Consider the following 62,565-nt stretch of genomic DNA (forward strand, 5'->3'; position numbering starts at 1 on the left):
GTTATACTTTTGTGAGACACGTTGGTGATAAACTTAAATACTAGAAAGAATAAAACATGAAGTTCGGACAAAACAGCACATCTTTCGTTGTGTTTTTTGTCCGTCCTTCATGTTCCATTCTTTCTAGAGTTCGTTAAAAGGTGGCGTGACAAGAAGTCCCATGACGTCATTTTCCCTGCTAAATTTAGCGGGGAAAATGATACCGCTCAACCCGGAAGCGGGCGCCTAAAAGCTGCGCGCTAAAAACAAAAAAAAAAAAAACGCTTGTGCCTTTGCTTTTTTATATAGCACTCGGAGAGTAAATTACTGCGTGCTGAAGGCTACAGGTCTGAAAGCAAAGCAACTCTTCACAGCTGTAATAACCTCCTCAACCATTGCGAAAACTTCATCGCACGTCTTTCCTCATACTTGGAAAAATAAGAATGAAGTCTGAAGATGCCAGGTTCGGAAGATATCGAGAATGTGCCGACAACCTCTGCAATCAAATAAGTATGTGTTTAGGCATTCCAAAGAGCGGAGACCGAACTCAAAATAGGTCAAGTAGGTGCTGCGCATCACCGTGTACGATAACGCCTTACGCACCACTTAAACAGTCGCCATTTAACACTGCTATCATAAAAATTGATATCGTTCGAATGTCCATTAGCAAACTGTGTCGTAGCAGCCTTATCAGGCTCTCAGAGGTAGCCATGATCAGGGGACTTAGCCCAGCTCAGTGGTACAGAAGCAAGGCGCCTGTCATAGCATTACCCCTTTATGCATTTGTTGCATTTGGTATACGGCCGAAGTGGCCGCCATTTTGAGAATTCCGTTACACCGGGAGTACTTTGTAGTACGTTCTCCATATTAACGAGGAAAAAATGTATGTATTTTCCTAGTTTGTCCCCTAAAGTGGTGTTCATATAGCGGGGTTCATATCAACGATACATAACTCTACAAGAATCTCACGTTTCAACTATCAATGATACAACAGTCAGGAAAAACTAAAGAAACGTAGTCTTGGTTCGTGATTCGTATAGCTGCGTCTGCTAATAGTGCAATCGCGTTGATTGATAAGCGATAATATCACCACGTTCTAAGTTTCTTCAGCCGTCAGTGACTATAAATCGTATATCTCACAGCATAACAACTTTGAACGAGCGTTCACCTTATTACGCAGGAACTAATTAAACCTTGTGTGCCGGTTGAATTGCTCGTTTGTTCACACGCACGTTTACTTGGCTTGTTTTGTTTATTTCTTTGACCGCAGGTACGAACTCGGTGTTTGCTCATTGACGGATGGACGGCAATAAGGTCATGGACTTTCACACTATCCAAACAGACATCCCTTATTTAGATGTTATTAACCCTATAGAGTGATCAAAATATTTATTCAGTGTCGTCCATTGCAAAATTAAGGGGTCCATATCACAAGAGCGAATGACATTTTAGCGAATGGCGACATTTGAGCGAATGGTCGTTTTAGCGAATAACGGGGGCGCGCGTTAACCCATCCGTCGCGCTGCGCTTTACGCCGCTTCGCGGCGACAGTCTGCGGCAACTCATTAAAAAAATATGAACTCACTTGGCCCACCCGAAAACGCCGCTTCGCGGCGTCCGACTATTCGCTAAAGTGTCGTTCGATGAAACGTGGGCGTTCGCTAAAACGTCATTCGATCAAGTGAGTGCCTCCCAAAATTAAGACTAGGTTACTGAAAGATACCAAGTCTATCTCAGCTCGCTTCATATTGCTTACCTCTAAGAAGTCAGTGTTACAGACCGCTTCTCGCGGACTTGAGAATCGGCCGAGTTATTCCTATCGCCAGGAGAGGCGGCCGAACTTTATCCTCTGATAGGCATATGAAAAATTCTTGCCGCAACCATCATCATGCCATTCGGAGCCGCCATATTGTAGGGAAGGGAGAGGAGCTCACACCTTTTAGCTGCGGACGAGGCGCATCTGGATTTAACTCGGTTTCCATGATATTATGACAATGCATTTATGCACTCAGTGGGTTGCTGTTTAGTCTCGGCTCAAAGAAGACAAGAAAGAAGGATGCAAAATTCTTGAAAAGGAATTGTCAGCAACGATGTCGCAAGACTCGTCACTCAAGCAGTCAACTAGGACATCCAGGGGCCCTAAACTCGTGAAACACAAAGTTTGAGCGGGAAGTTCGCGGAGCGCGCCGATTGGACGTCGGCGAAAAAAGCGCAAAGTCATCATCGTGATAGGCCAATCGGTGCGCTCCGTTAACTTTGGCCACAACTTTGAGTTTCACGAGTTTAGCGACCCAGGTCAGTGAATGGTCTTTACCGAAGACGTTGTCTGAACGGTTCGTACTGGACTTGCAGCACGTGATCATACTTGTGATCTACGACTCTCAGCTTGCCGGGCGAAGCTGATAATTTATCATGAGTACACTAGATGACGCTTTTCCTTTTGCCTGAGGTCTATTGTTGTTTCACTTTTCTTACTAGTGTTCCTCGCAAACTGATTGAGCACAAAATATTGTAGCGGTGAGGCTTAGGTACGTGCCAGAACCCACTGAGGACGGCAACGACAACGCGACAATCTGTTCTAATCCGGCCATGAACGACATCTATCAAATGAAAATCCGTAACATCGGCGTATGAATTGGGATACAGGAAATACTGTGCCTATGATACCGTGAAGAACGAAATGAAGCATATAGAGACTGCATATTTAAAATTTTAGAACGAGCATCAATTTCGACATTCGCATCCTCGTGAAACACAACTGACACAGCTTCTTCGGAAAATACCTTACATAATAATATACAGGTCTTGTTTCTTGATTTAGATAAAGCATTCGGCAGTACCTTCGCCCATTCTAAATTGCAGAATGTTTAACCAATCGTATTCGGAATAACGTCTCATGCACCCTGAGGCAGTGTTCTTGCACCCCTTCCCTTTTTTTAATATTCGTAAATACCTTCCGCGATCATATCGCGTCTTGCATTCGACGGTTCGCGGATGAGTGCGTGATTTACCCAGATGTATATATAGCCGAAACGGTCAGATGTCTCTACAAACCGGTCTTGACTATGAATGACTGGTGCAAAAATTGGCAAATGACAATTTTATCTTCTATGGAACAACTTGTTTTTGTTCGTTCTTTTCTTTATATGTGCGCGCGCCCTTTTTTATATACAGCACATTGGTAAGTGCTCGATTCGTAAATACCTTGGCATTCATTTATCTAGGAGCCTGTTGTGAAACTTCTCTACTCCGCTTCACCCTAAGTTCGACCAGCCAACGTTATTAGATTAGCTCAGTTACGTAACTGCTCATAGACGCTGCATGCACGAGCAGTAACTCCAACTCCCCCCCCCCCCCCCCCCCCCCCCCCCTCACGACGGCCCTCCTCCCGTCGTTCGACGCGCCACACGGCTGCTATGGCAACTGCAGTGCATTCTATGGAATACGTACGTTTTGAAGCGCGGCGTCTAGATGGCGCTCCACCGTACTCTATGGCGCACACAGTTCGTGAACGAAAATCTTGATGGAGCTTCGAACGACGGGAGGCGGACTGAAGTGAGTGAGTGCGAAACGGCGCCGTGTTGTTTGCAGACCGGTGGCGTCGCTGCGTTTCCATAGGAGCTAAGCCTTTTTCTTTCTTTACTTTTTCCTCAGGTAAGTTCGCTCTTCGCAAATTTTACAAAAAAAAACAAAACAAATGCACCATCTGTAGGCAACGCTGAACAAAGTCGTAGCGCGATAGGTTAAGAAACCGAATTTTCCGGTCAATTTAAAGAGCCTGGCGTCTCCTTGTTTCACCCTGTAGTAACGCTGACCGCAGCCGACGCTTTCATGGAGCCAACCAAGCAGCGCCAAAAGTGCAGCGTCACAACACTCGTTGTCTTTGTGTGAGTTCACCGGCTATCACGCACAGAAAACAGCGCCATGATAAGTTTAGTTGGTGGAGCGCCGTCATGATGCATTATTTTTTCATCCTTTGCTCGATTGGATCCATCGGACCGTCGGTTATGATCGGACTTGAAGAAACGGAGTATAAAGCCACTAAACTAAGCGACGCTACGAAGCAACGGCACTTGAGCAATCTCTGAAGATTATTGCTACCGTGCCTTTATTCAAAATCGCGGGGAACGCTCTTCCGTTCTCCGGAAACGTGACGAGTCCGTATATTAAAAGACTAAGGAGCCATCGGCCGAGCTTTTTCACCTAGAGTGCACGAAATCACTGGTTTTTTTTTAAATCGTAACAACACTACTCAAGTAGACCCGCCCTGTGCTCTAGCGATACACGGCGCTGCCAGATAGACAGTCGGGGAACGGAGTGCGGATACTTCAAGCGCAACTTATTTAATTGGCCGTATAACGCACACCATGTCCAGCGCAAACCGGTCTACCTTCGACGCCATCGAAAACTGGCACCGTCATTGGTAGAACCGCTAGCACAGATTACACTAGTCAGACCGCAATTCGAATATGCGTTATCAGTCTCAGCACCCTGGCAACATTCGGTGGTATCGAGTATAGAGGCAACAAAAATTCGTGCACTCAGATTCATCCACGTTTAAGGTTACGCGCTAGACACCAGAATTACCTCGCTAAGAAAGCAAGCTTACCTCGATTTACTCTCACTGAGGAGAGAATCATCGAGACTGTCGCACATAAAATGTACTATGCTAACAGTAACGTTGCAGTTCCGCCCGATCGTATTTTCTAATAATTACTTTTCCTGTATTCAGGAGCCGGAGACGTGGCTTCCAATCGACAAGATGTTCTCAAAAATAAACGTTTTTAACACGCTTTAAATAAGAGCCGCCCTTGTACCGACCTTGCCCGTCTCAGGGAACTGATCAAGGTTGGTGGCGACGAACCCCAAAAACAGCAGCAACGAGAACGCGGTAATCTCTAGAAAAGCGTTTGCCATCTCGTGTGAGTTACATAAAGGAATAAAGCGAAGCGAAAAATATATACAAAGAAGAAATACGTTCAAGGCAAATTCTGCTTGCGTTCATGCCTGTACATCTGGCCAAAAGCGTCAAACTAAACACTTCGTGGTGAGGACAAATTTCTAAGGTAATACACCCGAAACTAAGGGCGACCCTGCGCATATTACTTTAATTGTATTTTGCAAACTCAGGATTCGAGCAAACATACAAAAAAGCTCATGTTTTCTTATAAACGGCGGGCACTAAATCTATCAATCGCACGAAGGTAGACGCACACAGCTTGCTGCGGCAATTGCAAGCACTCCCAGAATCTGATCTCCAGAACGACACTGAAACAAGACTGAAGTTGACCTATAGGGGGATAGGCTGTACGTCGGTTTCTCACCAGGGTTGTGCATATGTGTGTATCTGTCTGTGTGCCTTTGTGTATGTGTGAGAGAGGGAGAGAGAGGCTTACCTTGTACTCCCATAACCGTCTCCTCCGTCGAACTGCAAAGGACATCCATTCCCAGGGCGAAAACGGTCCAATTATTAACAATATCCACCCAGTAGACTTCGTGAACAGTAAACAGTTGGCTTGTGTGGCAGCGTTAGAAGTTTCACTTAGAGGTGCAGGTCATAAAAATCAGCGGTTGGCGCTTCGCGATCTGCGCAACCATCGCTTATGCAAGTCGAGCGCTTGGAATGCGCGAAGATTCTCATGTGGCATCGAGAGCAAACATTCGGTGTGTAGATATCCATTCACCTGTCACTTTGATTTATCGTTCTCCTTTGTTTCCGCATTTTTTTTCAATGCCGAATTTTTTTTTTTTTTTTTGTACTCTTGAGCTTGGGCTGCAATCTTACGTCGGTCGAGACTCGGGGAAGTTCGCTGAGCTATCGGACTAACAATAGACTAAGGCGAAGGCGGGGCCGCTGTGCAGATAGCAGTGTTCTTTCGGTCTCTGCTGCGGCGCGTCATCTGGAGTTATCACGTGATTAGTTGGTGTGTGTGGCGTGTCACGCTCCCTCGCTAAACCTAAAGGAGATGTTGTGGAGCCATTCCACTTCACGTGCGGGTCAGCGATAGAGGCTTAGCAACCGCCACCAGATGGATCGTGAAACTTGCGGCGACAGTGTGTTTTATTCGGGGGTCCGGTGGCCAGCCCACTCTAAAAGCAACCCCTGTGAGTTCGCTTTCCCTCAGAACACAGAGGCAACCAATCACGGTGAGGTACAGGAGGATCCCAGCGTGTTATGAGGATAACATGTTCGGTACTCGCCACGCCGCTGCGAAGATGACTAAACAAGTAAAAAAGGTGCATTTGCTGTGACTTGGGTGCCCTCTCATGCACTCTAAAAAAAGGTTTGTGCGTCTACTTCCATGCACAACACTCGAAGAGCTAATCACCGCAACTTACGGAGGCAGGTCAGCGAATGACGATGCCGGAACATCTGTTTAGACCAAAAAACGCAGTCTGAGTTGTGACATTAAGCAATGCAAAACGTCACGATTGCATTGCTCAATGTCACAACTCAGACTGCGCTTTTTGGTCTAAACATATGTTTCGGCCTTGTCATTCGCTGAGCTGCCTCCGTAAGTTGCGGTGATTGACTCTCCGAGTGTTCTGCGGGAAAGCAGACGCACGGCTTTTCTTAGAGTGTGCCACACCCTAGTGTATTAGCGACGTGCGCCACCAAAAGTGTCGCTCTGGTCGAAGTTCGGCATTGGCCGAATCCTATAGCTTCCTGGACACTGATAATGCCGGCCTAATCGTCGGTTCACGGCGAGGAAGATCCTGCCAATCACGTCGAGGCAGAGGCCAATGCTGCCAATCGCGGCGAGGCAAATCCTGCCAATCACGTCGAGGCAGAGACCAATCCTTCAAATCGCGGCGAGGCAAATCCTGGTCGTGACGTCGGGAGTGGAAACCATCAGGGGGTGCCACCGAAACTTCTCGGCGCTAATACTTTTTCGCGAAGCGCAAAAAGTCAATCATTGGTCCTCTTTTGATCTGCTTAGCCAGTGGAAGTGGTTAGTGGCATCGCGCCTCAATGATGGATCTGGTCTGAGCGGCAAACATGCGATACAGTCCATCTAATGAAAAATTGCTTGAAAAAAGAGCTGCACCACAGTGGAGAGTGTACATGCAAATACTTCTTAAAATCTAAGCAACCTTTTTAAGGCAAGGGGCATTAAGTGAGCACTGCACCTGATTGCCAGTTGGCTTGAACAGTATAAGCAGTGTTGGCGCACATTTGGTGTGCACCTTCATAGATTAAACGCCCTCATGCCACAGATTAGACGATCCAGGTTTTGTTATAGACAATAAAGGTCGAGACTAAGAGAACAAAAAGACATTTGAATGTTTCGAAGTGCTTTAATCATATACTTTAATCGTCAAAGATGCATGCCGTAACAGTACACCTGCTCCCGTTGAGAAAGAAACAGGAACAACTTTTTCTTTTCTTTTTGTTGTGTGTAAATTTATGAAGTAACGAATACCGGCAAATGAGCGCACATATATTTAACTCCAATAAAACATGATGCATAGAAAATACGCCCCATTACTTCTGTATTCCAATTTCGTTCATAGCCTGAAGTGTAGGACTATACTAAGGACTTATATTCAGTTTTTGTTGGGTTGAGAAATCCTTTCTCCTTAACCTTGTAGCCTTTGGTGGTAATCGTATAAAAATATCTATGTACAATATGAAGCAACGCCTTGGAACACCGCTAAAATTGCATAGTTCTGTGAGGTTACTCGTACGCGTTACTTAAACACACTTTGAAAGATGCCTTGTGAAGATAAGACATCTGAACACGTACTGAATAGTTATTGCAATATATTTTGCGGCCTCAAGTCAGAACTTGAATGTTGAGTTGCCTTTCTCGAAAATCGGTTTGAATCTCACTGTGGGTATTTCAGACAGTTCAATTTGTTTTCTGACACCAAAAGATATCCTTGTTCAAGATACGCAGTTGTCATATTGCTCTTTGTGAAATCAGTAATGATGAACGTACGTTTCTCACTCTGAAACGACAACGTGGTCCTCTCGCTGTGGTAATAAGGAATGGCACATATGTCATGAACCACAATACGCTACCATAGACCGTGTAACATAAAATCTTGTATGCACGTAACAAGGTATGCCATCGCAATAGACACTATTTATAAACAGCAGTAGAACACTTTCATCGTGTCCGGTTGCGAACTTGGAACGTGAGACTCATTGTTTCCCCAACAGAATCAGGAATGATAGATCACCGATAGGTGTTAGCGTGTACAAGACAATGCGAAAGTGCAATAGTACTTTTGAAACGACCGATAGTGATACCCTCTCGGTATTAATAAAATATGGCCTCAGTTTGGTCACGAATAATAAGCGTTAAAAATGGCTACTGAAGTCGCTCTTGTTTCAGCGAACCGTGTAACCCCAACTGCCAACGCCCTCTGTTAGAGCTAAGCGTGATACGTGACACTACGATGCCCCTGTAGGAAGGACAAAACCTTCCTTAATGACCTATAATAAGCGTGACTGTGGTGAGAGCACAGCCAAGTCATCACTAAGCTCGAAGACCAACCCCGGTTTTGACTGGGACGAATCGGGCTCTGGTCACCATCAGACAGACGCCCCAGCGTCTAGGACGTGACAGCACCCAGATAACGTTTGGGTACCACCAAAACATCTCCATTTCAGATTCCGCCGCGTCTGCCATGTGGCCATATCTGATCCCCAAAGGGAAGCAGCTAAATATACATATCGACATCTTGTTGGGCAAAGGCCAGATGTTTTCACCGAGAACTCGGCTTGAATGTCTCATTTATTTCTGCCTGCCATCTAGCGCAGATTTAGATAATTTTAAGCTTGAAGGCCTTTTAAACGTGCAGCAGTTCTGACAGAACGAGGACGGCCTCCAGCACGCACTTCCCTCCGGGCTTTGGCTGCGCGCGCGCGCTCGACGTGCACGAGGCTTTGAAGCGTTGTCGAAGATATCGGGACATCACCTCCCTGCCGTTCTCGCCTTATCAAAAACTATAGCTATATATGCAACCCGGAGAGCCTTCTGGTGCGACGCGAACTGCATGCCGGAACTCGCTGTGGAACCCCTGCAAGAACCACCCGGCTCGAGTAATACAAGACGCTCAGTTGAACGTCGTGGGTCGCTGTCATTCCCCTGGCAAGCGGATTATCACCCCCCCAAGCTGAAAGACTCAAACATGATGGCAGATCCGTGGCCTATGACTTTTCCTATAGCCCGCGGTAGAAAGTGAAAGGACCGAATCCCTATTTCGTTGTTTTTCTCTTGCGTTCTTTCTTCCAAATCAAGTCTGCGCGTCATGGCAACGACAGCGAGGCACAAATATACCGCTGTTTCTGGAAGCCTCGAAGACTAAAAATGAAAAAGGTCTATATGAAAGCAATTCACGATGAATTGGGGCTATCTTTCTAAGTCACTGGCGCATATCGGATGCTTTCTCTCTTCATATATATATGTATATACTATGTATATATCTATATATGTACATAAACTCTGTTTTGGTGCCGGCAGCCTCCGTACACGTGTGAAGATCATTCTTCGCTCTCCTTGAAGCAGCACCGCGGACTCGATGGCTGCAAGCGGTTCAGGAGAAGGAATGGGCCGACTTTCCAGTGAGTCGATGGGGTTCGACCGTGCAGCCCATGAACCGTTGCATCAGCTTCATCGCCTTTGGCGGGAACAAACTGCGAAATGACCCAGAGTCTCGAATCAGTACCGCGAAAAATCTCCCGTTCACCTCCGTATGCACGCGCTACAATTGCACATCACTTGCAAAACACTTCTACGTCCTTCGTGCCTCTGGGAGACAACTAGTTCGGACCAAGGACCAGTTCGGACCAAGAACTAGTTCAGAACAAGGACCACTCCAAGCTTCTTGTCACCCCTTCATCCTCAAAAAAACAAAAAAGCTTAATTGACTCGAATTGATTGACTGAATAAAGAAAACCTGGATTCTAAAAATGTAATCAAGACCGTTTTGAACTGGTGACCCGAATAGGAATGGTGTACGAGTGCACGTACCATAAACCGCGCGCGGTGTTCTATAACCCAGTCCTCATCCAATCTTATATGTTCGCCGTGGTATCGTATAGGATTCTTGTCGATATTGTTCAGTGCAAATTTATTCCCCTTTTTTTCTGTTTGGTATTAAAGTGGACGCCCTGCTGATGCCTTCGCTTCCTATCTTTAGCGAACGAATATAACTCGTTGAGCACCCGCTCGACTGATAGAAGTAATCGATAGAATCACCCTGATCCTTATCATAAGCCGTTATATAACGCGCCTCAGCCAGTATCTGCAAACTGTATTTCGTATAATGTATTAGTAGCCGGGGTTACATTGCTTACACATAACACAAAAGACGATCTGCAGACATCATGTGCAGACGACATTCTTTGTTCGAATGCCGCGTGCCAAGTTTCTCCTTGAACTCGTTGCCATGCGGCATTCGAAGCACGGATCTCGATCGTGGTGACTCGCGTTTGAATCTGTCTGCAGACTGTCTTTTGTATGAAGCAGAAAGGGGCACGAAAACGAAATGTCTACACTTATTGCTTAGTTTAGATGTGGTCTATGTCGTGCCGGCAAGCCAGAAACACTAGCCTTGACCAGTGTTTCTGGGCTGCCGGCAGAGAAGTCGAGAAAACTAATTTTAAAACAAATGAACATTTTTCAAAATTGCGTCTGGTGGCGGTCTGTGAAGCTTCGTTGGAATGCCGCCACGGCATGAGTTCCAAAGCAGCAGCGCCAGGTCAGGGCAGTATGGCTTGCTCGTGGAGTTACTTATGGCGAATTCCACAGGGCGTTTTGGAGCGTGCCGGGATCAGTTGACCAGGTCCGGACTGGAGCAGACGATCCGAACGGGGTCGCGCCGCCTACGGATCCCCAGTGGAACATGACCACTGCTCCGGGATCGGCGGATGCCTTCCCGTCATTCAACTGCCCAGGAATCCCCTTTCCACGGCCGCCGCGGTCGTTTCGAAGACGTTTTCACAATCGCGGCGCTAACACGTGTTCGACGCACGAGCGGCAGGAATGGCTCAGGCGCTTCCATCAAAGATTGCCCGAATGCCCGTAGCGCGGCAAATACCTTCTCTTCTCCTTCCTGGAAAACGGACCGGCTGTCGAGCCAAGGGGTAAGCAAGCGGCCATTACGAATTCTTCTGATGTCGAGACAATCTAGGAGCCCAGCCCGCGACGTGCTTCTTCTGAGGCGAGATGGGCGAGATCAGGCGAGATGCCCCACGAGAAAGGAAGTCACGTGTGCACGCCGAGGGCTGGCCCGGCTGGCTTCCGGTTGAATCCGCCGAAATCGTGGGAGCGACTTTTCTAGGATCCAGATCGAGACCTGGAGCGGGAGCTAATCCAAAACGACCAGTGAAACACGTCGGTCTCGATCCCGATCGCCCAGTGAAATAGGCTCGCTCCAGAAAAGTCGATCCCGGCGCGCTCCAAAACGACCAGTGGAATTCGCCATTAGTTCTGAATGTGACTTGGCGGAGAACGATAACGCGTTTACTACGTTGTATAGGTTAAAGCTTCTACAGTACATCTACAACGTGCATTCCACAAAATCAATATCGCCGTTCTTTGCAGACAATAGGTGGGAGCTTGATCTGAGGATGAAAGGATGAATGGGACCTCTGCCAGGGCCAACCATATCCTTCCCCCACGGGATGCGTTGTGAATAGCGCGCTCACAAATGGCACGAAGCGGATGCCTTTTATACATAGCTTGCAGGTGTCCCCATTGCTAGGTATTGATGGTTAATCATACCTCGAGATACTTTTTTCTGCGGCGTAAAACTGACACGGTGAACCGAACGCTCGGCACATAAAATACCGGCGTGGCCGCGAATGACGTTAGGAGCAAGCTATGTATAGGCCATGGGGCGTACTAGTGCCACTAAACAAGTTACACTTCAGAGTAACGGCACTTACCCATCTTGTGGCTTAAAATCATAATTGCCAGTTATCTGAAGCGTTATCTGCAATCACAGCAAAGGCTTTTCCGTCCTCCACAAACGTTTAAATAGTTCACGACAGAGCGAAGCAATATTATATTAGCTTCCTAATACCGTATCTAATGCTGAGGAAGTCGCACTTTCGAATCAAGACGACCGACATTTGCGTCTGCTCTGCACAAGCACCAAGATGGCGGCGCCCACAATAATATCAGAGAACAGAGTGCCGATACTCTAAGCGTAGCTCATTTTGTGGCTCTAGGGCGTACAGTTCTCGGAGATTACTACTAGGCGAGATTTTCATGCGTTGACGCCACCAAGCGGCAAGGCTGGCAACTACAATACCGTTGGCCGTGCATGAACTAGTGACGTCAAGAGCGCGATACGCATGGCACTTCTTGCTGGCCGACCTTAAAAACAGGGGTAGAGAGCTCGCGCTCACGTCCTTCAGGTTCCGTACCCCTTTTTAAGGTTAGGGCTTCACTCACAACATGAACCTGTGCATGAGCATGAGATGATGAGGAATGACCACTTCCTTGTCCTCCCTGAGCACGGCCTCCAGCGTCTTTTGAGCCACGTCCTTCGTCTCCAGGATGGGCGCAAGGAAGGGGAACCTGCGCGAGGCATGTAGTGTCGATCCATTCGCTATCACTTGCCAAGGTCTACGAACGACTGTTCACAATACCACCAAACAACATAGGCACATCGAGTGATTGTGCTAGGATAGCTAGCACCTAAAAGCATTCTTTAGATACTATTTCAAAAGCGATTGGTACTTTTTAGTATAAGTTGCATACTGTTTAGTTAAGACTGACAACTATGTGTAACCTAGAGAACATAGAAATAGCAAAAACCTGCAAGTTTCACGCCATTATGGTTAAACAGTCTTAAAATCGATGTTTACTTTGTTGCTTTTATTTTTATTTATTTATTTATATTTATATATATTCATATATATATTCAACCATGTGCAATGTACACCAGCTCGTTTGCGCCCTTACTTTTTGTTCATATATATCTATTTTTTTTTTTTTTTTTGCCCGCTCGGTCGGTTTTAGGTTGAGCTTCCTGACACAAACCCAGAAAGTTGCATTTTCGAATAAAATAAAAAAAATAAAAAAGAGCAAAAGCGGAAAGCATGTCTGACCAGGCCAAAGAGAGATTGAAACTTTGTACTTAGTTCACTCATTCTATCTTACTGAAATTCAAGGCTACGAGCCGTTCGCAATATTCCCGCATGTGCCTGTAACGTGTGACGTGGCTCCTTTCGTGAAGCCCCCTGCTCAACAAAGTTCAAGTCCCGTATGGAGCTTAAAGGCTGATGGCCTTTAAGAAAAATGAAAACAATGGTAGCCGAACACTCAGTTGTAGAGACTGTACGGAAATCCGGTGACACGAGTGAGGCAGAGAACTATAGCCCTGTGTCTTTGTCACGTGTTTCTTCAAATGTTTCCGAGATAGTTTTACATGCCAGTGTTTCTTTTCAACCTCAGTCGTAAACTAGCCACTGTTCAGCACGGATTTGTAAAGGGTCGATCTGTAAAAACGAATTTTTGTTCCTACTGGATAAAAAAATTGTTATTGTAGGATAAAAAAATTGTTATTGTAGAAAAAATAAAAAAAATTGTTATTGTATAAGGCAAGCTCTCATTAAATGGTGTATCTTCGACACTTTCAGAGCGGTTTAGTAGCTATCTTTCTGAATGATAAAATAGTATACGTGTCTCCAGTTGTTTGTCAGATGTTCTTGTGCCTAGTTCCGGTGTTCTGCAGGGATCACACTGAGGGCCGCATCTGTTTCTTGCATTTATTAGCGATATTACACTGTGCGTAAAGAACGCACAGACGCCTTTATTCGCTGACGATATCAAGATCTTCATAAGAATTCATTCGAAGAATGACTGTGTTTTTTTTTTTTTTTTTTTTTTTTTTTTACAGAATGATTTTTAGTTGTTTTAAACGGGTGTTCTGACACCGTTTTACTTATCAACCCTGATAAAACAAAACTACTTATCATGTGTGAAAAACGGGACATTATTTATTATTCGTACCTAGCTGGAAATTTCGCTATCCAAAGTGTCTTCTTTCAAGTCCGTGACCTCGGAATGCATTCGACAACAAACTTTCTTTTTCACATCCTCTTAGCCAAAATGTTGTCGCTGCTCTTGGAGTGATGAGAATGATATCACGCCTTACGAGGGACTTTTCAAATCTTTGGTGCGTGGTGCTTTTGTTTTGCTCCTTGGTTATGGTTAGACTGGAGTTCTGTAGTGTTGCGTGGAACTCGCTCACTGCAGCTGATGCGGCGCAAATTGAAAGGGTGCATAAACGAGTTATTTTTATTGTGTATGACAGGTACTTTGGGAGGATATGTTTTTACGACTACGAATGCATTCTTAAAAAAAAAAAAAAACTTGTTGCAGAACTTGTTTAACAAAAAAAAAAAAAGAAAAGAGAAGCCCACGACGTTCTATTTTTACATAAGGTTGTACACGGCCGTATAAATAGTGACTGTCATCATTAAAATTTCATGTACCAGCTCGACTTATTAGATGACTGAGCTTATTGACCCCTCCATTCAATCGAAATTGTCACCATTGGTAAGGGTGCAGATGTGTAGCAATGAACTGCCCTGTCATGTTGATAGTTTTTCAAATAATTTAGGATTTAAAAGAGAGCTGAATTTACACGTTTTCTTAATTCCTGATTTACATGTTTTTCGCCAGTAGGAGATATTGCGTTAAATTTGTGTGCTACCTTTTTATGTGCCACCACACTATGACCTATTGGTTGTTCTGGGGCATGATGCAAATAAAGCATTGTAATATTATTATAGCTTCGGCTCTCAGTCAAAGAGAAGGATAAGCCGGACAGTCCAAGCGCGTTTACCAAGAAACCATTCCGGACATTTGTTGTTCCCTCCCTATCTTCTCGATGACGATCTGATGTACGGCACATAAAATAGTACCGATAACTCCAAATAGTAGTTAATGTTCGTTTAAATCGTGATTTCAAAACTCAAAGAAGCATTGTAACAAGAATACCGATTACGTGCCAATTTAATTTTGCGTTCGTTCTAGGTTATCTGTGTTCTGAACTCACAAAGGCAGGAGGGAATAGGTCGTGCTGCTTCCAGAATGTACGAAGCATACGAGTCAGCCCGAACGTGCTTCTGAACAGGCCCGCAGTTCCTTGCGTCACGCGGTGAAATATGGGATTGCCGTTCGTCTTCTGGGATTCTCCGGAAAAGTCTATTATCAGAATCAGGGAGGCTTCGTCATATATTATGTCGAGCACAAGTCGCTCAGGCCTGCATTCTGAATTTTCGTTTTTGAAGGACTCTGACACAGACCTGGATTTGGGTTCCTTGAACATGCCAGTGTTGATGGCCACCGGGTAGACCGTGGTCAGCTTGATCTTGTCCAAGAGGCCGAGTTGGAACAGCTCTTCTTCCAAGGCGTGCATCAAGCCCCGTACTGCGAACTTGGACGCACTGGGGTCAGAGAATGGTCATTGGTAAGGAAGCTTAAGCAGGAAACCCATTCACTTCACAGCCTATCTGAACTCAACTCCCTTCAAAAACACACCTACAAAACGCCCAGCCAGTTGACATTTCCCACCATAAGAGCATCGATGCACTTCATAATATATTAGAAATGTTGAGTCTTTTCTAGTAACCAGAAACATGCGTGAGTGGAAAGTAGGAAAACCTATAGTCCGTTGCAACCTAAGAACGAAGGGCGAGGGTAAGACGGGCCGGGGAGGAGGAAGCAGGCGGAACGCTAAAGAAAGAAGGAGGTTTCCCTCTCTCTTCTCCAGCGTTCCGTCTGCTTCCTCCTACCCGGCCCGTCTTACCCTCGCCCTTCGTTCTTAGGTTGCAACGGACTATTCGCAACTCCAACGCCCTATAGGTGGCGGGGCGGTAGTTCCAAGATGGCGGAAGAGACGGGGATAGATTCTCCAGGATATCCCGCGCGCCTGCTCGCGCTGACGCTGTTCAGCGCGCTAAAAATTATTTATTGGTCTACAAACGCGAAGCGGTTATGAAGGGATCATATTATAGGTGACGTAGATGCTGATGCACGTTAAGAAAACGAGCACGCTGTTATTTAAAAGTTGCTGAAACCTCAAATTGCGAAGCTTTGGGGTGAGCGAGCGCGTTTTAGGCACCGGCCAGGTTGCTGTTTGTGGCAGAATATTTTTGAGGGCGATGAGGGTATGTTTCCGGCTTTGCCTGGCCATTAGTGCTCTAAAAGAAGAGCCGAGAACGCTGACCGTCAAGCTTCGGAAGAGCAGCGTTCACAGTATTGGTGTCTTCGCGTCACAGGCTCACAACTCGCTGCTCGCCGTCTCGGTGTTAGTGTATTGCAACACGTAATCAAACTGCTCTATGGTTATTGATAGAAAGTTTTTTTACCGCAGGCTACCGTGCGGTGTAGCATTACAACCGCAAGCTCGCGCTGTGCCTTTGAAGCACAATTTTCAGTGCGCGCCAGGAGCGTTGCCGTGCTCATCCCTCTAAAAAAAAAAAAAAAAAAAAAAAAAAAATGTAGTTTTTACACTTTTTGGCACATATACGACACTCCACAACTTCAGTTCGCCGTGCAGCCCATCGACGTCAAACTGACGGCCCCAACTTTTACCAGAGGCTTGATGACGGTGCATTATAAGATATTAAACTGCTAAAGTACACATCAAAGAGTACCGAAAAAAAAAACGAGGTTTTGCAGTAGGGCCAAGAAACCCCCGATTATTCTTCTTCTTTTACAGTCATTCACACTTGGGTTATTTTAAAAAGTTGCACAACTCGGCTAGCAAGTCGCTATTGAAAGTTGGTAGCACTGGTTGAACGTCAGTGCGCTGTACGTCCAAAGGAAGTTTAGGGGTGTCGTACGCTCTGCAAAAACTGCCTATTAACATAACCGGCGTGTTTAGGGGTTTTATTTATCGCTTTATCAAAAATAAATATTTTAACATACCGTACATTTTTTGCACCACGTTATTTGCAACATTGCGGTCCCTCTGCCCAAAACTGCGCGTTCTAAGCTCTCGTCACAAACGGCTGGCTAACACAGAACCGCTTAAAATGCTTCTAGCCTTTCTTTATTTGCTTTGTAATCACCTGAAAGCAAGTACGGGTATTCTGTCTTTTTGAAGTGCTTAGAATAAATGGTCATGTTCCTTGTAACGGCCTTAAAACGCGAACCCTTTCCCGATTTGCATTGCTCGACATACCGTTGCGCGACGAGTTTTCTCCTACTTATGGTAAAGAATAGACTTTCCGTAGACCGTACTATAGAGTTCTTTATTATTAGTGGGAGCGTTTTTCGTCACGTTGAGTACAGATTGAGCTGGCAGCCATGCACAAGACCAGAAATCCGCAGCAAATGCGATACACGAAAAGTCCCTAATAAAATTAGACATCCCGGTCCTTCGTGCAAGGCTGTTGCAAGGCGGAGCACAAAAATTCCTTTTTTAACGCGTTCACTTTTGTCGTTAAAACGGCTTCACGCATCAAGGCCGATAGTCCCTGCCACCGTTTCCGCGCCGCCGTCCCCGCTCCTCTGGTTCTCCGTTCGTCCGCGGGAGGGCGAGCGGCGCGCTGGAGTTGCGAATAGTCAATGTAGCTTCGTTAGGACACCAAAGAGGATTAGGACGCTAAAGGCCGGCTCACACATACAGCGGAGCGCTAAGTTAGCGCTACGTGAGCGCTCCAAAGAGCGCTCATGTGGCGCTTCCTGGCTCGTGATGTAGCGCTCTGTTAGCGCTTCAGAAGCGCTTTGTTAGCGCTCCATTAGCGCTACAGAAGCGCTCTGTTAGCGCTACAGAAGCGCTCTGTTAGCGCTCTCACGCCCCTTGTGCCGTGCTTGCTGCTGCGGAATAGCGCGTGCACGACGATTCCTTTGTTGTTGTTTTTCCTTTGGCATTGAAAGAAGAGGAAGTAAAAGAGCCGCTCTCTAAGCAGAGGGTCGGGCAGGCGACCCAGAGTCATGGACTCTGAGCGACTAATTGATTGGGTACGACCTCATATCTTTCGATTCGATATGTGTGACGCTGGTTTCAAGGACACGCAGGTAAACATGATTGCCTTCGAAAGAGCTCTGTGTCTCGGTCCCTCAGCCTAGGAACAAGGATCGCCGGGGACCCGTCGGTATCTCGGTGGCGAAAGATTTCGCGCACCCAGAAGGCTCTTTTGAGCGTTAAGACGTCCTCACACAAATGCACTAATCGCGTATGTAAGAGCATTTGTCGCATTTCTATTTGAGCATCCCACATGTCCGCCATGGTGCTGCTGATGCACACCCAACCACAGGAACCAAAACCGCAGTGCACCTGCTAATCCGCAGCACCGCGGTACAAGAAGCGCTAATGACGCGCTAACACGGCGCTACTGAAGCGCTAACAAGGCGCTACTGGAGCGCTAACACGGCGCTACTGAAGCGCTAACAAGGCGCTACTGGAGCGCTAACAAGGCGCTACTAAAGCGCTAACCACGCGCTATATTAGAACGAAGTCACGCGCTGGAAGCGCCACATGAGCGCTCCTCGGAACGCTCACGTAGCGCTAACTTAGCGCTCCGCTGTATGTGTGAACAGGCCTTAAGAATCAAAGAAGACAAGCAGTTTAGCCTCACAGCTGCCTCCGTTGCCGGTGGTCACGGCCACGCCATAATCCTGGAGAGGTACCCCAGCAAATGAACGGCCATGTTTTCGTTTCTAAGGACTCTCAAGGAAGCATTGGCAATCATTTTGAAGCTTCAAACAAACGCATTCTTAAAAAAAAATATGTTATTAAAATTCCCAAGGTGCACAAAATCGGAGGTAGCGTTCCACCGGCGCGCATGCCGCAAAATGGGAATGGGGAAGGGAAGGGGGGGGGGGGGGGGGGGGGCAAAACGGCAGGTTATGTATTCGGTGAGCGGATGAAATCGAAATCAGCGCTGATGAGTCACGCACCAGTAGTCCGTGAGGTAGCCGGTGCCGATGAAGCCGGCGATGGATGAGACGGCCACGATGTGTCCTTCCTTCTGGGCCAGCATCCCTGGCAGGAACTCCTGGATCATCTGGAAGGTGCCCCCACATATGGGGTAATGGTAGGGGAGATCCATGGAAACAGTAAACGGCTGAAAGCACATTCACTTTTTTTTTCCTCGTTTATTTCGTATCTTTGATACGTACGAAACACCAACCGTAAATCGCACGAAATTCGGAAACACGCCAAAGACGGTCCAAACTATTTTCAAGAAACAACAACAACAAGGGCATCATATCACCCGCTGGACCAATCACGCGCAAAAAAGGGGATCACGGCGCCTTCACTATGCGTGATTAGTTTTGATAGCATAGGCACAAAGAGCGCCATGACGATGTATCCATTTGGCGCAGATTGATTGGCTCCATCAGAGCGTGGGCTGCGGTCTGACTCGACGTGAAATGGAGGAAGTGATGCAAGTCCACCTACCCAGAAGTGGGAGAGGAGGTTGACGTCGAGCGTCCTACGTATCTGGTCCGGCTGCAGCGTGAGCACGGGCTGGCAGTTGGTGACGGCGGCGTTGTTGACGAGCACGGCCACGGGCCCCACGTCCTGGGCCACCTTGCGTGCCAGAAGACGCACCTGGGCCTCGTCGGACACGTCGCACTGGTACGACACCGCCGAGCCGCTCTCCTGCTTCACTTCGTACGCCACGGCCTCGTTGTTCTCCTGAGGGCACGCAAGAAAATCTTCCACTGTGGCGGCGGAGGGTATTCATCAGGCTTGCCCCTGTCGCGTTACGAGTAAAGGTCCGTTCACGTGCCGTCTGCTATCGACCGCGCTACTGTGATTTCTTGCTACGAGAGAACACACTGGCACGCTGGCGCCATCTACGAGGTGGTCCTGGAACTGCGGTATTTCCGGGATCAAATGTATAGACCTTTGCATCGCTTATCACTCGGGTGCGAAATGCTGAGTCACTGAGCTGTGAACGCATGCGCAGCGTCCGATGTACCGCATGGCAAAGCAACAACGCATGCGCAGAAGGTATTCCACAGCCCAGCAGACGAAGATGGCAGCGTGCAGAAGGCGATTTTTTCAAAAGTCTATACATACTATTTATGATAAATGATCACTACAACATTGTCAAAAGTGTTTCAAGCCCCCCCCCCCCCCCCCCAAAAAAAAAAAAAAAAGACGGACGCCTGCAAAAAAGGATATATGCGGAAACTGCAAGTATTCCACCATGGCTACCCGATAGATGGCGCCAGTGTGTTGTAAGAGATTTTAAGAAGCTTTAAGGCACACGGTCGTGAGCAATCGCAAGTGTTTGAACAAGAACGGATTACTTGCACTTAGTTACTTTTTCGGTAACGAAGTCACGACCTAGATACTTTTTAAGAGAAGCAACGAGTAACAGTGTTACTCCAGAAGGGGAAGCTGAGCCCCAACGCAAGTTCCCAATCCAGTTCTCACCCCAGCTGGCGCCAGTAATTTGCACGACGAGAAAATGCTAGATGGAGCAGAAAATATCCGCGCAAGATATGTCAGTAGCGCAATATATTCCAGTATATCACAGAATGAACGCGTTAGAAGCGAAGAAATATTAACCACGACAAATATCGGAAGCGACTGCTTCATTAAAACAACACATTCAGAGTAACCAGAAAACTCGTTACGTTCAAGCTGATGTAACGCGTTCCTTTTGGATAGCAGTAACGAGTAACGTACGTACTTACTTACTTTTCGAGTGGTTAACGAGCAACAGTATTTAGTTATTCTATTTCAGTAACGTGTGCGCATGTTGGGCGCTTGAATGGATGGCACTTGCTGGCTGCAATATTTCAAAGCGTTGGAACAGCGCTGTGCCCACGCTTGAATCCATTTTTACTCAGCGCACGCTGACAGCAACTTTTGACTCGCCATCTGCTCAGAGCGACCATCCTTATAGCGCTCGATGCACATACACAATTAGGTGAAATGCGCGAGTGTTTCAACACAGAAAATGACAAGAAACGGCTATCGCATGAAAACCTTCGGTAGAATTAAACCACAAGAATGTCTCAAAGATGAGCGAATTCCTGTAAGTGGACGCCCTGGGGCTGCCATAGACTATACGGCGAGCAAGTGTACTAAAAGGTGACACAGAGAACGCGCAGGGAATGAGCGGTGACGAGGCAGCCAAGCACGCGCCGTCATTGATTCAGGTCGGGGGAAAACAAACCCACGTGGGCGCATTTTGTGGGTAAACAAACGCCCGAGGTACGCAAAGAGCAGATCAACTTGCACGCCATATAAATAAGACGAAAATGTGCCTCGCATCCCTTTTACAATCGCTACCACCATCGACATCCCACAAACACGCGTTCAGTCAGTTGATAAAAAACGGGTAGTAACGTCATCCGGGGGAAAATCCAGTGCCTATTGAAAACGAGGGCGCCCCGAAGCGACCGAAAACGCAAGTATACAACCGACTTTGCTCGCTAATATCAACGAGGAACGCAGACGACCACACGAACTGTCCGTTTCTATTTCGAGCAGACGGCGTACCCTAACCGCGGGGGATGTTTTACCCCCGAAAACAGGTTGCTCTCTAAACTGGGCCGCGCCGCCTTTTTCAGCGAGAGTGTTACGTAGGGGTTCGTTTGGTTTCACCGCGGGATGTCTTCCTCGTTGTCGGCCGTTAGTTCGTGTCTGTTTATTTGGTTTCGACGTCGCTAAAAGGGAAGGCGAAATGTAGCAGGCGGACGGGGAACAGGCGACCTTGCTTGTGCCGGTCGTAAGCGTCAAAGACCTCTCTTCAACCCCGATTCCATGGCGCACGCTTGGTCTTTTTAAGAATGAACTTTTATTTTTCCTTTTTATTTGTCTCTGTTGCTCGTTTTATCTATAGTCTCTGTGTTGAGACATTAACCGATAGAATGTGTCTTTGAACGAGTTGCGGAAACGAAACTATAATACACAAAAGTGAAAAAAAAAAAAAAAAAAAAAAAAAAAAACTTCGGGTCACCAGCTAAGTATTGACGATCTTTGTTCTACTCAACCATGCCAGTTAAGTTTGAACAGTCCCCGTAATAGAAAGATTATCCAACCAAAGTTGTTGTATATAAATTATTATATTTTTTAAAAATCTTCTTTTTTTTAATCTGATGTACAGAAATGTTGGATGACCCACGAAAAGGTGGTACAGGCAGTATAATAAACCTCTTCAGCACTTCGGCTGTTTGTCGTGAGCTTTCACCGGCATATCTCCAGTTGGCTGTTCAGTCACAATCACACTGTTAATTAGATCATACGAAAGACAGTGTGCACTGTGCACACACTGCCTTTCCTCGTATGAAGCATGGATTGAGCACGCGCTCCCTGGGTCCGCTTTCCATTGGCGGCGAGATGTTTCGGTGGCACCATCCTATGGGTCCCTCTCGTGATGTCATTACCTCGCGAACAACTTTGTAAGGAGCATGGTGGAAGCTTGAAATCATTGCACTCTGAAACCAACACTGCCAAACAACATCGTCAAAAGTGAAGCTCTTACATTTCTCTTATTTCCGTCAATAAGAAATCCTTTGCTGACGTCATAGTCAGTATTCCGCCAATCGCAAAAGGCCAACCACGGCGACGGTTTTGATCGCTCACATCGTCAATAGCGCACGATCTACTAAAACTCTCTCCCTGCTCGCTCAAGCGCGACGTGGTGCCGCAGGAGGCATTCACTGGCGGCTGCAGTTTTGTCTGTTTCTGTTTAGCGCGAGCTTATGATTAGCTTCCACAACGCGTCTGCAAAGTTCATTGTGCACCACCAGTATTGAAGTATTTCTCGGAAGATAGGTTGGTACTCGTTCTAAGCATGCGCTCATCGTGGCAAACTCGCTATTCGGCCGGCAACTTTATGAATCTGTATTAATATTTGCTACGGATATTTTATATCTACGAAACAAAGCAGCAAAGCAGCCGCAGAATCTTAACTCACTGATCCGAACTGCTCCTACGACTATACGCCAGTCCTACGTTTTGCGGTACCGCAATACGAACTTTGCATCGCACGATGGACATGCAGCTGGTCACAAGAGTTACCCTCATGCTCGAGCCGGTAGTATCGGTTTTGTCGTAGACCGCCGAAACAAAACTTTGATATAAGATATTTACAAAACTACACAAAACATTTAAAAAAAATGGCGCTTCGTAATTCAGGGACAAGCTTCCTTTACTAAAAACAGTCGGAGTGATGGGATTGACCCGAGTCATTTCGTAGCGCCTTTTGGAGCAGCCAAGCGCAGCAGCAGTCCCACTCCGAGGAAATGCTTTTCCCTTAGCACTCGGGTGCACTGCGGCGAAGCAAGATAAGCAAAATTGCTACGCCTGCTTTGCGGTTGCCGCTTCACTGCAGTAGACAAGAGTACGGGGAGAAGCGCACTCAACAAAAGCTATCTCACACGCAAGACTCACACGCCAGAACATAAGAGATATTGCGAAAATTCCGAGTACTCTGAGTGTTTGACACTGACAGAGAGATCAGATAGGATAGCACGTTATTTGCGGCTAATATCAAAAGTTCAGAAAATTCCCCCAGGCCTACCCTAGCGATACGGACGTGTAGTGGGGCCTGAGCCATTATATCTTCAGTATTAATAAAGTGAAATCAAATTTTGGCGCAATGTTGGCCCAAGTTTCTTCACATTTTGGACTAAATGTAGCGGAATCTAGCAGGGCATAGTTTAGCGAAAATGGAGTAACAATCACATCACTGCAATCGAAACCCTAAAAAAGAAAAAAATATACCGGAGTTCCCCTTCAGGCTGTCATAGCTGTGTGCGCGACTGCTGAGCGCGTGCTGACGCGAGCTTCCACAGTTCTTTTGCCCCATGCATTCCGCACCATCAAAATTGTAGGTCTTAGCAGCCTACCAACGTGAGCTCGTTCTGAGCATGCGTTCTAAACATCGCCCTCAAATATGGACCTCAGGAGTCCTAGTAAAAAGGAGTGCTGCTTCTCGCGGATCATTACTCACGTTCCACTGTATGAGGCGAACTGAGATATTTGTACGAGTATTTAAGACCAGTTATTTCTCAATCCACCGAGATATACACGCTTCAAATGCAAAAAGAAGCGTGTTTCTTTTTTATCCGACAACGTGATCTTAGAAGTACTTCGCACAGCGCATGAACATACTCCTCAACAGCACGGAGAAGTCAACTGCTTCGCCTCCCTGCCGGAAGTCTAATCAGGAGTCCTGTATGGCCTCATTGCTAAATGCTTCACCTTGTCACGCAGAGGCAGGGTCCTTCTGTTAACCACCAATACTTCCGCCGTGAAGTAAAAACGCTTCCTTTCATCCGAACATCAAGAACACGCTCTAAAAAAAAGATCGGTGCGTGCAGTAACAAGTAAAGCTATTTAGCTATACGTTTGGAGGGGATCGTACACACCGCATGTGTACCCTGTCTAGTTCTCACCCCAGCTGGCGCCTTTAACTTGCTGAACGAGAAAACGCTAGATAGACCATATAAAAGATGCGCGCAAGGTATGTAAGTATAACCACAGTTATTACCTAATGAACGCGTTAAAAAAAATTCTTGACAACTAAACATACTGGAAGTGGCTACTGCTTCGTAGAAATGACACAGGAGTAATGTGAAAATAACGCGTTAGATGTAAGCCGAGGTAGCGCGTTCCTTTTGAATCGCAGTAACGAGTAGCGTACCTGGTTACTTTTTCAGTGAGTATCGAGTATTTAGTTGCGTTATTTCAGTAACGTGTATATGTAGCGGCTCCCAGCGAAGCGCGAAAGAAGAGAAAGAAGTGCCCGCGCGATCACGGCCTCTCTCGGCGCTCGAGACAGCACAGACATCGAGGAACAACGGCACCCGCAAGATCGGCTCGTCACGTCTCAGATTTAACCTAATGTAAATAGTGTAAATAAATTAGTTGAAGCTCAGTACGCTTCATATACATATCTGCACAGGGTGGATAGTCTTTTTTTTTCTTTCCTGAGCATATTTAAAGCTTAGTCATTCGCCGAATTCCCTCCGTAAATAGCAGCGATCGGTTCCCCCGGGTGATTTGGGAAAAAAGAGACGCACGAAAAAAAAAATTTGGGGGGGGGGGGGGGGGGGGGGGGGGGGAATTGTTATAGCAGCGTGGAAAGTTTTGAGACCTATGTGTCCTTGACCGAACACCCAGAAACGACTCGTACTTGGCATTCGGCTTCCCCCCCCCCCCCCTCGCCTTTTACCCCTCCCACCCTGTCGTGGCGAATTTTCCTCCTATTGACAAAGAGCGTGCAGCCTTCGGCAAAATCAGCACCGAAACCGCTACTATTGACACCGGTTCTTCACCCTCCGCACACAATTCCGAAATAAGCTTTTAATGAAACCCGTTTATCATTCTCAAAAAAAAAAAGGGGAAAAAAAAAAAGAAGGACCCACCTTACCTTTTTGGGAGTGGAGACTGTTGGGGATAGCCACAGCAAACTGGGCGTAGGATCGTTCGCTTTGAACTGGTGCCGTCGGTGAAAGTGACCCCCGTGGTGATGAACGTTTTTTAGCTCTCCTCCGAGACGAATCGTACGGGTGGTTTGGCCAATGCCAGGTAGAAGGCAAGGCCTGTACCTAACGTCATCGTGAGTGGATGCTCGACCCGCCCAAAACGGTAAATACGCCGAAGCTCGAAGACGCTAGCAAGACAGTGCTGCCTGGATCCACTAGTGATGACGTCATGGGGGGGCCTAGTCTTTTAGGTGGTGTTGGTTTAGCCGCCACTCTGCGGTTGAGGGGTCGGTCAGGCTTCTTGGAATAGTTGCACGGTTCAGTTCATCACTGAGTTGCTGCCGGGGTTGCAGGAAACGCTGCTCGTCCGCCCGCATGTCAAAGCACAACGTGTTAGCAACTTATCTCTTTTTTTATAAGCTTTAGCTTGACGATTCATTTTGAAATAAAAACTGCCTCATGGCCCGGTATTTTTCACTTTTAAATATCTTATCACAGACCGAACCTAGGAGTTGGTAGGCCGATCTTTCGACAGGATTAATTCGATACGCGCGCCGAAAATGCCGTCATAATCTCACGAAAGGTTGTCAGGGTGTGACTACTAATAAATGGGGGAACAGAACTGCCAGACCGGACTCGGAAGTGATTGAAGCTTGTGCGCGAACGGTACTTAATTTATGGGTGCGCTTCGAGTGAACGACAGTATGACTTCATACAAGTCCTTGATTATGGCCGCGGCTTCTCAATGTGCCCTGCGACCGTGCATTTCAAACTATGACGTCGTCATAGGGTAATGAGGGTAGCTTGGCGATACCTATGGTCTCTCCACTTCCTCTTCTTTCTCCCTGTTTCTTCCTATGTGATGATTTTATTCTACATTTTTGTTTTATTTTATTTCCTAAGGTTCCTTTTGTGATGATGTTTACCTCCATTTAATTTGTTTTATTTTATAAGATTCATTTCACGGCGTAGCAAACATGCTCTAAAAGATTCTTGTGCTCATCGTTTTGCCATCTTTATGCATTGCGATGAGGGAAACCCTCCGAGCCAACATGTACTGTATATTTATCTTCATATTGTTTATAAGCTTTGTCCCAATCCCAGACCGGCTCGCTGCCTGCTCCCGCGAGCTGATTTGGGATTGGGCCAAAGCTTACCGAAAGCCCAGAGATATCTGTCTCATTTATGTAAAAACAATAAAAAGAAAACAGAATCGCCAGTTGTCGTATATGAGAGACGCCCTCGATGACTTTCAATTTTGAATCGGCTTGAAAGAGCAGGCCGCGTGCCGATTTGGGATTGGGCCAAAGCTTTTGGTCACGTGTTCACAGCAGAGAGAGAGAGAAAAAAAACTTTTAATAAACAATTCGTCTGGCTCTTCCGAGGCGAGAGGAGCCCTCATTCCAGGGCCCCTGTAGCTGTCGCTGCGGCACGGGCCCGCGAGACCAGATTACGCTGGTCGTCCGGATCCCAGCTGGACAGCGCAGCTTCCCACTGCTCGGCGTTTGGGTTGGGAACTGGGGGGGCAGCCTGAATCTTAGGGCATGCCCACGTGATGTGATATAATGAAGCCTTTTCGGTGCACAGGGGACATTTGTTTGTGGGGTATACTGTGGGGTACATGGCAGGTAAGAGGCTGAGGTGGGAGAAAGTATTTGTTTGCAACATGCGCCAACCTACAGCGTCCTTCCTCGTTAGAGATTTGTGCGGCGGAGGAAGGGTGCGGCGACTCAATCGGAGATGTTGAAGGATGTCGCGATCAACTTACGCGTCACCACACGTCTTCCTCTGCCGCCTCTTCGGCAGCGAAACTTTTTACGCTCCTGGCGCGCTTTTCCCGAGCACGGCCGGACTGGAAGCGCGCGCTCTCTTCCTCTTCTTGCGGCCTTTGCAATTGTGGCAATCGCCACCTCCCGCCGCAATTCGCGGGGGGCGCTGTCACCTCACCCCTGGTAGGGTGCCTAAATGTCTGTCTGTCTCAGGGTGAAGACATCCATTGTTGCCCTGAATGTGCCAGCGCGTGACGCTCTCGCGCACTTGGTGCGTGACTTGGGCGGTAAAATGGTGTCTATGCATTAGCCAAAGCTACGCGCTCGTGCTGACTGACACCGGATTGCGCGCACTTCAAAATGCATTGAAAGAACGATTGGGCGGAAAAATCGCCGAGATGTCACCACTCAAGCAAAAGCGCGCGTGTGTATAAAGGCACTCTAACCCCTGGTAGGGTGCCTACATGTCTGTCTGTCTCAGGGTGAAGACATCCATTGTTACCCTGAATGTGCCAGCACGTGACGCTCTCGCGCACTTGGTGCGTGACTTGGGCGGTAAAATGGCGTCTATGCATTAGCCAAAGCTACGCGCTCGTGCTGAGTGACACCGGATTGCGCGCACTTCAAAATGCATAAAAAAACGATCGGGCGGAAAAATGGCTGAGATGTCACCACTCAAGCAAAAGCGCGCGTGTATGAAGGCACTCTAACCCCTGGCACTGACCCCTGGTAAAGCCCCTCGATGTGTTTACGTGTCTTGCAAGTAGCGTCAAATGCGCGAGCGCACGAGGCCCATGTCTCGATTGGCCCCTGGAAGCAAATGGCGGTGCAGGACTGAAATGAGCGGCCTTTGGAAGCGAATGGCGGCGGAGCACGCGCTCGCGGCACGTGTCTCGCGCGTTTCCACAACAATGGTTGGCGGTACTTGTAAAAACGGCCTTTATCAAGGGGCTTTAACCCCTGGGCTACCCTTTGCCGTTTGCACAGAGCGCCTCTGACAGTGTATCTCAACGCTGTCGTTGAGATACGCCTTTGACACCTGATCCTTATGTTGAGACCCTCAACCACTATCTAATGCGCTTCTGATGAGCCCAAAACGGTGAATATTTGACGCACACCTCCGAGAGGTTCGGGAGTAAAAAGTAGTAAGTAGAGACAGCGAATGCATTTGCGGAAAAACTATACTCGTCTTTACCTCCAGGACTTCTGTTGCAACTCGAGAACAGGAGACGGACCCCTTCTACGTGGAGGAACTTTAAATGACAAATAATTCGTACACTCTCGTGAAATGTAAGCAGGCCCAATCTATCTATTGCCGTGGTCTGCATCATCATTTCATAGACCGCACATGAAATCGGTCAGCTGCTCTAAACAAAAGTGTAGTAGTCTGTACAATTTTCGCACAGTGCATATTACAGCCTAAAGTGCTTCCTTGAGGGCTTGTGCACATATCCGGCTGATTTTTCGTTTCTGTCCGTGACCGTCTCTGCATGGTTAATCATAAGTAGCCTGAGGAACTTTTCTTGCAAATTAAACCTGCCAAACTGCCCTCTGAGTAACTTATGATTGGCGTGTATTCAAGATAGGGTGCAATGAGCAGTTGCAGAACTTCGTGCACATTTGTACGCGGAAGGTGCTTGAAGGAGCTGTGCAACGATAATCAATTGGAATGTTTTTCACTTGACACGAGCTTACTGGCACACCTGGGACTCAAGGATACTCACACGCAACGCCACTGGCCAAGAAACTCCTTTGTTGCGGTGTAATTTCAAGGACAAAAGCGATCATTTTCATTCAATCTCTCCTTTGCAAAATTTGATGACGTAACGTGGGGATCGCAGTACACCCGAGTGACGATATTTGAATGCGGTTCATAGATTGGACCCGAGCATTGCGTGGGCACTTGATTTGGGCTCGTAATAATTACTAGCTCGAGAAGCATTCGGGTAGTGGCCCGTGTCCAATCGCTGCAACGACGACAGTGAGCTGAGCCAGAACAATGTCTGGAACTCGGCGCGTGTCCTGTGCTTTGCCAACCCCAGCGCGTGGCTATGATCAACATTGGCGGCATATAATCGGCTCCAGATCACGTGGCCGCTTGTTCTGGCTGCGAGTTGAAAGGGTGAACGCTGCTCGTTTTTCTTTAATTTTTTTTTTATGACTTCTATTGCGTGGGGTGAAAAACGAACGCGTGTTTCATAGGTCATTAACGTCAGGGACCCGTTTTAAGGGGTATTTGCGTCACGTACAAAAATCGTTGCATCGCCCCTCTTTAAAAAGAAAACAAAAAACAATACTGTTGTCTAGAAGTGCGAGGAACCTAGGATTTGGATAATGAAGTCCGCTTTTATCCTGGCCTTGCAGTAAGACGAACAGAGGATCGCCTCTGTTACTCGTAGTAAACAGCGTAACGCAGGCGGTGCACCCAAACTCACTAATGAGTTTCACCAGATAGCCACTGACGTACACCAGACCAGAATATGTCAGGGATGGAGATGACGCGCAAGGCTCTTTCAGCTTTTTCAGGTCAGTGGTAGCCAAGTCGGGCACAGTCGCTGCCAACTGCTCAGAATCAGTGTCTGACATCTGTATTTGCTTAGAAGGGGCCTTTTCTTTAACAATGTGATTAAGGGCTGCTGTGACAGCCCTTGCACGACTTAAATCGGAGCGAAGTTCAATAAACCGTTGCCAAAACAACAACCTACGAAGCTCGAACACCAGCGCAAAGCAGCTCGAAGGAACTCTCCGAGTGAACTACATACGGAGAAAAAATGTCATGTAATCCCGGGCGATTGCAAAGGCCGTAAGAAGAGAAAGAGAGCGCGCTCTTCCAGTCCGGCCGTGTCCCGAGTTGTACTTTGTTTCAGCTTTAGTTTAGACGCACCCGATGCAAAAAGCGCGAGTTCCGGGTTTTCAGCGTCCCTGCCAGGCACGCGCGCTCGTGCAGTGCAGGCACTGTTCAGGGTCAGATGCATGCCCGTGTTTGTAGCATCGGCTGCATCTGGACCACCGAGGTCTGGACTTAAGCTCAAACGAAGTATTGTTCCGATTTTCCGCTACCGTGATTTCCAAAAATCGCCACGCAAGAATTTGATGTAGACTGATTTTTTTTTAAATGTCTTTCAACTGTTTTAGCTTCAGTATAAAACGGGCTGCCAATCTCTAGTTGAAACATGCTATCTAAAACAAGAGGCTAAAAAGTTAATTAGTGACTTTTTGTTAATGAAGTATCTTAATAAGCACACTACACCTTCGTCCTTACATTCGCCGCCGTGGACAACGTAATCCCGAAAGAATAGCGTCTTTAATTCAAATTCTCTGTTAAAAAATAATAAAAAAATAATAATAATAATAATAACACTGTTATTCTTACGTGAAACTATGGTGCCTGGAGCGCGTCTTCGACTGGTGTGTTTAGCGTCCTATCCCGCCCATACATCAAAAGTGGTCCCGACGTGGCAACAAATGACGCGAGTGTCATGCTGTTGCCTGTCGCGATCCTGGCGGTTGGCCGTGAAAATGCTGGCAAAAAGCACGAGCGAACGCGAGTGTCGCTGTCGTCACGGCGTCCCGTTAGGTGTCCCAACTTCCAGCTGCACTAGCTTCCGTGAACTGTCACAGTGGAAAGCGACCTGCAGCAGAACAGACATCTGCTACATACGCCATAACTGTTGGGACGCCACCAGGGTCGCGACCGGCGACAACATTACACTTCTATGACGTCATCAGGCGGAAATCGAGGGACCACTTTTTTGGCCGCGGTAAACACACCAGTCAAAGACGCGATCCAGGCACCATAGTGAAACGTACAGGGTATCACAAAAGAAAATTTACAGGGTCTTTTTTTACCTCAAAAATAAACTAGGCATCGCCGAACGTTCATTTTCCACCCAAAGGTAGCACTAGAAGTCACAACCAGATGCGAAGTTTCAGCCCGATCCGATACCTTATTCAAAAGTTATAAGTGAGTTTTCGAATACATCGGGCTCTATGGCGCCAGAAACCGAAAACGGGCAAAAATGGGCTCCATTTTCCCATTGAAATTTTCAGAAAATCACTTATAAGTTATAACTGAAACTTTGGCATCTGGTTGTGACCTCCAGCGCTACCTTTGCGCGGAGAATGAGCATTCGGCGATGCCTACTTTATTTTTCCGGTGAAAAAAACCCTGTAAATTTTTTTTCTGGCATCTTCTATAAACATATTTGTACGCTACATATTTGTTTGTTCACGAATGCCAGCCTCGAGTCCGTTTAGCGTCAAGCAACGACGATTCTTCTGAAGCAAATTATCATTCACGCCTCAAGGCCATAACAAGGAAAAGTCGAATACGAGCGAGTATCCTATAGAAAGAGGGAATGTATAACAGATGCGGTTCTTCCTCGTGGCTCTATGCGCCGAGAAGCTGAGGGAGAGGAGGAAACGAGAGCTCGCGGAGGCGTCAGAACGACGAGCTCTGGTTGGAACGATTAGTGGGTCGACCTAAAGCTATAGACCGTTTTACTGAAAGAGGGCGAGAGAGAAAAGGGGAAAGGGCTACCGGCGCTTTCCCCCTTTCTGATTGTGTAGAAAGAGTGAAAGTCCCGGTGTTGGGTGTCTGCTGTGCCCCAACTTCGTTCGCGCTTTCTTTTCTGTTTTGAACTCGCAAACTTAATTAGAGCCACGGGCTTCGATGGCAACAGTTTCCCGGTCATCGGGACACCATTGCTCGGTCATAGGGTGCACGAATAGCGACAGAAAGCGTCGAATACTGTCCGAGGACCCATGTAGCTTGCAAGGAATCCGGCAAGGCGAGAGCGGCTGCAATGTCTTTAAGCTCCATCGCTTTTCACATGACCCCGATCTTGGCGGCAGTGGATTGCGTTCGTAAACCGAAAAGACATTTCCTCAACACCATCTTCTCGACTGTGCTCGGAACAGCTTGTGAATGGAGCGCGCACCGAACGCTGTACCACCGATGAACATGGGGTACGCTCGCAAGGTGCGTGCCAGTTTTCTCGTGATAATTGCTGTTTCAGCTTGTAAAATTTTGCAACTGAATTTATCTTAATATTGATAATTTGCAGTGGTGACTGACTCGATTTCATCATTTACAACACTTAGTTGAAGGCTTATTTCCGCCACCTGGTGAGGCTAGAAATTGTTGGAAAGGTAGTTCTATCGATCCCCTGTGCGATACCAGAGAGCCGGCAAAAGCGCTCCTTGGAGTGCCGCTGGTGGGTTGTTTGGGTTGTTTCCGCTGATTGGGCGCTTTGAAGCGCTGGAGAGTCGCTCCAGGGTACGACTCGTGTGTTGCGATCTGCGTCTTCGAGCCCAGTGTGTACGTTTCTTTGTTCGAGTCATGGCATTCGCCAGTGCGGCAACGGGGGGAACAGCGGGAGCGAACGTGTCAGTGATAGAAATTGGAGGTTAGTACTCAAAATATTGCATCAAATAGTAAAATAATTTGTGGCTGCTTTGACGCTTTCTGCGGTTCGATATAAGCACATCTAGAACGTCTTCGTCGTTCATCCACAATGAAATATGAGAACACGGACACGCAAGATAAAAGCAGCGCAGCAAAACGATATGTAGCAGCTGCGGGTGTTTAAAAAGTTAATTGAGGTTCCAGTTTTGTGTATCGCTTGTTCATTACTAAAAGCGGCTGCGTTGAAATGGGCCTATTGCAAGCAAAAATTTATGAATGGTTCATCATTTCCAGTCACGCGGAAAGCGGTGGAGCTTCAAAACATTGCAGCCGCACGTGCCTTGCCGGATTCCATGCAAACTACGAGGTCCTTGGGCGTTATTCGACGCTTTCTGTCGTTATTCGTGCACCCTATGACGGAACAATGGTGTCCCGATGACCGGGGGACTGTTGCCATCGAAGACCGTGGCTCTAATTAAGTTTGCGAGTACAAAACAGAAAAGAAAGCGCGAACGAAGTTGGGGCACAGCAGACACCCAACGCCGGCCAAGCCTCTCATCCGGGACTTTTACTCTTTCTACACAATCAGAAAGGGGGAAAGCGCCGGTAGCCCTTTCCCCTTTTCTCTCTCGCTCTCAAAATGGCGCTACCCACGATAAAACGGTCTATAGCTGCCTTTGTCTCCACTGCACTCGTCGAAGGCGTTAAAACGAGGAACGCAGGCGTCTGGCGTTTGGCTCTTGCATTCGACGAGTGCCGTGGAGACAAAGGCAGCTAGCTAGCTTTAGGTATGGTGCCTGGAGCGCTTCTCCTCCCACTGGTGCGTTTAGCGTCTAACCTCGCCCATACATCAAAAGTGGCTCCGGAGTGGCAACAAATGACGTCACAGAAACCGGAGTGTCACGCTGTCGGATGCCGCGATCCTGGCGGTGTGTCAAAGAAATGTTGGCGAAGAGGACGAGCGAACGCGAGTGTCGCTGCCTTCGCGGCGTCCAAATTTCTAGCTGCCGAAACTTCGGTGGACTGTCGCACTGGAGAGCGACCTGCAGCAGAACAGGCGTCCGCCACATACACCACAGCTGCTGGAACACCGCCAGGATCGCGACAGGCGACAGCATGATCCTCCTATGACGTCACCAAGCGGAAATCGAGGGTTTTTTGAACGCGGTAAACACGCCAGGACTTCAGGACTACCCACTAATCATTTCAACCAGAGCTCGGCCTTCTGACACGATATGGCATGTCTATTCACTGCTCACTTGTTGCGAACCCGAACTGTCCATGTGGAAAGTTTTGCGATGTGTCGACTGGAGAAGTAAGATCTGAGGTTTTATGATGCGCCGGAATCTTTCCTGATCAGAAACGGTGAATAACTGTTGGAGTAATACATCGTTGCTCCGCCTCTTTTCTCAGGTAGGCGGTACACAATACGTCCAAGGTCACGCTCATGACGTCACGAGAAACCGGTGTTTCCCATTTGCATGGAACGAAAACGCGGCTGACTGACTTATCATAATCACGACCGCGACGTCCGTCATTTTTACACGCGTACCTCTTATATGCAAAGCAACGAGGAAGAAGTGAGCAGAATGAGTAAACCCCCCTCCCCCCCCCCCCCCCCAAAAAAAAAAAAAAAAAAAAGGAAAACGCCAGAGGAGCAGAGACGACGACGGACGAGCGTGCTGCTGTCAAGGTTGCCAGACGAACAAGGCCAAGACCAACGAACTCTGGGGCAGCGAAAGTGCAGCGTCCCCGTGACACAGTTTTGGCCGAGCTCTATTCGCGCACGACCTCGTGGCCGATCGCCGCATGCCGAGGAACTACGCGAGAGCCACTGAACGTTGAGCGAGAGGTCTTCGCGACCTGCGTCGTCTCTCGTTTCGCTTTTTTTTTTTCTTTCTGGTGGTCGTGCCCTGCGGGGCAGCTCTTTCTCGGAGACAACGCGGAAGGAAGAAGCGGCGCTGCGACCACAGACCAACGCTACACACAGGGAGATTTCCACTCGGGGCCGACACTCGGCGAGGAAGTAGGCGAGAAAGTCAGCGAGACCGCCCTTGGCGCTGACCAGTCGCGGCGGTAGGCGGTTTTGTCGAATTTATCGCCGAGTGTCTAACTTTGAGCCCCAGGCAGACGACAAGTCGATTGCTCGCGTTTGGATCGAGACGCCCATATTTAGCAGACGGCCATAACAAAAGCAATAAATAAAAAATGGAAAGAAAGAGATGAATCTAGGTTAGTTGTTCTAGATAGATTGTGTGGGAGAAGAGATAAGGAGGATAAAGGAAGAGAGAGAGAGGAAAGAAACACAGCAGCTCAATGTAACACAAGAACTACATAATAAAGCTCTGTCCACCAAAAACAAAAAAAAAATGCTATGAGCAGTGTTAAGAAGTTGATATTTTAGAGAACGACGTTCAGACCGTACCGTCATTCGTTGCCTGGTTACACTAACGTGACCAACACCAACCCTTCGTCGACAAATCAAGATACCTCTTTTTTGGTAACTTGAAAAATCAACCGCAGTACCGCCTGTCGTCTCAAACACATTATTTTCTGCAGAGTTAATGTCGCTCGAAGGACAATGATTTTGCTTGACGAAGAGCTTTGACATGTTTTATTTTGCTTATCCCACCGCGTGGTCGGTTTTATTTATTTAATAATACTGCTACAAATTTCGGGGCTGTAACTCGCGTTCAAAAACACACGCATTAATACCAAACGTTAAGACGACACTTTCACATGGACGCGATGCATATTCAGCAAAAAGAAAAGCTTTTTTGCTGATTTTTGAGCCAGTATAGGAGAAGTCGTGCCCGCTGTATCACATAGCAGTCTTCGTGTGTCGGGGAAAAGTTTCGGTGTCAACTATCTTGTGATACGCTGTCAAGGTTAGGGTAGTTTCCGGAGTGTTCGATCGCTGTCGAGGCTGCTTCGCAGGAGAGCGTGTGACAATGAGACACAAGAGAAAACCACGCGCGGCAGTGCGGGGCTGTTGCACTGTTGAAGCTACGCTAGCCTTCACAGCGTAGCACAAAACAGCTGACGTTATTAATCGAGTTTCGTCCATAGATCGGAGAGCTTTTTTCTCCGATTCGTTTGCGGGAAAGTTGAAGCACAGTCACATTTTTCAGGCTACAGGAGCCAACACGTTTCATCTCACGCAAGACGGAGCAAGTGGGAGAGCGACGAGACGAGGGAAAGTTTTTTTTATTCGATGGAGGAAAGTTTTCTTTCTCTAGCCTGGTTGGGTTCCTTTGGCGCACGAAGACCGAAGGAGATAGCCTTCAATGCCACCGCGAAAAGCTGAGAACGTAGCCAGGAAAACGTTGCCGATTAAATCCTTCAAGCACGTATTCGACATCTCAAGGCCTCACTGTGCAGCCCGAGCCAGGTTGTTTTCTGTCTTCGGGAAAAGGGCGCCTTGGTCGTTTTTCGTCTCTAAATAGACCAGAGAAAGCGCTCGCTGCGATGTCGCGCAACGATGGCGTGCGACCATTAGGGAATGTTTCCTTCAGAGTACAGGAAGGGTGCTAAGAAGATCAGCCATCTTTTGTACGCCTGCAGCAAAAGAGGCGATTGACATGTTGCAAGCAGACATACGCGCAAGCTGAGCTATACCGTTCAGTTAGTTCATTACACTCGAGCTAATATACATAATTCTAATATTTACAAATACTCAGCCCAGCTTGCAATGTCCTCAGCCCAGCACGAGCATGTTTCATTTCATTTCATTTATTATACTCTCAGGGCTTGAAGGCATTACAGAGAGGAGTGGAATTATATACATCAATATAAGGTGAACAATCAAAACAAAACGCAAAAAACAAACAAAACACAAGGTACAGAATCGCTATGGAACATTGTTAAGAACATCAGTTATGGCGGTTTTAAAATCAGCAGCGTCAGTAAGTGAGACTACGGATGCGGGAAGGCGGTTCCAGTCGACGGAGGTCAGAGGTAGGAAGGAGGCATAAAAGGTGGAAGTGATGCAGTAGGGGATTCCTACTTTTAGTGGATGATCGGTGCGCGGCGATATGTATGATGGTTCTGAAAATAATGAGGCTCGAAGTGCTGGGTTAGAGGGATAAATTTTGTGAAATAAGCAGAGGCGAGCTATTTTTTTACGAAAGGAGAGGTTGGGCAAATGTAGAGACGCTTTCATGGAGGTGACGCTGGCTGTACGGTGATAGTTAGAAAGTATAAAACGTGCGGAGCGATTTTGAATGGATTCAATGGATGATGCTAGGGATACGCCAGGGTTCCAGATAGAGCTTGCATACTCAAGTTTGGTGCGCACTAAAGTTTTATATAGGAGAAGTTTAAGTGAAACAGGGGGCAAGGGAAAAGTTTCTTTTGAGATAGCCTAATAAGCGATTCGCGTTGTTAGTGATATATTCGACATGGATGTTCCAGGAGAGATCGTTAGTTATATGAACACCGAGATATTTATAGGATGACACAGAAAGCAAGGTGGAGTTATTAATACAGTAGGAGGGACAAGTGTTATTTTGACGGGACACTCTCATAGATTTACATTTAAAGGTGTTAAGTTCCATAAGCCAATTATCGCACCAGCGGGTGACGTTGTTAATATCGGTCTGAAGAGCAGATATGTCAGAGTCGTTAATGATTTCCTTATAAATTACAAAGTCATCAGCGAATAGACTAATAGAAGAGGATACATGCGTGGGAAGATCGTTAATATATATAAGAAATAGAAGTGGACCAAATACGGAACCTTGTGGGACACCAGACTTGACAGGTGAGGTTGAAGAATTAGTTCCGTTAGCGTGAAAAAAATTGGTAACGGTCTGATAGAAACAATTCTATCCAAGCGATTATATTAAGATCTATGTTAAGTTTACGGAGTTTATGAAGAACCAGCGCGTAAGGAACCTTGTCGAAAGCTTTTGAGAAATCAAGAAATATGCTGTCAGTCCTGGAACCCCGGACAAGTGTTACGTGAAGGTCATGAGTAACGGTTCGGAGTTGAGTTTCACATGAATAAAACCTTCGAAATTCATGTTGCGCTGAGTTAAAAAACGAATTTGAGTCTAGAAAATTGAAAATGTTAGTGTAAATGAGGTGCTCGAGAATTTTACAAGGAATGCTCGTTAAAGAAATGGGACGAAAGTTTAAAGGGTTATGCTTATCGCCCCCTTTGTGGAGAGGGATCACCTTCCCCACCTTCCAATCTTTTGGCAATTCTCCTTGTTCGAGTGATTGCGAAAATAGTTTAGGTAAGATAACGCATGAGTACGTATTAGCGTTTTTCAAAAACTTAGCATTAATATTATCAATGCCTGCGGTCGTATTGGTTTTAAGGTTTTCAATAATGTTAGATACACCTTCACAGTTTACAATAACAGGAAACATGGGCAAAAAATCATAAGTTCGTCGCTTCGGAAGGCGAGCGAATCACGCGCCATATGCACGTAGACTGAAAATGGAACCGGCCAGGGAGCCCTTTCTTGGTAAGGTCTATAAACATACACACAATACAATTACGGCCCTACAGGGGGTATTCACTGGGCGCCATATTTGAGTGCGCTGTTTAGAGCACATGCTCAAAACAAACTCACATTAATAGGCTGCAAGACCGGCAATCTTGATGGTGTCGAATGCACGTTGCAAATGAACTGTCGAAGTTCGCTATCAGCTCGCGCTCAGCAGTCGCGCACACAGCCATGGTCGCCAGTGAATACTCTTAGTTCGGGTGGTGCTTAAAGCAGGATGACCCGTAAGCCGGGTTCACTCCTCTTATACGCCATACAAAAGACTGTCTGCATACAGATTCAAACGCATGCAAGTCAACGCGAGATATGTGCCTCGAATGCCGCATGGCAATCAGTTCAAGGAGGAAAATTGGCAGGCGGCACTCGAACCACGGATATTGCTGTGACTCGTGTTTGCAGATTGTCATTTGTATGTTGTATGAGCAGTGTGATCCCGGCTTTAGTCTTTCAGTGACTGGAGTGGGTGGTGCTCTTAGTTCAGGTGGCGCATCGGGCAGGGTTTTGTTAGGGTGCCTAGATGTCTGTCTGTCTCAGGGTGAAGACATCCATTGTTGTCCGGAATGTACCAGCGCGTGACGCTCTCGCGCACTCGGGGCGTGACTTGGGCGGTAAGATGGCGTCTATGCATCAGCCAAAGCTACGCGCTCGAGCTGAGTGACACCGGATTGCGCGCACTTCAAAATGCATAAAAAAAAAAAAGATTGGGCGGAAAAATGGCTGAGATGTCATCACTCAAGCAAAAACGCGCGTGTGTATGAAGGCACTCTAGGTTTTGTATGAAAACAGATTACGTCACACCACTGTCTCTTTGTGACGATGCCCGTGGTTCCCTTTAGCACCACTCGGATACAAAGCCTTTGCGCCGAATTTTCTGGGTCACCAACAGAGGGGCGAGCGCGCTTTCCTGTCCTTTCCAATCCTCGTTCCACACGCTTTCTATGCCTTTTTCTGCTCCTCTCTTTCTTGCACTTTCAACCCCTCTCCACTCCGCTCGCTTTCTCACACCACCTGCTTCTGCTCCTTCCGTTCCTGCGTGATAAGTCCGTAACTCTAATAATAATAAAAAAAAACGGTATTCGTAGTTTGGTCATCAGCGCAACACCTCTGTTCCCGGATCGCACTCCACTCTACCTACATTCCCCGGGTTCCTTTGTTCCGAGGTTTTCTGTGTTGCCCTTTGTTTGGTGTTCTCACCCTCGCGTTCCGATGCGCGCGAAAGACGCATTTCGGAACACTTACTCGCCGTATACATTTGGTGCTTACACGCGGATCCTGAGGTCGGTTGGCCCGGTTGGCCGCATAAAGCTCCCGCCCTAAAACAAAAGACGGGCATGTCCCTTTGTCGTTCTCGTGCACTTTGCGGAAAGTAAGGTTTGGCTTTATGACATCATCGCGACCCCTGTACAAGAAGCAGACGAACTTACGCTCCGCACTGTCACTGATTACGGTCCCACTGCTCATGCATCATACAGAAGACCGGCGTTCACTGTAGACACGCTGACAAAACTATCTGCAGACACGCCTTAAAGGCCGACGACCAGACTCGAGATTCTGCAAGGCAGAAGATCCTGCTCACCATGGAGGAGGGGGAAACAGGCAACGGTGGACAGGGTAGAAGTGGGGAGAGTAGCAAACGGGGGAAAAGTGGAAAGAGCGAACTGGTCGTCGGTCTTTAAGCATATGTTACAGAAGGCTTCATACGTACTGTGTATGCTTCGAGCCTCTCTGCAGACAGTCTTTGTACGATCAATGCGAGACAAGGAAGACCTCAGACAGTTTCTGCACACTGTCTTTTGTATGATGTTTTAGCAGTGGGACCCCAGTTTAATAAGAGACGCAGGAAGCGGCCTGTGGTACGTTCATGCTTCTTGATTCGTGACTCGGTATGCGGCCTTCTTGCGGCCTAGTGCCGGAATCTCATTAACTGCGAAGTTATACTGAGATGTTTAAAACTGCGAGTGACTACAGGCTCTTCGCCAAATGAACTAGCGGGACTACTAGATGCAGAATCTACACTCTCGGAAGTACCGCGAGGGGGTCCCCATTTATCGGTCCTCTACTTTACAACCTTCTCATTGAATGAAAATCAGTTTGGTAGAAAGGTCCACTTGCCACAAAACGTGTTGATTAAATTATAATCGCGAGTTGAAGTACGTCCCACTTTATGTAGGGGAGATGCCGAAGCTACGAGCGTATGTACATGTTGCCCTAAACGATGCTCATGAGGGATGGCACCGAGGGAGGGTAGGAGACGAGAGGGGGAAGGGGGGGAGGGGGTCAGAACACCGAGCTCTGGTTGGAATGATCAGGGGGTAGAGCTATAGCTGCCTTTGTCTCAACTGCACTCGTCGAATGGGTTAGAACGCGAAACTCTAACGTCCGGTGTTCGGCGCTCGCGTTTGAACGCGTTCGAACAGTGCAGTGGAGACGAAGGAAGCAAGCTTTGCGTCTACCGACTTATCATTCCAACAAGAGCTCGGTCTTCTGACCTCCCCTCTCGTCTCCCTCAGTTTCTGTCCGTGGTTCTTGTAGCTTCTGCTACGTTCGCAACTAACGTGATACTGAATATACTACTACTACTACTACTACTACTACTACTAATAACAATATTAATAATAATGCTGTTGTAGGTATGTTTATACAGCCGGAAGTTACCTATAATGGGCGTCTGTTGTCAGCTGTACATAAGAGATTTAGCCAGTGTAGCACAACTCCTAGCCTGGGGACTTTAACGTGCACCACGCAGTAGCGATACACGACCGCACGCCGGTACTGCCGGTACTATGCTCATCCAGATCGGGCTGGGGATAGAAATCAGGATCCCTGCGTTCTGCGGCGCGAGCTTTTGCTCCATGTGCTCCAAGCTGAAGTGCACTGGTTAGCGTATTTCAGCTAGTAGAACTAGGGTGCCTTCATGTGCGCTTTCCTTAGGATGGAGACGTCTGGCCATTTTGTTCCACACTTTTATTTTTATTTTTTTTTTTTTTTTTGTTCAGAACCGCGTGAAAGAGCGTGTCCCTGGACGCGTTTGTGGCACTGACTGTGCTATGGCGACATTTTGTTTTCGTCGATTTCTTCGTATTTTACCCGTGAGCGCGTGCTGTCGGCATCGGGTACTACAAAGGGTGGCATCACCCTAAACAGAAGGACATTGAGGCACCCTAAGTAGAACAAGATACACATTGTAAATAAGAGTTGTACGCAATGGTTTGAAACTTCAGAAGTATATAAGGAAGTCGATCCTGACCAACAGGAGGGGGAAACACTTTTCGAAGCTCTTTTCGCCATGAGTCGTTCCATGCTTATTCTGGCTGGCCCGTTATTAGATGTCAGTGTACTTTTAAGCGTGAGCCATTTTCTGAACTTCCTTGTTTCGAGTATTTTCAGCTCGTACGCAAAAGTAAGTTTTGGCAAACGTCTTCAATATGAATGTAAGAACGAACATAATACTCGCAGTTGCTGATTTGTCAACTAAATGGATCCGTAAGACTCATCATTTTTTTTTTATCTTTTCACATTTATAAAATAATATTACCTTCTGAAGAAGAAAAGAGAATTCGGAGCTTGAAGTTTTAGTCTTCCCAGTTAGGACAAAAAAACAACAAGAAAAGTGCCGTTTGACTAAAAAAATGAAAAGAAAAAGTGCTCGCATCGTAGCAAAGCAAATAACGCTTTGAGTGAACAATTTCGTTTTCAGTGCTGCTCGGTAATTCACAGAATAAAACTAAATAAGACGCAGTGGTCAGCCACAGTGTCAATAAGGGTTTACTAATAATGTCACAAATACGAAATAGAAGATGAATGTGAAAGTGAAAATAAACGTGTGATGAGGACAACTTGTGGCTACAAACTTCAAAGTAATGCCCGCATCTTGCGTCGGGGACGGAAGGGCCACAGAACCGAAGCAGCCCATTGCCGCTACTTTTAGAAACGCCGGGAAAGTTCAGCAATGTTCCTAACTAGAGCAGAGGATGACAGTCGAGAATGATCTGGAACCTTCCAGAAAAGTAGATAAAAAAAAAAAAAAGAATCGCTCCAGGGGTTTTGAACTCCTTTCCTCCACATGATATCCGCGTTCGCTGCCAACTCTATGCGGCAATATTTACATCTTTATTCTAACCCAGATAAGCTTTAAAAGCAAATAATGAGAAGAATAATAAGAATAATTTCAGGTGAAAGGACAAGAATGATATCATTAATTTCAAGAGCTTAATAACCGATCGCACTTTCAGACGAGATACAAAACAAAAGCTAATATTCCTGGCTTGTTTCTGTTGTCTCGTCTCGCTATCAAAATAATGACAGGAGGACCCGGGAGCAGACGAATGCCGCCGACCTTCGGAGCTTCCTCTACGAAATGGTTTTCCCTACGTGATAGCCTTGGCGCATAAAGGTCGCGCTTTGCTTCTCTTTTGTTGAAATAAACACGGAACGCGGGAGCGAAAAGAACGAGGAGGCCGTGAGATGAGTTGTGGTCATTAGGAGCTGGCCTAATTTCTCAATTCAGCTACCGCTCCTAAACTCGGCGCAACTAGTGCGAGACGTTATTGCAGTCTTCGTGTGTGTTGTTAGGGCAGCCATTTGTTCCATTGGTCATTCTAGAATCGCGTGAGTCTTTTCTACTGCCATTACCGGTAGGCTGATATCAGACTTGTGCGTAACGCGTTACAAAAAAAAACGCGTTACAAAAAACGTGTTACTTGTGTCTGGTTACTTTTTTTCGTTAGCAAATTAAAAACTTAGTTACTGCTCGAGAGATCAAACGAGTAACGTGGTTTCGTATTATCTTTTGACGAAGTAACGACGAAGAACGGTATGTATAGCTATACTTCTGGAGGACAACAACACAAGCGCCCAACTTATCCCGTGTTCGTTCCTGTGATTGTCAAGGCCAAACGACGCTGGATAAACAATAAAAAGATGTGTACGAGGTACTTGACTATAGCCACAGTTATCCCTGAATGTATGCGCTAAAAAGCGAGCAATTCTTAATAATTATAAATATTGGAAGGCAAGGTGGCTATTGTTTCAAAAAAAAAAAAAAAAAAAAAACGACAGATTTTGAGTAAAGAAGAACTAACGTATTCTTCTGAAGTAGAACGTTCTTTTTTTTAAATCTCAGTAACGAGTGACTTACTTCTAGGCATTCCTAAGCTTTGTTGTTCACAACAGTCGAGGACGAATCGCGAAATGAAGTCATATTTTTCGCACGTCCGTAATCTACCAAGGGTTATGACTGGGACTAAGTGCAACGCACACGAAGCGTCAGTCACTCGACAAATGCATTCTCCTTTGGCCGAGACTGGGCCACTCTTTAAGCTGGCAGAGCTCGCGCAAGTGCACAGCTTGACAGAACAATCGCTGACAAAGCACCGTACATGGGTGTTTAAATAAAACAATACCGTATTTTTCGGACTCTAGTCCGCGGACTACACACGTTTAAAAGTTGAAATTTTATGCGATGCGGTCTATCTCTAGGTGGGGACTATATTAAAGTGGTAGTGTGGGCGAGTTGGTCCTAAATTAACACCAAAAAAAACTTTAAAAAAATGAAGGCAGGAGGAGGGGGCAGTACACAGGTACAGCGCTGAATGGCAACTGAAATTATTATTGGAAAACTATACGAAGGATTTGTTTTCGGATTGGAAATTGAAAATTATTAGAAAACTATACGAGGATTTGTTTTTACGAGGTTGTTTCATAAGATCAGACGTGACAGACTTCGTGAGTGACAGAGCACTCTCACGATAATTTATGTTCGAATACAAACTTCTTTACGAGTTAATGAAGCAGGCCTTAGTAAATGGGTGCTGTATACGATATTATTTTTAATGTGCGGATGCGGATTAGGCACCAGGTGTCAACTATAGATCAGGTGTGGACATTTTTGGTGGAAAAAAAATTATCAACCGACAGTTACGTCTGTGGTAAGGCTTGTATGTAACGCGCTCCTTCTCTCTAGTTATTTTCTTTTCTCAGTAACGAAGTGGCAACTTGTTACTTTCATTGAGAAGGAGTAGTAACGTCTTTTCGTTACTTTTTGATGCAGTAACTAGTAACGACATCAAGTCACTTCTGGAGAGGAATGTGTGCAACAAAAGTTTCCCTGATTGGCTTTCACCCCTGCTCCCACCTGTAAATTTCAAAGGAAAAAAAGTGCAAAAAAAAAGTTGCCATTGAATGCGCTTAAAAGCTGGCATTATTAACGACACAACATATTAGAGGGCGGCTCCATAAAAACAACACATTTAGAGCAGTGAGAAAGTAACTCATGGCTGTCAAGTAAGGCGTTCCTTTTAAATCGCCGTAACGAATAACGTACTTAGATATTTTTTGAGCGAGTAGAGAATAACGGTATTTAGTTTCAGTAAGGTGTACATGTCTACCTACGGGCTCCTAATGTGGCCTATAGACAGCAAAATACGCGACAAAGAATGGCCCAAGAGCGTCTCGTACCTTGTGGATGTCGACAAGCAGAAGCTTGGCGCCCAGCCTGGCGAAGCGCAGCGCCAGTTCCCTGCCCACTCCGTGTCCCGAACCGGTGATCAAAACGACCTTCCCGGCCAAAGATTTCGTTGGCACGGGCCAACGAACCGCCTCCAGAACCGCGATCCACAAGCACTGAACCATCAGTACAACGAACTCGACGAGGACCAGCAGCACTTCAGTGACGTTCGTCATGGTGCAACACCTCTGCGGACCGAGCGGCACGGACCCCCGAATAGACTTGATCTCTTCCTTCACGACCACCACGTTGGAGAATCGTGGCCGAGACGTCGAACGTTCAGCGGCACTTGGAATCTGACGCCACTCGCAGCGCGCCTCGCACACAGCCCGAGAGAAGAAGCCATGCCGGAGAAGAACGCTCCCCGAAAACCAAAACTACAAACGAGGAAGTGACGTCCTTTGACGGAGAGCGAATGAGAGGGCTGCCGGACGTGACGTCTACGAAACTTTGAACCAGTTGGGGGGCGGTCCGTGTGGTTCGTCTAGTATGGAATCTGGCTTCGGAAGCTTCGGATAGATGTCGAACGGGCTCTTGGGGAGCTGCGAGAGGCACGCAAGTTGGGCCGGTGTTGGCCGTCGGGCATTTCTCTTTCTCCTGGAGGGCTAGCTACTGCAGCATTCAGTGTGTTGTTTTCATGGCTTCAATGTACCGTTTCTCGAATGAATGGGACCCCTCGTGAGTGACGCCATTCGGTGTTAAACGCATTGAGACGCGAGACGTGGAGGACGTCATGGTGCGTTCTTTTATCGTTGTGAAGAGCTGAGCGGACGGGAGGAAATAAAAAAAAATAATTGTCTACGATCTAAAAAAACATATATATATATAGTTTTTTTTTTGTTTTTTTTTTATTTACGGTATAGCTGGTCTGTCGATTTCGAATACGACAGCCTTTTTTTTTTTGGTTCTCACGTGAAGCAGGCATGATGAGCCAATCGAATTCTAGGGACGTTCACACAACATCACTTGCTCATTTTATTTGTATTGGTTATAATGTACATTCCCAACAGTATTCCTTTGCTTGTATTAATCGTTTAAGTTAGCCTCAACCGGTTGCCCCAGTTGCAAATATAGTTAGTTACACGTGCATGGGAGATCCCATTTATTGACGCACGCGCAATTGTATAACGCGGGACGGCAGTAATATAAATGGAATAAAAAATTATATTCTACTTTTTTATAAAGTTACAAGCGATGCAAACAGTCTGTGATGCCGCTGGGTTCAATGAATAGAAAACTGAGACGTCAGCCACCGAGACTTACGCAACCGTGAAGGACGCCCCGTATCGTTATGGGAAAGAGATTTGATCCGATATCTTCAAGACTGAGTATACGCTCTTCAGAAGTTACACCTTTTATACACCTTAATTGGTGTACATGCACCAGAGTGTCGAACCGGAACCGAACCGAACCGAAAACCGGAACCGAGCCGTTATTTTTAGCCGAACTGGAACTAAACCGAACCGAAATCTTCGCCACCATCTTGAAATTGAACCGGAACTGAACCGGAAAAAATTATTACGCTAACCGGTTCAAAACGGTTCACGGTAATTTTTTTCTTTTTTGTTAGTTTCACAAAAGGAATATGCGACAAACAAAAATTGGCAGCTGCATTTCTATGGATTGTTGGTTTTCGTGGAGCTTTTGTGTTGGCACCTTAATTAATCCTGGGTCACGTGGTCGCGTGACTTCGAGGTGTCGAGACATGCTGTCACGTAATGTTACTTCACGTGGCCCGTGACTCACTGTGTCAAGTCGATGTAAATTGAGAACGTCACTAGATTTATTAGCGCTGTTGACACGTGACTTCACATAACATCACGACTTTGCACAAACGATACCAGATTAGCTCACTTACGGAACTGCCCATTGACGCTGCTTGCACATTTAGTTCCCCCTCCCCCCTTCCCTCCCCTCCCCTCCCCCTCCCCCCCCCCCCCCCCCCCCCCCCCAACCACCAGTTTGAGGATGTCTGCTACAGGAACTGCAGTGCATTCTATGGAATGCATGTTTTGATGTATAGCGTGTAGATGGCGTTTCACCATATTTTATGAAATCCACAGTTTTGAAACGATAATCTAGTTGGCGCTTCAAACGACGGCAGGCGGACTGAAGTCAGTGAGAGGGGGGGGGGGGGGGGGGTACAACCCTGCGCGGGTGTTCCCGACCTGACCTAGTCTATCATGGCGTCAACTATTTTGTGCTACGTTGTCAAAGCAAGCTTAGCTTAGACACTGCTCCAACTCTGTAAAAGCTAGTTGCGCGAGAGCATGCAAATGAGGCGCAAAAGACAAAGCAGCTGCCCTCGCAGCAGTGCGGGACTGCTGCACAGTGGAAGCTGCGCTAACTTTGACAATGACGCGCAAAAGTTGGCACAGAGTATAATAAAGTTCTTTTGCAGCGCGAGTCACATGACACCGTGACGTACTGGATTGTCATGAGCCCGAGTCGGGTGCTCGGGTTCTTGACAATCAGCGCCGCCAAATATTTGGGTAATGGCTCGTGTTGAAAGACGAGCATAGCCGAACTCTAACAATGTCTGAAGCTCAGCCCATGCTCTATGCTTTGCCAACCCCAGCACATGACCATGATGAACACTGACGGGTACATAATTATAGCGTCAGATCAGATGGCAGCTTGTTCTAAATGTGGAGGGGAAAGCTGTTTCTTTCCTTTATTTTTTTTTTCTGCGTCATTGCGCGGGGAAGAGAACTAATGGGTGTTTTTGCAAGTGATAAGAGTCGGGAATTAGTTCTTAGCGGTATTTATTGGAAGTACAAAAACGAGTTGTCGCCTAGAATAGAGGCATTTAAATAACTAAATGCGACTTATTAACCCGACGTTACCGGAGAAGAGACCTAATGGGTGTTTTTGCAAGCTATCAACGTCAGAAATTAGTTCTTAGCGGTATCTACTGAAAGTACAAAAAGGGTTGCAGATATATTTTACATGTAATCATAATTGAGGCACTCAAACATATTATTTTCGTTGTTGCTGAACTGCCTCAGGAAGTTGTCCTCGAGCATAGAGGCATTTAAATGACTAAATGCGACTTATTAATCCGACGTTACATAGAACAGCGTGTGTGCACGGAAGGGATGCCTGAAAAGAACGATCCTAGTGGCAGGCACGTGGCCAGGATTTGGATTCGGGCCGGGGGGGGGGGGCCCGCCCAATGACAGAATGCTCTATGAGGGGGAGGGGGAAAGGAGGCCCCAGCAAAATGAAAGATTTCGGGGGAGGGGGGGCATGGGGCTCCCCCCCCCCCCCCCCTCCACCTGGCTACGTGCCTGCCTAGTGGAACAGCCCAACGTTATCAACCGCTCTATATCTCACAGGAGTGTCGCTCCAAAGTTTTTTTAGCAAGCTTCGACCCTCATCCGTATTTTGTTTAAACTTCACAGTTCTTTGGGTGCAAAATAAATGCAATCGAGGATTACTTTTAATGTTAACGAGTGACATAAATATAATTGTCGAATAAACAGCCAATAAACTGTAAAAGGGTTGATAACTGGGCTAGTTGGTAGTTATACATTTTAACGGTATTAGCGCACACGTATGAGGAAGAGAGAAGAGACAGAAAAAAAAATACAAAAGAATAAACAGCCCCAAACGGAGGAGGCAGCTCCCTCAGGAATAAAAAGTGTTCTCTAAAAGAGCAACGAAGAAAAAAGAAAATAAGGGGGGAGGGGGGTTCACAAACATAATTTATTGTAAAGGTTCATCTTCCCCGCATCTCTGGCACACATCAGAAAACGTGGCCATAAAAACCACTTTGTTTACAGAAACACTCTCGCCAGAAAGCGCGTTTTGGTGGCGCCAGACCCTCGCTTCGTTCCTCACGACGCTGCACCGAGCACAAATAATTTGTGTCTCAAATACATGGCTTGCACCGAGCGCGAACCTTCTGCAGCGTGCATTTTGCACCACCGGATTTGATTTTCTGAGCAAGAACAAGTAGCAATGATCACCACACAGTGCAATGATGTCACGTGCAAACCATGTTAAACAGTTCATTATCCTGGTGAACTGATGCAGTATATATAGCAGTCTCGCGATGATATATGGCAGCCTAATAAAATGTTAGAGCGCACGACTGATCAAGCACAGATTCGTGAAGTGAGGGTGCCAAAATAAAGTACACTTAAAACCGAATATGACATTAGCCTCCAGAAGCAGTATTTTCCCGAAGTTTCGAGTTCATGCAAGCTGATGCCCAAATTTGACTTGTGTAAGGAATATAAGAACCTTCGTCTGGTCCTTCGCGCTAGTTATGCTTAAAGGGGTACTCCGCCGATTTTTGAGCTACCTCAACTAACTATATTTTCTGACTCCCAGGCCTTTACCCTTTCTGGAATGCTATTTAATATCGTGAAATTCATAATAGTTATTGCGAAATCGGCAAATGAAAATGATGCAAAAACAGACATTCAAATATACCCGCCCTTTTCAGGGCCGTGACGTCAGTGGAAGTTCAGCTTGCCAGTCGGGCGAGCAGTCTAAAAAATAGAATATGCCAATTATTTGTTCCGTGCTGGAGCGCGGGGACTGGAGCGAGCTTCCAAGGCATCCATTTGACACCATGAAACTGCTTCAAATCAGTTGGGAACAAATTCTACAGTCCAAAGAGTGAACCCCTGCACTTCCAATGACGTCACTTTTTCATTGTTGCCAGTAGAGACTTTCAGTTTGAAAAACATGGTGAGGACCAAAATTGTAAATTCAATAACTTCGTGAAAAAAAATTATTTTGACCTAATATTTGGGATACTATTTTGGCGATGTTGTTTGGCGAGTTTAGCAAAATTTCAAGCAAATCGGGGACCACGAAGAAATCGGCGGAGTACCCCTTTAACTATACATATTATTACATCTATGCGTATTTCTTTTTGCGGCATCGTGTATCGGATTCTTTTGAAGAATATCATTTGTTATCTTTTTCTTTCTGCAGATTTCGTGTATTTGCCCTCATATATGTCATGTAAGCACAAAGTTATTCTTGGCATACCCCGTGACGCGGAGTTTTAAACTGCCAAACAGCAAACACACAAAGCACGTTTCCGCAGAACGGCTCAACCGCTGGCGTATTTTCGAGTACCGACCTCCCGTGTCGGTTTCAAGCGGTTATGTGAACTTCATGCAGACAAATTTATTGATGATAACAACAAATATATTTGATGCTTTGGAAACCTTTTCCGGCGTTTTTTATCCTCAGTTGGCACGAGCACGAGACAAATTTTTTCACCTTGAAGTTGATTTAAGTAACCATGTGTTCCTGATTCATGTATAACTTCTAAAAAAATAGTATAGATGTCTGTTATTGCCTCTTTTATGTTATTAATAGCAATTTTATATGTCTGTGGGCTGGACAAAAACGAAGTACACAGGGGCGCGTTGCACAACTATGACGATCACGCATACCGCCAAAAAGTGACCAATTAAGAAGCTGCAATGTCGAGTAGAGCATGGAATACTAATTTATTATATTTAGCAAAAATATTCGCTTAGGGAGGGTGAGGCTTATTTGCAAATTGAATTGACCGGAATCTTGTCAATAACAATCCTCAACAGTCAGGCTGTGCCAGTGCATCCTGTAAGAAAATGTAGGTACGCGCTACTTTTGGCCAAATTCCATCCGAGTGCGAGCGTGCAATTGACCGGAATCCTGCCAAGAACAATCCTCAACAGCCAGGCTGTGCCAGTTCATCCTGTATAAGAAAATGTTCACTTAGGTACGCGCTACTTTTGGCCAAATTCCATCCGAGTGCGAGCGTGCAATTGACCGGAATCCTGCCAAGAACAATCCTCAACAGCCAGGCTGTGCCAGTTCATCCTGTATAAGAAAATGTTCACTTAGGTACGCGCTACTTTTGGCCAAATTCCATCCGAGTGCGAGGGTGCGTGTATACGAGTATTAGTGTGAACAATTTCGAGAACTCCTTTCTGCATGATTTCTCGCCCTGCATTACGGAGCTGAGTGTAAACAATGTTGGTTAGGAACACAAGCGTCGTGTTTGCCGCTCAGTGTTTTTATAAAAGGTAGACCGAAACGTCTTGTCCTAAGCTTGCGTGACATTTTAAAAATTGTATTGGATTTAGCTCAGTTGTGTCGTCAAAATATACATATTGTGAAACGCATTTCGTGAACTATATTTCACGATATACATATATCGCGATGAGGTACCACAATTTTATGCAATGTAATTATTTCCTTAATTCAAGAGTGCAACTACGTTTCAACTTTTAATACTGCGACGCAAAGTTGTAGCAATCACGGGTATTTAGGCGACCTATTATACAACGTGAAAACCTTTCGACTCAGATAAAATATGTGTGACTGAGGTAAACAAACGGATGTTGAGTCGTATAAATAGGACGTTATGTAAGTTAATTTATTTTTTAATTGACTGTTGCGTCGAAATAAACAACGCAATTTTCTATTTTTGGTATACTGAAGAAGAAAAAAACTATTGTACGAACGGTAAAAAAAAAACTTTATGGTTACTTGTTTTAAGGTGGAAATAGTGCATATTGCCAAGACAACGCGGAAAATATATTCTCATTTTAGCGGTTCAAACCGGTTCGAAATGGTACGAACCGGTTTGAACCGTTATTTTTGCTCCCCGGAACTGAACCGGAACTGAACCAGAAGCTGTGAGCCCGAACCGAACCGATAAAAATTTCGGTTCGACACTGTGCATGGCACACAGGGGATACCTTTCCTGGCGTTGCGTAGCCCCAAAGGTGTACTTTACAAGTAAATCCCCAAAGATGCTCCAAGTGCAATCAGCTTCAAAATCCGGGGACGAAGGAAGGAACAAACACGACAGGACGGAGCTGAAAGGTGTGCATCGGTGGAAAGTTGGGCGAGTTGGTGGGGCATGTTAATACTAAAAATAAACAGCGGCAAACAAAAAAAGGAAAAAGAAGGACAAGAGGACGACGTACACACACGAAGCGCAGTGAAAGGAACTGCAATACGGTGGAAAGTTGAGCGAGTTGGGGGCACATACATGTTAACGGTAAAATAAGCTGCTCCAAAAAAAACGAACTACAAGAAGACAAAGTACACACAGCGTTTCGCGTGTGTACTTCGTGTTTTTGCCCTTCGTTTTCTGGGGCTCTTTATTTTACCCAAAGGTGCAACCGCAACCATTCTCTCTTTGGGGTGTAATTACAAACTCCTTGTCCTAAAGTTGGTGACCCCTAGTACTTTTCAGAAGCGCATGATTCTGCAGTTATGTCTAAGTTCTTACACCTTTCAGCAAGAAGTGTAATTCTGTGGTAAAGTTTACCTCAGAATGGCACGTATTTGATATGTGTTGTGCCTCTAAGAATTGAAAATAAAAATCTTTTAGACTGTTTTGCCAAACCAGTAAATGTGCTATTGGACAAGCTTTATAGCACTCCACACGACTCAAAAGCTTAGGTAGAGTTGATAGCCCCATATGTCACCACGTGTCTAGCAAAGGAAAAAAAAATTCTGGTCTATTATTATAGTACACAAAATAAATGATGCTTCTCATTTCTTCTCACATGGTATGAGTCTATTATCTATACCCGTAGCTAAGCACGTACTATTCTTTTCAGGGATGTCGCACTCAATAATAGATCTCATGGTTCATTTCACCCTTGCGTCGAATAGAAATGGAGTCACCGTATGTTGTGAAATAAAAAAGGAGGGCACATCTGAGAACTCGGAGAAACTTGCGCTGTAAACATAACATGTCCCGGGCTTTCCATCTTCCGTGTTTGAACGGTGCAGCTGACCATCGAGCCTACAATTGACGATGAATGGTAATTAACGAGAGCTGCAGAAACAGGTGCGTATGCGTCCGAGACTGCTGAGACGGGCCTTGAGAGTGTCCAGGACCAATAGGCAGACTCAGCACTGTCACAAATAGGTGGCATAGTACTTACATCCGTTTTCCCATATATAACTCCCCAAAACTACATTTCGCCGTTCAGTCCATTGAGAGCGAACTGACGGTAGCAACGTTTACGAGTGGCTTGACAGCGGTGCAGTGGCAAAGATAGGCCATCCGGCACCCGGGGCCCTTAGATCTTTCGTAGCCTCCCCCACCGCCCCCCACCCCTCCCCTTCCTCACCCTCCTTTCACTCGCCGAGATCGCAACCAGTAAAGCCAACAAAGCTGGGGGGGGGGGGGGGGGGGGGGGGGACTGGTGCCGCCAGAGGTGGCATCCCCCTTCCCCCCATGTGACTGGGACGCCTGGTACCCGGAACCCAGACCCGCCCCCCCCCCCCTTTCCCCCTGTTACTATGCCACTGTAGCTGTGTGATATAACTTACTAACGAGCTGATGTACATATCAAAGACTACAGAAAGAAAAACACTGTAATAAGGTGGTGAACTGGGCCAGTTGGTTGACGTTATACATGATGTGGAAAACAGCTCGGAAAACACGGACTACGAAGAGGAACAAACCCGACAGGACAATGCTGTACTCGCAACTGAAGAATTTTAATAAAAGAAACAAAGACAGAAAAAAATCTTAAAAGATTGCACAAAAACAAAGACCGCTCTCGAAAACCGTGAAGCCATCAATAAACTACCCGTTCACTACCTGAGTCATTTTTTTGCCGCAGGAAGGAAATCTCTTTGGCTGAATGCGCCAATGACGCTTCACTAACAGATGAATGACTATGACACAAAATGTGGAAGGCCTCAATAACCTCTCTCGTCACCCTAGTCTTGTGCGCGCCCAGAACGGCGACTCTGCCAAAGTCCAGCCCGACACTTGCACTCTCTGCAGTGAATGGGCAAAAGCCCCCCCAACCCTAGCTCCGAGTGAATATGAATGTTCTCGTAATCTATCATTCAGACATCTTCCTGTTTGCCCCACGTAGCACCTGTTATATTACAAAGATATATCATGTAACACACACGAAACAAAAGTGACAAAAGGTTTTCTGTGCGCCTTGGTGCACTTCGCAGTGGAACGACCATCTACCCCTGCACCAATCCTGGAATGGCGCAGGGGTAGATCCAGGTTCCAGGATTGGTGCGAGGGTAGATGGTCGTTCCAGCGCAAAGTGCACCAAGGCGCACAGAAAACCTTTCGTCACTTGTGTTTCGTGTGTGATATACAAAATACCTTTGTCATGTAACAGGTGCTAGATGGGACAAACAGGAAGATGTCTGAATGATAGATTACGAGAACATTCATATTCGCTCGGAGCTACGGTTAAGGGGCCTTTGCCCATCATTGCAGAGAGTGCAAGTGTCGGCCTGGGACTTTGGCAGAGTCACCGTTCTGGGCGCGCACAAGGATAGGGTGAGACAAAGATCATTGAGGCCTTCCACATTTTGTGTCATGGTCATTCATGTGTTCGTGAACCGTCATTGGCGCTGTCAGCCAAAGAGATTTCCTTCCTGCAACAAAAAATGAGTCACGTGGTGAACGAGTTGTTTATTGACACGCTTCACGGTTGGCGAGAGTGGTCCTTTGTTTTTGTGCAATCTTTTAAGATACCGTGTATGTTTTTTTCTGTCTTTGTTTCCTTATTAAAATTCTTTAGTTGCGAGTACAGCATTATCCTGTCGTGCTTGTTCCTCTTCGTAGTCCGTGTTTTCCGAGGTGTTTTCCCCATCATGAAAAAACACTGTGGTTTTGCAGCAGCTATAGGGCTAACAAAACCTTGAGTGTTTTCCTGTAGTCTTCAATGCATATATTAGCTATTTTAATAAGTCGTATCACTCGACTATCAAGCCGCTCGTGAAAGTTGGTATCGTGGGTTCGACGTCATTGGACTTAACGTCGATTTGTAGTTTGGGGGATGTGTTATACACGGGGACAAGGGGTTTATGTACTATACCCTCTATTTCTGAAAGTAAGTGCGCAGAGAGCTTGTTGCAAAACACCTCCCATTATGAAGAAAGAATGGCCGTGACAACAGAGCCGAAATGTGTAGACGAAGGAAAACGTATAAATTTTAATTACAAAAGCGCAAAGGACAAGGACAGAACAAAGGTACGAACAGGACAAGCGCTTACTATCAACTGATTGTTTAATGCATGATAAGAGAAAGACGAAAATGAGAGGAGAAATACTAAATTAAAATGCTAATTGCATTCGCAAGAAAAAATTGTTTAAAAATTAATCGATAAAAAATGAAATTGAAAAATGAGACCGATAGATAAAGAAAAGCAGGCAGATCAAGAAAAAAAGTTGACGTACCCTATCTCTTTCTCGGACAGTGAAATTGATGGTGCTAATGCACATGTCTCCTTTTTCTATTATAGTTTTTGCCACAAAAATTTCTCTGGCTCTCTTGCTCCGAAAGCGATTGAGGACTTTTGTTTGATTAAATAGAGGAGTGCATTTACTGTCTCTGACATGTATGGAGAGGTGTCTTGAGGGTGACGAATGTAGGCAAAAGTCATGATCTCTTAGTCGTAAATTTACGAAGCGCCCAGATTGACCAACGTACACTTTCCGACGTATGCACGGAATTTCGTATACGATGTTGACGTTGCAATTGACATATTTGTGAACGTGCGGGACTGAGCATTTTTCTTGTCCCTCGTTCTGGGAGCTTATTTACGGACACATTTTTTTTTAGGTTTATCAGGAGCTGATGTACAACCTGTATGTCTTATTTAGACAATATTCGTTTCAACAAGTTGTGTGAGACTTTGTGTTGGTAGGCTATCACTGCCGATCGGCGTGTCTTATCTCTCCTTTTCTTTCATTATGAGTGGTACATCGAACATTAAAGAACAGGCACATCCAGATTCATGCAATTTTTGAACTAGTGTATCAAAACTATGCTTGGCTGTGTGCTCGCATGATTTTTGGAAGGCTGCTACGAAGCAAGTTTTTATAATTATCCTCTTGAATATTTTAGAATGCGCCAAATAAAATGCAAGAAGGGATTTTTTTGGACCATGGTTTGTAGGTCCAAGAGGTATATGGTTGTCTTCATAGGACAGCTGAAGATCTAGAAATTGAAGCTTACTGTCATCTGGTAGCTCGTGGGTAAACTTTAATCCTGGGATTGAGTAAGAAACATGGTGCAAATTTTGTTTACGGTTGAGTCGTTTTGTTCAGGTCGTTCATGCAGCAGGACAAAAAAGTCATTGACATATCTGAACACACGTGATACCAGGTTTCCTGGAAGCTTCTGGGCTATGTTCTTGTCACATTGGGCTAAGAATATTTTACACAGAACTGATGCTACGCATGAGCCATGCGTACTCTTTTCTTTTGGATAAAAGCGTTGTTGTTGAACGTTGCTACAGTGGAGGTAAGGTAGAACTTCAGAAGCTCCAAGAACGACTCCTTGGAAATACCACACTGATTTTGAAAGGGCACAGTTCCATGGTTCTCGATGCATGCACTGGCGGCCACAAACATGTCTTTGTGTGGGACTGAGTAAAACAAGCCTTCCACGTCAAGCAAAAACCCCAACCTGACTGTCGTGCTCTTTTGTTTAAGGTGTTCTGCCAATGCCAGTGAGTTTAAAATAAAAAAAAGGATCGTTCAATTCAAGGTTTTTCAGGTGGAGTAGAAGGAACCGAGACATAGCTCCCTGCTATGATCCTTTTTCTGTTACAACTAACCAAAATGGGCAACTTTCCTCATAGGTTTTTGGCGTAAAAAACATTTCCAATTGGACACCTTTAGCTGCGGTAATCTGTTTTGTGAGTCGAGTCAAGTCTAATCTGTTGCAAAGTTGGAGAGCCTTTGTTTTTATCACTTTGGGTTTAAACCCTTCCAAGCAGTTAAATTCTTGTCAATGGCCAACCGAGCTTTATTAAGGTAGATTTCTCTAGATGCCACAACAAAACTTCCTTCCTTGTCTGAGATTAGCAGGTTTAAATTGTCCTTTGTGCTTTTGAAATTGAGATGTTTACCCAACTAGCCCAACAGTTAATTTTGAAAACGCTCGGGCGCCATTTTGTCATCCGTATGCAAGCACTGCTGGGTCATTCTACAACAATTTCTCGATTTACTGAGAATAATGGTAATAAAAACAGGAACATCTGGATGATGTTATAGTCTGGCGACGGAGTGGGGAGGCGACAAACTGGTGATCAAGTACTAGGGTTAACATTATCAGTATGTACCTGGTTAAGGGCTATGACAAACCCAACACGTCGGCTATCCCGCATAGCACACGGGGAGGTTAATCTGTACACCTACACTTTCAGTTTCGGGATAGCCTTAGAAAATGAAGGGATCACGTTATTTTTCCTGGAACTCTAGTATTTTTGCTTCGTGTTTATAGTATGGGTGCGTATGGACTCCTGAGCGCGCCGCTCCAATTCTCTTTCAGGGTGTAGCTCGATTCTCAGCGCTAACAGGAACTTCCTGTAGGCGGGAGAGAAGTGTCCGTCGAGGATCGATTTAGACGCGGATGCTGCAGCCGGGGCAAGGCGACGGACATTTGTAAAGGACGACGGGCGTCTACGGCCAAGATTTATGAGGGGTTGAGGCGTGCTGTCGGTTGAGGAAATTCTGCAGGCGGAACAGACGCGCACATGATTAGTGCAGGAAGCGCGTGACGTGCTGCCTTGGACGAAGCACAGACGAAAGAGCTGTCATATAGTACATGGAACTAAAGGTATCCACTTGGTAGTTTCGCGGTCCATCCTGGGTGTTGGTCCCACAGGGCAAAGAAGGAAAGAGAGGCGGTATAATTTCAAATAGGCGGTTCTCTGTACACCGTGGTAAGTAAGTGGCGATGTGGGCGAGTTGGTTCATGTTTGGGGGAGAAATTCCCAAGGCGTAAAAGGACCTGGATCAGTGAAGAAATAAGCACTGCGAGATAAGCACTAACTCACAACTAACATTTATTTTTAAAAAAAAACATGCGAAAAAAACAAGTACTTCTCGACATTATCAACACGTGTCCATTGAAGGCTACATCTTTCTCATGTAGATGCATAGACGTCTGACTGATGGAATCATTCAGAAGGAAGGCTAGAAAAGTGCATCACAAAGACGTCTGTAGATATATGTAAAACAGAGATAACGCTTATGGGTGTTGGCTATGTCTAAAAGTGACTATTCTGTTCGCTAGCGTTTTTCCAATCAATGTTAGTCGCGAATCAGCGCTCGTCTCGTCTGCTTCTTTTTTGTCCCACGTCTTCTATTCTGCGTCGAGCATTTCTTACGTAAAATACCTGAACACATTCTAGCTACATATATCATTGGAGAAAAAGAGAAAGAGAGAGAGAGATGAACTTGTATGGGTTTGGCTCGCAGGAGTGTTATTTATTTTATTATTTTTTAAACGCAAGCCACGGAACTTTGTTTTGCAGTTTGTTTCAACACAGATCTAAAGTAATAGCTTAGTATCCAGTACGAGCTCTTTGCCTTTGGTCGTGCTTCTGGTGCGCGTGCTTCGGGTGCGCGTGCTCACGCGACGCTGAAGTGTAATCGAATCTATAGGAATCGCGCTCTGTGGGTGGTGCCGCAGACTTTGTGTTGCGACAGACTATAGATAAAGTATGCACATAGCGCATTACCAGCCGATAATCGCTAGTACCAATACACCCTTTTCGAAAGTGCGCGTCACTGCCCGTCTGCCATTGTTTCGGCAGGTCCTCTGAGCACGCGTTGGACACGAGGATGACGTCATCGTTCGGCGTCAACTCGGCTCAGCTCGTATTGGACACAAGTGCTGCGTCAGCGTTGGGCGAGGACTCGGATCCAATCACATGCTTTGTGACCCAGAAATGGCGCCCGCATATGTTCTTCGATGGTCTTTTGAAGAGGGCCCATTATATATACTTATAGTCGGTGGCTCGTTAAGAATTGAGAAGAAGCTCAGCTTCCAGCACGCGCTCGGGCTTTGGCTGAACGTACGACCAAGCGTTTTCAAGGACAGAAACCTCACGCTGAAGTGGACCATCTACTAGAGAATAACATAAACCTTTTTGAAGCAGTTAAACGAATAACCTTTTAATCACTACCCGTAAAACCCCGATAGATGCCCTACCCCCGAAAGGTAACCCACACTTATTATTGGCTCGATTGGCTATTTTCTTTTATACACCGAAAGATAGTTCACTCCTGGTAATCGTAGTGTTGGGATCAATGATGACCTCGGCGTAAATGCGTCTAGTTAGCTATGGCGGGATGTAAGCAAACATTGCTGACTGGTAAGTACAGTCCTCTTTGCTTTATTGCCACGCCGCGATAGCAAGTTTGGCAGGATATTACGTCAAACACGTTTCTAGATTGAGAAAATGTTTACCATTCAAAAGCCCTAAAGGGATCGCTGCGAAGCTTGTCTTGCCCGAAAAAAAAATGAAGAAAACAATCTTGTGTGGTGCCAATTATTTCGTCTTGGTATCGGCAATCCCCACCCCTGCCCGTTTTGATGCACGCTCAAAATCCCGGACTAGCTCTGCACTGGCTCTCGTCTTCAACGGACACAGCAGACGCCCATAGGAGCCAGGGGCGTAGCCAGGGTGTGTGTGTGTTGGGGGGGAGGGGGGCTTATGGGCCGTCAGCCCCCCACCCCCCCAAAAAAATCCAGCTGACCCTATGATATACACATGCATTTTGACCCCCCTCCCTCTCCCCCTCTCCGCACCCCAATCATGGATATCCAGGCACCTCAGTCCCTCTCTCCCCCCCCCCCCCCCCGAAAAAATTTCCTGGCTACGCCACTGACTGGGGCTGACTAACTTCCTCCTGTCATATACGCGATACAATTACTCGTATTAATGGACAAAGAGCGTGTTGTTGCGGAACAAGATTGAAGAACAAACACGTAGGACGAAGAGGCTGGCCTAACCTAAGAGCCGCAAACAAAACCACGGAACTTCTAAGAGCCGCGGGCGGGGGGGGGGGGGGGCAAACTTACTTTTGTGCAGAGTCTGACTACGTATCGGGGCACAAGGCTGTACGACTTTACGTATGGGAGTAGAAGGCTGTCAAACTGCAAGCTGCATTGTGTTTTATTCTGAAATCCTTTCTTTTTTTTTTTCCTGGGGAAACGCGGAAAGGGGCGAAGGGGGGGGGGGGGGGGGGGTCCCTTACGAGGGATCCGCGAGCCGCACTTGGGCCAGCAAAGAGCCGCATGCGGCTCGCAAGCCGCGGTTTGGCCACCCCTGGTCTATAGGAATTCCGAAAGCGAGCGACCGATTAATGATCAAAAATCGTTTGCTCGCTTCTGTAATTCCTATTTGCATGTACGATTGCTAATTGAAAGATGTGTCGCCTTGGTCCTAAATGTTTGCTTTTTCTTCAATCTTGACAGCTACTTGGTATCGGCAGCATTTTGAGGCTTGTGCAGGAAGAAAGAATGTGACGGGGAGATAAGAAATAATAATGATAATAATAATATTTTATTCACAAATAAAGCATTCATGAATTTCACTCAGTTTCACAAAAAAACTTGCGTGCTTATGTGTGAGTAAACAGTCAAGCATAAATTTAATAATTCGAAAGTATACACCTCACACAAAACTAAATAGATACTACTGATAAGAGTCTAGTTATGTAGGGCTCAAAATTAAGTAGAAGGAAAACAAGCATAATCAATTATACAAGCATAAACAATTTCCAGGATATAAGCATTAAGCTATTTTTACGGAAAAAATAATTCAGATAGATTTCGCAAGACTACAAAGAACACAGAACAATGAACCCTCGCGCTTAAAAGCATGCGAATACAAAACAGGCGTGAAGGGAACAACATAAAGATATCGTCAGGCGTGCAAAAGAAGAGCAACACATTCTGGTACTCATACTACCTTAGAAAAGTCAAAAGGCACGAGTTTGGGAACTATGTATTGTTCATTTGACGTACTACTACATTTACGCATTTCTTTTTTTCACTTGCGCTAAGCATGGTAGATTAAGTAAACTAGCATGAAGATTATTAAAATATGTTGGCAAATAATACTTCCTCAACCTTTTACCATAGTTGGTATGTATCAGGGGTGGCCAAGCCGCGACTCGCGGCTCTCTCCCCCCCCCCCCCCCCCCCCCTTAACCCCGCCTCCCTCCCGCTCACGCGAGCACTTCCCAAAAAAGAGGAATGAAATTGTAAGCAGTGAGAGAGTGCAGGCGAGCTGGTAATTAATCGACATCTTGTAAACCCTGAGATGGGGAACGCGTTTAAATCGAAAGACAGGTTGCAGTTTGGCAGTCTTGTGCTATGCTACCATACGTATGCTTTTGACTCGGGTAGATCGAAAGTAATTCGAGTTTTGTTTATTGCTCTGAACAAAAATCCCCCCCCCCCCCCCGCGCCTCTCGGAACTTTCGTGGCTTTGTTGGCGGCTCTTAGGCCGGGTCAGATTTCACCACACCGGGAATATATATATATATATATATATATATATATATATATATATATATATATATATATATATTCTCGGTATGGTGAAATCTTTCTTTGTATCTTAGTTGTATTTGTTCGTTGGATATTATTTTGAAGTCGCACGTGAAATAATGATTTGTGAGGACAATACATTTATGCAGGTTATCTGCTGTTAACAGTTGAAGTTCTTAGAGCTGTTCCTGAAAAAAAGACATTCCAAATGTGTATCATACGTCATGTTCTGTTTCCATGGGCGTACCAACCGGGGGGGCAAGGGGGGCACTTGCCCCCCCAGTTCTCAGAGTGGGGGGGCAAGGCATGCGTTTTGCCCCCCCTGAAACGGCCGCCACTGGGCAGGGCAGACACAGGCCGGCGGCGCCCAAGGAATACCAAGGGCACTGCCCCCCGACCCGCGCGGGCATATTTTTAACGCGCAGGCCCTAGCAACGGTGCTCACGCACGCCGGATTGGCTGGTTCGTAAAGCCTTGCTCCACGAACAAGGCTACACGGTAACCTTACGGAATCCATCCGCGAGACATGGGCCGGACGGGCCGTCCAGACCAGGACGTAGGCCCTTACACAAAATAAAGTTTTGCTTGCTTGCTTGGAGATAGGCGCTGCCGCCGTCAACATAGGCAGCGGATGCAATGCGAGTTTCCGAAGAGGTAGCGTAACTTAGTGGTGAGATGTCTCCCTCATACGTGTCAGACCCGGGTTCTATTTATGGTGTGGGCCGGCTTACTTCTTTTTATTTTTTTTCTCGAACATTTTGTTTTGTCGAGGCATCTGGCGATATTTACATTTCTTTTTTACCATTAACACTAAAAAAACGAATGTTGTTGACGAAACATCGCTAAACTAAATCGTATCGACTCTATTTACGGAAGTGCATGGGGGGGCAGCGGGGCTTGGGTTGCCGACCGGACGCCGCAAAGCGGCGTGTACGGGGGGTGGGGGGGCTAGGTGGGTTAATAGATTTGTAATTAGCAGCCGCACACCGTCACCGCGAAGCGGCGTGAACGCAGGCGCGAGGGTGGGTTAACGCGCTTCGAGTGATACACGAGCAGCCCATCCGGCGTGAGCGTCGTTGTTAGGGGTTCTATCGCCTGCACCGTAAAAGGAGCAGTGTGTGCACCTCCTGTAGTGGACAAGAATTCCTACATTGGAGAGAAGCGGGGACAAGCCCTTTCTTCAAATGCGTCAAGTCTCCTTGAGCTTCGGAATACAAAGAAACGCCACTATTCGGAGCTAATCCCACAGTTACTCGACCTCTCTTGCGTCGTGTCTGTTCGCTCCCCGCGCCTCGTAGCAGTGTTGTTGCAGTGGGGGGGCTCGTTAAAATTTTGGGTTTTTTTTTTACTATCTAAATCACTTTCTTCCTTCCCATCCCCCCTTTTCTACTCCGCATGCTTCCCCCTCTGCAAATATCAGCTGACCTTCCGACCTCTGTTCTCTGTTGATAGGCAAAACAACCACTAAAATTAGAAAGTAATTTGTAATTTGAGTGGAAGTCACTCGGAAAAGTAGTTAAAGTAAACTACTGATTACTAGAATAGAAATGTAATTAAAAGTTACTAAACTACCCAGAAAAGTAGTTAAACTACAGTAACTTGAGTAAAGTAGTTGAACTACGTACAAGTCTGGCCTGGCAAGCGCTCTGCGTAAGTGTTTTCACTGATCTGCCTAGCCCCGCACCCCATCA

General features: G+C 46.3%; 1 protein-coding gene across 1 annotated transcript; it reads right to left on the reverse strand.

Annotated features, from left to right (window-relative positions):
* Positions 1 to 7,258: 7,258 nt before the first annotated feature.
* On the reverse strand, positions 7,259 to 44,923 carry LOC8039645 (17-beta-hydroxysteroid dehydrogenase 13). The gene is made up of 6 exons (XM_040210282.2): positions 44,510 to 44,923; positions 19,366 to 19,605; positions 18,861 to 18,967; positions 15,257 to 15,397; positions 12,393 to 12,518; positions 7,259 to 9,625 (listed from the first exon to the last, which is right to left on the reverse strand). The coding sequence occupies exons 1-6, from the start codon at positions 44,732 to 44,734 to the stop codon at positions 9,526 to 9,528; spliced, it is 939 nt and encodes a 312-aa protein (XP_040066216.1). The 5' UTR covers positions 44,735 to 44,923; the 3' UTR covers positions 7,259 to 9,525.
* Between the last annotated feature and the right edge of the window lie 17,642 nt (positions 44,924 to 62,565).

Source organism: Ixodes scapularis, unplaced genomic scaffold (genome assembly GCF_016920785.2).
Source record: "Ixodes scapularis isolate PalLabHiFi unplaced genomic scaffold, ASM1692078v2 PGA_scaffold4__175_contigs__length_147842914, whole genome shotgun sequence".
Taxonomy (NCBI): domain Eukaryota; kingdom Metazoa; phylum Arthropoda; class Arachnida; order Ixodida; family Ixodidae; genus Ixodes; species Ixodes scapularis.

Excerpts from the sequence above, each read along its gene's own strand:
- LOC8039645 (XM_040210282.2), bottom strand. The coding sequence starts at position 44,734 with ATGACGAACGTCACTGAAGTGCTGCTGGTCCTCGTCGAGTTCGTTGTA. Across the intron at positions 15,398-18,860 it reads GGCTACCTCACGGACTACTG|TGCGTCCAAGTTCGCAGTAC; the intron begins GTGCGTGACTCA and ends CTCTGACCCCAG. Across the intron at positions 12,519-15,256 it reads TTCAAGGAACCCAAATCCAG|GTTCCCCTTCCTTGCGCCCA; the intron begins GTCTGTGTCAGA and ends TGCCTCGCGCAG.